This window comes from Gordionus sp. m RMFG-2023, chromosome 1 (assembly GCF_954871325.1).
Source record: "Gordionus sp. m RMFG-2023 chromosome 1, tfGorSpeb1-WG-v2, whole genome shotgun sequence".
In the NCBI taxonomy this organism is placed as follows: domain Eukaryota; kingdom Metazoa; phylum Nematomorpha; class Gordioida; order Chordodea; family Parachordodidae; genus Gordionus; species Gordionus sp. m RMFG-2023.
The window spans coordinates 24,703,170-24,775,258 of NC_088775.1; the positions used below are offsets into that span (position 1 = coordinate 24,703,170).

Below are 72,089 nucleotides of genomic sequence, written 5' to 3' on the forward strand. Positions count from 1 at the left end.
ATCTGTAGTTAAGGCAAAAATTCAAAATAGTTATCCCTAGAACGAATTTTAAACTTTATTATGAAATGAAGAAAATAATATAAACAAAATATGGCCACTAACATAAGATGCATTTAGTGAATTGAGTCTCAGTATGACTTTTATATTATTCCCTTATTGATGTAAATCCAGAGTTATTTTCTAAAGATTAGATTGATATTATATAATTTTAGAAATGCATTGATGTTAAAATATTAAATTTGATGACAGTTATTCATTTTTTCTATATAATAATATGGAAATTCATTAATTATTGATGAACTTGCACGTTATTATCTAGAAAAAATCAATGAGATGTTGTCATATTTTGTAATACATTTTAATTTATATAATGCATAAAGCAATTATAAAACTAATAAATTTGAAATATTCGTTGTTATAAAATAAACTTGACTGATCTAACAAATCCCTTATGACAACTAATCCTGGCTTTGACTAATTTTGTTCGAATGTTATAAAAAGATTTATTTTAGTGATTTATTATATTATAAATAAATATTCGTACAAAATATGTGTATTAAAATTCTTTTTTTTAAAGATTATAAATTAATATATTATATTAAAATAAATAATAAAATAATTTTTTTAAAAAAATAAACCGTATTTGTTAGATGGTCCCGCGTTATTTAGGTTTAAAAAAAATATCTATTTATTTTTTTACCAATTGAATAGACGAGATCTTAAAAAGAAATAATTTTTTTAAAAAAAACTTAAAAGGCGAAGGCGCGAAAAAATATTATTAATTTCAGCGAGGCTATATAAAATATAAGAGTTGATTCGTTTTTTCCCCTTACATTTCCTTATATGAGTCCAAAACCTTTGGCGTGGTTAAGGGCTTTCAAAATTCGATCTTTTAATTTTTTCTCGGAATCGTACTCTGGTAGTAAGAAATAGTTGAAGCACGTATGAGCGGTGGGAAGTCTAGTTTATACGCGGGCGTGATATCGTTAACAGGAATTTTTTTTATAAAATTATTTATATAAAAAATAACTTTAAAATAAGAAAAGTGATGGAAAGTAGTGTGGTTAAAAAGTCGAGTTCTTGCGACTCGAGTCGTAAGAAACGGCTCCGACTTAAGCCGAATGAGCCGACTCACTTAGTCGGCGCATGTAGTGGGCTCGTGTATTCGACTCGTTGGGTCTGCTCAATTTTTTTTTAAATAAAATCTGGTAAATTGTTAAATTTTGGGAAAATGATTAATGTGAACAAAAATATAATAAGAATATGTTGTTTTAGTTTTTCGTATTTTTTGGCATAAATGGGCTAAAATAAGTATTGCTAACATGTTTAAATAAAATTTTAATGAAGATGTACTCTAGATAAGTGATTATTGTCATAATCGTTGTTTTTAAAGTTTTTCGAATTTTTTTGACGTAAATGGGCTATAATAAGCATTCCTAACTTGTTTAAATAAAATTTAAGTTAAGATGTACAGTAGAAAAGTGACAATTGTCATAATCGTTGTTTTTATTTCGAATTTTTTTGACGTAAATGGGCTAAAATAAGCATTACTAACATGTTTAAATAAAAATTTAGTGAAGATGTACCCTAGATAAGTGATTATTGTCATAATCGTTGTTTTTAAAGTTTTTCGAATTTTTTTGACGTAAATGGGCTAAAATAAGCATTGCTAACATGTTTAAATAAAATTTTAGTGAAGATATACAGTAGAAAAGTGACAATTGTCATAATCGTTGTTTTTAAATTTTTTCGAATTTTTTTGACGTAAATGGGCTAAAATAAGCATTGCTAACATGTTTAAATAAAAATTTAGTGAAGATGTACAGTAGAAAAGTGACAATTGTCATAATCGTTGTTTTTAAAGTTTTTCGAATTTTTTCTTCACTAAATTTTTATTTAAACATGTTAGCAATGCTTATTTTAGCCCATTTACGTCAAAAAATTCGAAAAACTTTAAAAACAACGATTATGACAATTGTCACTTATCTAGATTACATTTTCACTAAAATTTTATTTAAACATGTTAGCAATGCTTATTTTAGCCAATTTACGTCAAAAAAATTCGAAAAACTTTAAAAACAACGATTATGACAATTGTCACTTTTTTACTGTACATCTTCACTAAAATTTTATTTAAACATGTTAGCAATGCTTATTTTAGCCCATTTACGTCAAAAAACTTTAAAAACAACGATTATGACAATTGTCACTTATCTAGGGTACATCTTCACTAAAATTTATTTAAACATGTTAGCAATGCTTATTTTAGCCCATTTACGTCAAAAAACTTTAAAAACAACGATTATGACAATTGTCACTTATCTAGGGTACATCTTCACTAAAATTTATTTAAACATGTTAGCAATGCTTATTTTAGCCCATTTACGTCAAAAAACTTTAAAAACAACGATTATGACAATTGTCACTTATCTAGGGTACATCTTCACTAAAATTTATTTAAACATGTTAGCAATGCATATTTTAGCCCATTTACGTCAAAAAACTTTAAAAATAACGATTATGACAATTAGTGAAGGTAAACGGTCCGGTCCTATCGGTCTTAGACCGGGATCGGACCTGACCGATCTTTTTCTTGAGGACCGTAATCCGGACCGGTCTTTTTAATTTTTACGGTCCAGACCGCGGTCCGGACCGGTCTTTTATTATAGTTTAAGTTTGCTTTACTAAACAATTAATATAATTTTTTTGTATATTTTATTCTATGATATTTTTCTAGAGGAGTCATTTTAGATTTTGTTAATTTTTATATTACAATATGAAAACCATAAGTTTGTCCAAGAAACATTTTACTTATAGTCCCAATAAAAACATAGAGTATGTGTTCACTGCAGTACCAAATTTTATGTATCGTCAGCACCTAGTAACAAAATAATTGTTTATAATTTTTTAAGCAATAAATTAATCAAAATAAGCAATAATATTATTAAAATATTTTAGTTATTAGTCTGTATAATTTATTGTAAAAATTACTTAACCTTATTCTTAATAAAATAATTAGGTACCTTAAGCAGACATCTGATAAAACATAAAATATAAATTCTAATGATGAAAATGAAAATATCTCAAAAAACACAATGTACTCTTAATTTTAATATGCCCTCTACTAGCACAAAATCATTTTTTTCAATACCATTGGATAAATTTTATTGTTTATATAATACTCTTATATTTAATAAAATGATAAAACAAATCAAATTAGGTTAAAAAAATATGTTTTTTAAACAAATAAAAAGACCGGTCTTTTTATTTAAGATCAAGGTCTGGATCGATCTTTTTCTTAAGGACCGTAGTCCGGTCCGGTCCGAGGGTATCGGTCTAGTCCGGACCAAAGACCGGACCGTGACCTTCAATGACAATTGTCACTTATCTAGGGTACATCTTCACTAAAATTTTATTTAAACATGTTGGCAATGCTTATTTTAGCCCATTTAAGTCAAAAAAATTCGAAAAACTTTAAAAACAGCATTATTATAGTTTTGTTCACATTAATCAGTTTCCCAATTAGCAATTTACCAGATTTTATAAAAAAACAAAAAAATTGAGCAGACCCAACGAGTCAAATACACGAGCCGACCAATGCGGCTCATTTAGTCGACTCGAGTCAAAGTCGTTTTTTCGACTAGAAACTAGGCTCAAGTCGCAGCTAAGTCGACTCGGCTTAGCCGTTTAACAACACTAATGGAAAGAATGGAGAGAAATAAAATAATTCATAGCCTTTTAAGTTGTATGATTGGGTTGAGAGATGCATTTCAATGGTGGTAATGGGAAAGGCCGCAAAGAAACCCAAAGAAGACGTGAATAAAAGTGATAACGTTTGATATGAAAATAACCGGTATTACAAATTAAAAATGCTCAGGACAATAAAAAAGTGGAGTAAAGGGTTTAGAGGAAAAACTGTACCTGAGTAAATCTGGAAAACCGCTATTAAACACTGAATGAAGTAAAAAATATAGTTGATGTAATTATATCTGCAAAGATATTTGTTTTAATTTACTGGAATATTTTGTAACATTCAATTTATTGATTCAGCGGTATTATAGTGTCTTAAAATTCATTTGGATAAATTGATTCAGCAGAGGAAAAATTGTTCAAAATATTATTATAGGCCGAGCCGAAGTTTTGAAAATGTTTTTAAAGTTAATAATGAGATAAATCTATGTCGTTTTCCTTCATAAAAAATTAAGGGGCATTTCGGGCAACTTTGCAAAATATATTTTATAGACCTGGACGAAAAATCTGATGGAAAATTTAATAAATTGAATTGTTAATGTGTGGTTATGAGGAGCAATATTAGAATATCCCACAATTCACCGCTCTTCATAAACTCGTAGTGATTTTTTTTCGAATATGCAAAATATTTTAAAAATGATATTTTGTAATATGAAATGACAGGTATCAGGTATAAGTTTGTAAATGATCTGAAATTATATAACTTCAAATATAAATCTTTACAAGGTAAAATGCTATAATTTGTAGCAAAGTTTTTTGAAATAGATTAATAACTTTTCACGTGATTTTACGCGCTTCAACGAAATAATTGAAAGTTTAAAAAAAGGAACTATAGAAGAAATAAAATAATCAAAAATAAATTAATAATTGTTTATATTACCTATCAGAGTCGGGTCCTTGCCTTGATATGATCAATTTAAGGTTAGCAAGTCCTCCCAAGGGAACCCTATCACTGCCAGTGGCAAATTTTAGCAAGGAACATTTTTGGTTGGTATCCATACCATGAACCGTGTTCCAAAAATATCTAAGAATGATTGTCAAAATATTACTTAGTAGATATATTAAACAAATTGTAAATCAAAACTGTATAAAAAAAATCGTTACTATAAAGGCTTAATTAGCACGTACTAAATTTTGTAAAAAAATTCAATTTTGTCAAACTGACAAAAATAAAAATAGTATATTATAATGAATATTAAAGCTTTAATACACCAAGAAACGAGATCTTTCCTTATTTATTCAAATCTTTGTCCTATATTAGTAAACTAGATTTCCTCATTTGAAAACCAAATTTGTCCATTTCGAGAAAAAAAAATCAAATATTCTTTAAAAACTGGCTCGGATTATGTTATTCGTTAGAGTATATCTGTGGAAAATTATAGCTATAAAAATTGTTTTCCTATTCTTCCTATTCATTTAAAACATGCCCACAAATAAATTCTAGCTCTTTAAGTAGGTCACAATTAGCGTAAGGCATTTTTGAGAAATTAATTTAATTTTTAATATACTAAAAAAATTAAGAAATTTATATATACCTTAGGTTAAAATTGGTACATGAGGGATATTAAGGTTAAATTAAAAATTACTCGATAACCGGAGTTTCCCTCGTGTAGCCTCCCTCATAGGTTGTGGCTTTTTCCAGATCATTGAAATCGTAAACCTTTATAAGTTAAATAAATATTATGTAAAGATTTTTCTTAAAAAAATGATAATAAAGAATGACATATATTAATAAAATAAAGTAAAATTTGTAGCACAGTGTCCTTATCAAAAGGTAAAGAACAAGGAATAAACGGATTGAAATGATTTAATTATAGATTTGTAAAGCTCTCACCTACACATTTAAACTTAAAATAAAATGAATAACAGTATCTCCGCAGATAAGTAATTCTAGTTCGGATGGAGTGAAAAGTCTGTAGAGTGGCGATTTAGAATCAATCACCAAATCGAAGCCCCTTTTAAAAGCTGAGAATTGTTCTTCCACGCATGTGTTTAGCAGGTAATGAGCGTATAAGGCCGCGTATTCCTTTTGCAAAGAAATAGTAAAATCTTCTATAATATTATCTGTTTTTAATTCAATCTTATTTCTCATTATTTATCAAAAAAACTGAATAGAATACTACGTTTTAACTGGACAAATTTTAGGCTTAACTGCCACATAGTTTAAATAATGTTAAAATAAGACACTTTGGATATTTGCCGATCCTTTTATATTATTTCTATTAGATCTCATGATTTATCTCTATTGGTTCTAATAATACCTACTAGGGTGAGTTTTATAAATTATATATAATATTTGGATTAGCAATCAGACTTATTGAATCATACTTCTCTATTTTCATTGTCTACTGTAATGGTATCCCCGTTAGGTTTAAGCATATGTTCCACCATGTTGCCATACATGTCCTTGACGCAAATCTTAAAATTAGTTCCGAATATGTCTTCGACTATGTCTCCTTCGTGTTCTAACAAACGACACAGCCCTTGATATAATTCCTGTAGTCCACAAAAGGGAAATTTTATAATTCATAATGTTAGATTCGTCATCTATTCAGTTAAATGTTAATAATCTTACCTTTTCTTGTAAAGATGAAAATTAGATTATCATATGATTAGGGAATCATTCGCTTCCTCTATCCCCCCCCCCTCCCGAAAAAAAGGAACAAACAGCTTAAAATTTTTGCATTTATATGGTGTCTTTTATGAATCAGAGTTTTGATGAAACCTTCTCTTGAAATTTAAAGAAATTCTCTCTTTTTAAATTTTCATGAACCTAGCTAGATTTATAAATATTTTTAAAACTTCAAAATTTTGCGTGATATATTTTAGAGGATTTAGTATGTGTTTACATTTATTTTTAGATGTGTTAAATCTAAGAAAAAACTTAATTCATTTTAAAGTGACAATATACAAGAGTATAAAAGGAGTGAAACCCTAATTAGGGAGGTCAAAATGTTATAAACAAATTCCCTTTAAAATAAAATAATTTTACGGGATAAATTTGTTGAAGGTCTTCTAAAGTCCCTGGATTTCCGTATAATTTGCTGTAAAGAACGGGTGGAAATTTTATGTCCAATATGATCCCGTTGTAAATAGCTAAACCGATAATGGTACCTTGATAATAATTTTTTAAAAATTGAATAGAATTAAATGTTTTTTAGGCATATTGAAAGTTAATAAAAATTTCTAAAATCAAGGAGTGAAAAATGTTCTATGTAAAAAGGTTAAGGTTACTAATATTTAATTAAACTATAATTATTTCTTTTTTTAAAATTTCTTTCTATTTTAATAAATTTGAGCAAATATTTTGATATTTCGTCGGTTATGCGTTTTTCTTGCCTAAGAAACTGTTAAATAAAACATCACCCTTTATGCCTATAAACTTTTAAAATATAAACTATTTCTAATAAAATTTTATATTAAATTTTATCAGATATTTTTTGATACTTAAATTAGGGCAGAAATTTAAAATTATATTTCCTGTCTTTGTACAAAAAAATTAAATAATATTTAGTGTAGGTAAAAATCGGGCATGGTAAATTAATGTTTAAATTGATAAAAGTATTTAAAACTTTATTTTATTTCATTAAATAATAAGGGCCTTACCCAGTAGCATATTTCTGCAGTGTGAGTAGGAAAGATATCATATATTATTTATAGTAAGAAAGACTTGTTAAGAATAAGCATCGTGCATAAGTTCTAGTAATATTTTAAAGTTATTAATTCACCTATCAAATAATATTCGCTCCAGTTTTCAAAGGGCTGCGAATTGAACCAAAAGCATTGTGATCCTTGCTCATAGACAAACATACCTGGATTTATTAAAATTATTCGTTTTTAAAATTTGAGGTTTTGTCAACAATCTTTCTTTCTTCTTTCTCATTTCGTGTCATATGAGCAAAAAAATGAGATTTTCGGCCAACTCCTCAAAATTGTAAACACGTTATATATGTTCTAGTAATACCTGAATCGAAATTTTAGCTCATTAGCAATTATATTACCCGAGATAATAAGGACGGAACCCGGCCCCAAAATTTTTTTTTAAAAAAATTTACCGACCGGACATGGCCCGAATTTATTTAAATATAGAAATTAATTATAATTACTCAAAATAAAAGACATATGTTATATGTCGTTTAGTTTCAATAAAATATTTTAATTTTACATAAAAAATTCAATATAAATTGATAAATTTAGATATATTTAAAAAAATTTCCAAGGTCCGACCCGACCCAAATATTTTTTAAAATATTAGGCCCGGCCCGAATATTTTTTAAAATATTGTCCGAATATTTTAAATAGAATTAGGCCCGAGTTTGGCCAAGCCCCTAACTTTGCAGATCTTTAATATAAACAATGCGATTTCTGTCAGAACTTTCATCTATTGCTCCCTCACGTGAAAGATTATTTACCATATAATTTTAATAACATTTTCTAACTAACTGTTCCACCTTCATGAGAAATATTATTTACAGACTATTATATTAATTTCAACAACAATGTATGTTTTGCCTTCGTTGAGGAGAAGAAGAAAATTATATATGTATATGTTGCAGATTATTTATTATTGTTTATATACAATTACTGTATTTGGAACACATTTGTAATTTATTACTAATATTAATTTCAGTCTGACACATAAAATGTTATTTGTTTAAGAAATTAATCCAATTTGAAATGAAAAGTAAAAAAAAGCCTTAATTTGGGTGCAGATTATGATAATAAATGGGAACCTAAGCCACATCTCTTCACCCGGCCAAAAGTCGGACCTTTGACACGCAATAAAAATATCTTGCAAAATGTATTCGAAGAAGTATTTATATTTATATACTTTTTTTGAAAGTTTTTTGTGGGTATTTTGTATTTAAATTTAAAATACTTTTAAAAAGTATTTCTATTTGTATTTATATTCAAATAATCTTTTCAAAAGTGTATTTATATTCATATTCGAATACAATATTTTGAAAATTTGTCCAATCCTTTCTGTAATGTATTTACTCATAGATTACATAATTTAAGAAACATTCATTTAAATAGCCTTTATATATTCTATTTATTCACTCAAATATGTCTTTTTTTTATTTATTTTACTTAATTAGATAAAATGTACGAAATTAGAGATAAATGATAATAAAGATTAAAAAACATAGCATGCTTTTTGGTTTTCTAATCAACGGTAAACCATCTGTCTGGTCTGGTATAGGAAGAATTAGCTATTAATCTGATAGTAACGAATCCCCACAATTCGTCTTAGCTCTTTATATAAAATATGAACTATTTGTTTTATTATCCTATATCTAATTTCGTGTGGTTGTGGTATAAATATATTTTATATAATGAATAATAAAAGACTTAGAGTGAATGAACAAAATATACAAGTAAATATAATACATTGTATTTTTAAGAAAAAAGCCTGAAGATGATTTGATAGTTTTGGCTAAATTTAGTCTTTTTTTAGCTGACTTAAAATTATGTTAAAAAGCTTTAAAAAAGAGGAATCTCCAAAGTATAATAAATGAATAAATATAAATGGCGGTATATTATAACCGTAATCTTGGTTGAATATTTGTTCGATGATTAATTGGAAAAATTCTTTCGAAAGACCTCCTTGATCGTGACCTGTTTCATCTTCGAATTCCACAATCAGTTGTTTTTTCAAGTGTTCTGGATTTTCTTCGACTATAATCTCAAGCTAATTTATAGGGCAAAAATATATAATTAAAAAATAAGGTAAGAACAAATAAAATTTAAATATTCAAAAAATTATAATAAAACAAAAACATATTTAACCATTTCGGATATAAATCGAGCTATGGTTAAATTTTATTTAGGTTATAAAAAGTGAATCAAAAATATTATATACACTTTACAAATCAGTAAAAAAAAAGAGCGACTCAAATTAGGTCAAAAAAATACTTAAATTTTTTTAAAATTTTAAATGTTACGTTAGACAATGAATCTTGAATCAAATGGGTACGCCTGACTTTGAATTTGAGATAGGGAGGTGTATAAGAAAACCCTTGTAACAAATTCTGTAGATAAACTACCCTTCGTTCATCGTACATACGTATTCTGTTGTCCAAGTGTAAGGCTTTTTTTAAAAAATATAGTATTTTATGATTCATTTCTTTTCTCACTTTCTTTAATTCATTCAGTATTTCTCTTTCACGCCTTTTTTCATTCATTCATTCTTCGTTCTTGAAAATAAATTTAAAATTTGAAAATGGTTATTCGCCGTACATGGGTCAATAATCTAAGAGGCTTTTTACAAATATAAAAGTTTTCTTAAAATTAACTTCTTATCCTATCTTATCTACTTTACTTTAATTTCATTTATTATATTTATTTTCTTCCGATATTTTCAAATGAAACTTTATTTTAGTAAATTAGCGAACACCTTTTTGCTTGAAATTGGTGGACAAGAGATAGGGATGGTGGAGAAAACAAAATTGTTCGCTATTTTTGGGGAAACGAAAATCTAAGTAGTCCCTTTCTATGATGAGTACGCGTTCAAGGTGCGAATTAACGAAAGCCTCAGGTTTGAGCAAGCCATTTTTGACCGTGGAAATGCTAAAATTGGGATACGTTTTAGATAGTCTAGCCTCGAGCTTATTAGAACGACTTTGGATGGGAGAACTCAGATCCTTCCAAATCATACCTTTTGATAGTTATAAAAATGACAAGTATCAAAATAAGATGCCTGCAAACCCCAACTAAACCCACCCGATAAAAAAAATTCGGATGGGTGGGTTCAGGCTCGGGTCTTATATTTACAATTTGAAATTTAAACAGATATATGAATAAATCATGACTTGATTGTATAATATTCAATTGGGTTCACTTTATTTTATAAATCACACTGAAAAATAAATAAATTTTTTTTGTACAAATAAAAAAAATGATTCAGTTATAGAATGACCATATTTAAGATTTTTTAAATTTCATCACAAATGAAAATTATCTATGATAGAATTTATAAATTCTAATCATTACTTATCAAATGGGCGTTCCTGGAGGTGTTATTAATGTGTTTCATCTCCTTTCCTGTCAAATCCCCGGATTGGTTGTCGGCCTTTTCTTGCACTACCTTTTTGACGCAAGTGTAATGGGTAACGGTCACATGACCGACCAGTAACGAGGCGCAGTGGAAAATCTCCAAAACTCCCACGACATTTTTAACGATCTTGTCATCATTGACATAACGCTTGCCTTGGTAATTTTCTTTTTTTGTGTACATGTTAAAATCACGAGATAATTTAATGCAAAGTAAATTGAAATTTGACTTTAAACTTATTTAAAAATATAGTCCATTGGATAGATCCTAAACCATTATGATGAAGATTTGCTTCATTAGCTTTAAAAAGACAATTAGCTGCCAGATTTATGTACTTGAATTGTCATATTAATTTAACAGAATCCAAAGGGCAAATAAATAGGCTAATGGAAATATTGATTATTCGTATACTAATCAATGATACAATAGACAATACATTTAGAAAGTCACCCACTTGTTAGTGTTTAGCGATTATTTAGTAAGGTAAGCTTATATTTTCTGATCGTTGTTCTAGACTGGGGATTATGATATTAAAATGCAACAAAAATAAAGTCTATATTTTAAATATTTAGTCATAATTTTATGCCAATATTTTCTACATATTTGAATATGAAATGTTAGATTATACATATATTAGATATATAAATTTTTTTATAAAGTAGCGTAAAAAGTAGCGAAGGCCACTTTTTAAAAAGATAGCTAATAGCGTGTTACTTTTTTGTCAAATAGCGTTAGCGGTGACGTACCACTTTCTAAATTGGCGTTTAAAAACACAATTATTAAGACAAAAAAGAACTCAAAATTTAAGGCCGGGCAGGAATTTTTAGAAAAATTTCGTTATTTTGAATATGATTTTGTAAATTATTTTTAACGGAAATTAAAAATATAAGGAGTAAGTAAATATAACGCTCCATTATACCATTTTCTAAATGATTAATTGATATCATTTAGATTATTTTTAAATTGGCCCATTCCGGGTTAATTTACTTGTAAAATATTTAGGGTACGGACTTTTTTCCGGGTTTGCAGGTCAGTTTCCAATTAACTAGAAAAATAAGTAGCGCGGAAATGAAAGAAAAAGTTTTTATTTAAATATTAAATTTATAATAAAAAATAACTTAAGTAATTAAATTTCATTAATTAAAAAAGTAACTAAACGCTACTCATTAAAATATGCAGCTAGTATTTGCTATAGATACCAAAAAAATTAGCTACTGGCTGTATTTTAGTACATTTCAGCCACTGCAACGAGATTTAATTCTTAGATAAAATAATTAAAAAATAAATAATGTATCAACATTTTATCCTTTTTAATAAATTTAAGAATGCGTATTTAATTAAAGTGTAAGGGAACGCCCAATAAAATTATTGTAGAGGCGATTCACTGTGAATATTTAGAATGAGAGGCTAGCACTAGCAATGGTCAATAAGAGCTAAAGATGTTGAAGTGTCCAATTTTTATAGATAATATTTTTTTGGTTTTTTGTTCGTTTTATTTAAAAAAAATATGTTTTTCTAAAATCCTTTATAGCATTCTTAACCTGGCTTAACATCTTTATAGAACTTATAGGTTTGAAAAGTTTTTTTCAACCCTGTTTTTTTGGCAGCTTTCAAGTTTGCTTTGTGATACTTAGAGCTCCTAAGCCAATGAAGATATCGAATACTTAGCACACCCCTCTTCCTTCTTTCTATATAAAAATATGGGAATCCAAATAAAAATTTACAAAAAAAGAAATTAAAATTATCAAAAAGGTAATTAAAATTAGCATAAATTCTATTTCCTTTAGATTAATTTTGAGCTTTTATTCTAAAGACAATAGATAGTGTCTTACAACTCCTTACCTCCCTCCGTTTTCAATGACAATCTTGCGTCATAACCCACCCCCTATCCAGCGGTAGAAGTACCCTCCAATCTTGGATTACTGATTGGAAGCAATTTAAAATGAAGGAGTTGTTAAGCAATTAATTTCTTGTTTTTTTTATTGACTTATGGTCAAAACGACGAATCTTTTTATTATATAAATATATATATATTGTCTCAAATACCCAACAATAATTCCACAATTTCTTTTATTTCATAATAATTCCACAATTTCTTTTATTTCATAGTCACATGATACAATTCTAAAAAGAACTAAGATAAAAAAAATGTTTTATCTCACTTATTCGAAATCACGTCCATAAATGTCAATTATATATCAAAAAATATACAACGAAAATATGGACGGTTTAGATTGGATTACGCATTTATCATTTAAAAATTAAAACCTTTATCGATTTTGATATCTATGATGGTCTGCAAAGCGCTGACTATGATGGACATGTCCTCAAAGTTGAAAACCGACGCAAAAATGCCTGTCAATCTTTATTTTTATTTTTAAAAAATAATGGAAAATAAGAAAGATTTACATAATTTAGCATTATTCGTCTACGGAACTCAGTTAGAAAAGATAAGGCTAATATAATTATTCTATTTACCTTACTAAATCTTTGTTTATTTTTCTTAATGTTTAAATTCACACTTTATTATATGACTTGTTTAAATAACGAATATATTTCTTAACCTATAAACTCACAATGTATCTAATTTTCTCTTTATTTTTTCAAAATTCACAAAAATTAAAAGTAATCATTTTTCATATAAAATAAAATATATTAAAATAAAAAAATAATAATAAATTATCAATTTTTTTTAAATATTATAAACATTTTTTTTTCTAATATTATAAACAAATGGCTTATAATTATTCATGATCGCAATAGGTCATCCTTGCAATTCCCCACGTAGGAATTCATCCACCTCGGTATCAGTCATCTCCACTAATTAACTTAGCATTTTCAACCTTGCTTTCTTCTACGCGGGCTACCACCGGTATCGCTGTTTCCACCCTTTCCTGATTGGGACAGAATGCCCGAGATATTCTTGCCAGCGGTGCAGTCCTTCCCAACAAGAAGTGAACGCAACCCAGTCCGAACGTATTATTTCTGCCATTCAAGAGATCACTTGCAAGATCTATATTCCCGTGGACCGCTAAGGCAGGTAGAGCTGTGCAGAGATGATAGACAGCCGGTACGAACAATTCCAATTAATAGACAGCCGGTACGAACAATTTCGATGGCTCGATCCATGACGACCGTGGCAGAGGAAAGGGTTGAAACAGCGACACTGGTGGTAGCCCGCGTGGAGGAAAGCAAGGTTGAAAATGGGAACCACCCAACTGGTAAAATTGGAGATGACTGATATCGAGATAGTTTCTATCTGAGGAATTGATTCTTTTTGCAAGGATGGCCTGTGGTGATCATGAATAATGATAAGCCATTTGTTTATAATACTAGAAAAAAAATTGTTTATAATATTAAAAAAAATTGAAAATTTATTATTATTTTTTTATTTAAATATATTTTATTTTTATATGAAATTTATTTTTTATAAAAAATGATTACTTTCAATTTTTGGGAATTTTTAAAAAATTAGGATAATATTAGATACATTGTGAGTTTATAAAAAATAAACAAAGTTAAGTTTTAGAGATTGTGACTGCGACATAAGACTATAATAGTACTTTGTTTATTTTTCTTAATGTTTAAATTCACACTTTATTATATGACAACTCTTGTTTAAATATTGAATATATTTCTTAACGTATAAACTCACATGGATCTAAAAGTAATCATTTTTCATAAATAATAAATTTTATACAAAAATAAAAAAAATTTTTTCTAATATTATAAACAAATGGCTTATCATTATTCATGATCACAACAATAACCATTGAAATAATAAACAATTCTATTATAAAAATTTTCAATAATTCAATTATGCAGTAATTGACCCAAATTATAGTGCATGATTATATTCTCTTCTCAGCATATTACACCCGTTTCCTTAATCTAATTCAATTTTTTTTATGAAGTGTAGAAGTACTTTGATAGAAATAACCAAAGAAGTACTATCGACGCCATTTTTTAGCCGATACCTAAACTAATAAGTTTAGCATTTACCCACACTGATGACTCGTTTATCAAAATGTATGTGAAAGTGTCGTTCAACAAAAATCAGCTGATGATACGCCATTTTGGTTTCCCATACAATATTTCTATTGTAATTGAAATTCTGATATTTGTAAATTGTTTTTTTTATAGAAAACCAAAATGCGTACTATCAGCTGATTTGTGTGACCTTGACACATATCTAAATAAATAAATTAATCGTCAGTATAAAGTTTAGTCAATTTAACATTTACCTGAGTCGATGAAATATTTATATCGTGATATAGGCGTTGAAATTCAACTAATGTTTAGGGAGCTAAAGCAACTATTTCGAGTTTTGCCACCATAAAAAAATAATTAGCATCCTTCCCATTGTTAAAAAACAACAAAGTAACCCCTAACAAGGTCCAATAAAGCAATCTAAAGATCTTTACTGAGCCACCAAGATCATCCAAGAAAAAGAACTTTTTATAACAGAAATCCTTTATCGATAGCAGAAACAACCCTATCGAGAATTAATTTTTTAGTTTGTAATTTATAAATCATAAATTGCAGACTTCGATAAAAGAGTCATCTACATTTTTGGAATGCTAATTATAGTCAGGCATTGGAAGATAAGAACGTTGCGTTTAAACGGTCAAAAAAATGGTACTGCTTAAAAATAGGAAGATAAAACTGGTACGGGTTTTATGCATATCATCTTTCATGATTATATTTTTTTAACAGCTTTAAACGCAACGCAAAATATGTATGCTCGGACGGCCTCAAATAATTACATTTAATTAGTTGGTCGGTATCTTTTAATGTCAAGTTTATCGCAACAAGATCCGAATTATTATACATCTAAAAATCAATCCTCCATCATATTGATAATTTATTCAAAGATATAATGCGAAAATAATAGCTTTTGGTGGTAAAGTTTATTTTATTAGGTGTTAGGGGTAGCTTAAGGCAAGCCCTGTCTGTTATAACTAAAGGGGCAAGAACAAATGTAATTGAAACCTAAATTTAAAGTTACAACTAAGCCATAAGTTTAAATGTGCAGGAAAAATGTCTAATCTCTTATCATTTTCCACAAAGTTTTGGATTTATTATATTACAGTATAACTTTTCTGTTTAATTACAAGTAATAATCGTTGTGACATTCCACCAACCATGGCAAATTAATGAATACATTGAAAATCAGGTTGATATTTTAAAGGGGGTATTTTTTTTTTACAATTTATTTACAAATTATTTTAAAGAAATATTTTGTATATCTGTATTGTATTGTTTTAAGATAAAAGTATGACCAAATTAAAATAAAGAGTTTATCTAATCATTCGAAAATCTCAAAATGTTGTTTATAAAACTTTGATCCATGATGTTAATAGTAAAATACTTATATCATTTAAAATGACTAAAATTTGTATCGATTTATTGTTATATTATTTTTATTCTAGAAAATTCAAAAAAACAAGGAATTTCAGCAAATACAAAAATAGTCAGAAACAAACTCCAATTTTATGCTACAATTACAGACTGTTAGATTAAGTTTAATTTATTAACACTATCATCAGTCTTATATGTGACATAAAAAAATATTTTATGCAAATCATAATTATTGTCTCCATATATTGTTAAAACATAGTGATCATATTTTAACTAGTTGATTTGAAAAACAATAGGGCGGCTTGAAGATAAATTGGATTGGGAACTATATTGTGGATTTAATTGCCAATCGTATTCTCAACAAATGAACATACATTTTTCACCCTTAACATAGAAATTTCTAAAACTTTTATGCTCAAAAATCAAGACAATTAATCTTTCTGCGGCAAAAAAAGCAAATTAATATTTTAAAATATGGCTCCTTTATGGGAACCAAACTAAATAATAGTTGACCATGATATTTATTCCGTTTATAATATGATTTTTATATTATATGTTTGATTTTTATCAATTTAATAATTAATCCTTTTTTTATTTGAATTCTCTCATATTGAGCATCTTTCTCGCTCGTTGCTCGATTTTTCTGACATACATATTCATCATTCCTTCGCTATTTTTGCACATCAATCAACAGACCTCTCACAGGTGCTTTTGCTTTATTATTGGCAGCATTTTTTTATTTTTTATACCTATGGCCATTCCCCACGAACGCAGAATCTGCCCATCCTGCATGAAACCAATACATTTAACAAATGATGGGGAATTTTTTGTTCATGGACCAATCTCTAACAGGTGTCCGCATTCAAAACACACGCCTCTTTCTCAGATCACTTACTCGCTTCCCCCCCCCCCGATTATCCCTTAAACGAAGTAATTGGTGCCTCATTCTCAGATATTTTTCTTAACTCCACAAAACCAAGTATCATAACGAGAATACCCAAAGGAGCGAGAATACAAGTAGCTAAATCTCTCAGCAACTGCATATCTTCTCTTTTGCAAAATTTTAACAAAGAAGAAGAATGGTTAAAATTTTTAAACTTTGGGTACAATACTTTCAAAATACCTGACATATCTCTCCAAAAATCATTAACTCAACAAATAAAAGATGCCTGTTTAAACATCAACACTCATCTTCATGAGTCCCAAATCTTCAGACATCCCATAAACAAAAAAAAAATAACCCCACTTCAACAAAAAGCCTCATTGATTTCGAAGAAAATTGACAGTCTTAATATCAATGGGGCCCTCAAACTCATTTCAACCAATGACACTCTGGCGGAATCAAATTTAGAAACCTTAATTAAGCTTCGATCAAAGCATCCCACAACAACATTTATGCCAATATTGCCCCAACCCTTCTCCCATTGTGCAGCAGATTTCACACAGGAAGAAGTAAGGAAAGCAATCCTATCTTTTCATCGGGATTCGGCTCATGGTCTAGATGGGATTAGACCAATTTTTTACAGGACATTACCTCTCCTGTGATCTGTACACAGGTTTCAATTCTCACTAAAATCACAAACTTAGTCAACAAAATCCTAAATGGAGACGTACCCAGCTTTATTACCCCCTTACTATTCGGTGCCAGACTCATCGCACTCCAAAAACCAAACAAGGACATTCGGCCCATCGCCATTGGTTCAACTTACCGTAGATTGGTCGCTAAATTAATCGCATCTAGAATCAAACGATGCCGCACACATTCTAAGCCCCTATCAACTTGGTGTAGGGATACCTGGTGGGTGTGAAGCCGCTGTGCACTTAACAAGAATTCACCTTGAAAATAACCCAAAAAACGAATCCCTAGTAAAAATTGACTTCTCTAACGCCTACAACACTCTTTCGCGCAACACGTTCCTACATTCAACTTACTTCCATTTCCCCGCTTATACCAAATTTCTTTTCTCTTGCTACCAATCACCAACAATCTTACAATTCAACAAAGAAAAGATACTTTCTGTCGAGGGTATCCAACAAGGTGACCCTCTCGGTTCCATTCTCTTTAGTCTTGGAATCAATGACATGATAAAATCAATAAACTCTTCATGTACTCTATCGCTCCACGCTTGGTATATTGATGATGGAATCTTGAGTGGTCCCAGTAGTGAAATTGCCAAAGCAGTCACCATAATTAAAGAAATAAGCACAGCCATTGGACTTTCGCTTAACCAGAGCAAATCTGAATTCTCACTTTTAAATTCTAATGCTCCCAACACTCACGATTTCAAATTCACATCAAGCGTTAAATTAACACATCTAGGATCGCATGTTGGAGGACACGAGGCAATAAGCACCTTTCTTCATTCCACACTTGACATACTCCTTAAACTGGAGGACATCTTTACACTTCTTCCATCACACAAGTCCTTTTTTTGCTAAAAAATTTCTTTTTTATACCAAGGATTCTTTACGCACTTCGGTCAACACCAATTTTTAAATATCCTATTCCTCTCCAAACTTACGAAAAAGGAATAAAGGACTTAACCGAAAAAATAGTAAATATCAGATTCAACGAAACCGCTTGGGCCCAAGCAACTCTTCCAACCAAATTTGGTGGTCTCGGCATCAGATCTCCACTTGACTTAGCAACAACTACTTTCATATAGAGTAGTCTCTTGACAAAGCCAATAACCACCGCCCATAATTCTAAAGAAGACCTTTCCTTAATCGTGGCTAAGGATATTTGGAAAACAAGGATCAATGCTGATTCTCATCCCCCCACAACCCATAAACAGAAAGACTGGGATGCACCAGTGGTTGCTCGCTGCGTTGAAACTCTCTTATCTAGCATGCAATCTACAGACCGCACCCTATTCTCTTCCTTGCTCAATGGTACGGGACATGAGTTTCTTGAGGCCATCCCATCTACCAATCTTCAGCTTCAACTATCCAACAATGAATTTACCCATGCCATCGGCATTCGTCTAAATTGTTCCATCACTCACCCCCACATCTGCTCAGGGTGCAACTCGCCAGTTGACTCGAAGGGTAGACATAGTTTACATTGTCGCTCCTGCAATGGACGATTCATCAGACACAAACAATGTAATACAATCATCCAACATGCTCTGAAATCCGCCCAAATTCCTTCCACGTTAGAACCACAGGGTCTTTTTAGATCTGACGGTAAACGTCCTGATGGGATCTCTCAAATCCCATGGAGGAGAGGCCAACTTTTGGTATAGGACTATTCCTGTATTGACCCCTTGGCCCCATCCAACCACGCCATCAACATCCTTGACCAGAAGGAACAACTTAAAATTTCTAAATACACAGAAATAATAAACGATCATTGCTTTATCCCAATCATATCAACCACTCTTGGCGCCTTCGGCAAACTCGCCTTAGCATTTTTCAAAAACTTAGGATCACAAATCAGCAAACTCTCAGAAGAACCTCGAGAGGGTTTTTTTCTTCGTCAACGATTATCCATAGCGATTCACAAAGCTAATTATATCAGTTTCAATGGTAGCCTTCTAGCCAAAGAGCTATCATAGACAACGCTTACGTTCCTTTTTCATTTTTGTTTCCCTGCGTCACACCATCTCCGTTCTTTTTTTTAGATAATATTATTATATATTTTTCAAACATTTTTAAATATATTAAAATTTATTATAATGAAAATTTAAATTATTAAAAAATAAAAAAATTTTTTATTATGTTTTTAAGGTAAAATTTTTTTATATAGATTTCAGTTATAGTGAATATAATATATAATGTAATAAAAAACTAAATATTTTAAAAATATTTATTAAAAATATTGGATAAGGACATATTTTAAAAAAAACAGATCTGTCTTAATATTTTTTTATGATTATATATGTTAGCGGCAATGTGTTTTTTTCCGGCAATGTGCTATTTTTTCAACTTTAAATCATTTTGAGCGCTTTTTTGAAATACAAAATTTGATTTTATAGGAAATGTGTTCCAACATGTTTAGAAAACCTATCATATAAACTGTAGATAATTTTACCGTTAATTTTTGAGTCATTAGAAAGAAAGATGAAAAAACTAAAATAAATTATATTAAATTCAAAAGTTCATTAGAAATTTATCTAAAATTCACAGGGTAGGTATTCCAAACATGATAAAATATATTCCGGTAAAATCAGACTTTCAAATTTAAAAAAACGCGCTCAAAAAATGATTTAAAGTTGAAAAAATATATATTAATTATATAATATTTTTTATTTTATATATAAATTCATAATAAATTAATAAAAGGAACCATAATTTAATTTTATTTATAATGTTAAAAAAGGGAATTATTTTAAAAGATAATTTTTTATTTTTGTAATATTATCGGTAACAAGAAAAAAATTTAAAAATATCTAAAGAGTCCCATTCAACTGGTGTTGTTAGACCGCTAACTCAATATATTAGCCAAAAGTAAATTACATTTACATAAGCTTAGAGATTTATTCATAGAGGGAAGAAAGATTGGTAAAATTACGAGGTTTAAGTAATAATATTTTGGCTAAAATTTTGATTTAACCGTTTTTAAAAATCAGCTAAATTAAGCCATTTAAAACTCTCAGCCATAATAATTGTTCATATTTTAAATGAGGTGATTAACTCTGGGATAATAAAATAAGCAAAAAAAATGCACTTCATAATTCGTGCAAGTTAACTGGGTTTTTAAAAAAATATAAATATTAAATTTTTATGACATTGGTTAAAATATAGATGTTAAATAAAAATCAATCTAAATATAGGATCGGCATCGGTTATTGGGTCGGTTTTGTAGTAATATCGGCGGTAAAAAATCTGCAGATCAGCACAGCCCTACAATATAATGATATACCTGGCTTTAAGAGATAATGGTAAATTAGCAACGGCTCGACAAAATTGTGGAAGAGCGTCGGTAAAAAGTGAAGAATTTTCAATGCTTTTGTAATCAATGAGGGGTGTATCACTAGAGTCCTAAATTAAATAGGATATTATTAAGTATGACATGTCAATAACAAATACCATTAATTTTTTATTGTTATAGAGTTAATTTAATCTGTTGGTGTCATCTGCAAATTTAAATTATAAACTTTCATAATTGAAATCTCAATAATGTAAGAAAGTTGCTTATGTGAGCACTTACTAATTTGAGCAAGGTATTTCATATTTTATTTTAAAAAATATATTACATTACATCAGAGATCTTCGTGGGCCTTAATTTTTGATCAAGCGCGGCCCAGGCCCATAATAAGTTTCAAAATTTTTTCTCAAGCCCATATCAAAAAATTTAATTTATTGTATTTAAGGTTGTGTCCTAAATATCAAAAATATACAAATAAATAAATTTAACTTTGAAGAAAAAAATAAAAATGATTTTTTCGTCATTTCCAAAAATTCATTATTTTTTAAAAATAATAGAAATTAATAAATTTTGCTTAAAATTTATAAATTTGTGTAATTTTTATGAAAAACTAGTAGGTAATATTAAAGTATTTGGTGGCATTGTTATTTAGTATTTTGTTTTTTAAAGTTCTTCTAATTTAAATTTTTCAAAATTAAAAAAAAAATAATGGAAAAGTTCGGGCATGTTTCATAATTTTAATTTGCGAAAATTTATAAATTTTGAAATATTTTTCATTATATTTAGGATATAGCCCTAATAAAAAAACATTTCTATTTAGGAAATCATTTTGTTTACAATACTGAAATTTGTTATTATTAATAGAAAAAATTGTAATATTTTTAAGTTAGCTATTGTTTTAAAAAAGCTAAATTATAAAAAAAATTTAGGCCCACGCCCATTTAAAAATTTTTTTTGTGCCCAAGCCTATTTAAGAAAATTTTAAACATAGGCCCGGTCCAGACCAGATAGAAAATATAATACTAGGCCCATACCTGGTTTATGGAGGCCTCTGCATTACATAAATATTTAAAATTACCTTTTTTGAGAGATAGTTTTTTATACTTACTTTTTAACAAGACTCTATAAATTAATAAATAACCTCGAAATTAGTTACTGCATCTTGTCCCAAGATAATTGGCAAGAGAGCAAAAACAAGTACAAAAACATTACCACATCCGACAGAAAATTCGCCATAACCACGCCAATCATTTTTTCGAACCAGTTGCCCACCTATATCGTCTTGCCTATGAACTGACCAATCTGACTTTGATAAGAAATTATCGGCATTACTTTCAAATTGGAGTGCAAAGGACAAAGCATTTAAGGCACCACTTAATGAAGTAAGTACGCTTTTAGGGAAATTAAAATTGCGTCTAGCCACAGGGGAGAAGAGAAGAGATAGGCAAGGCCATACTTCGTTGTCTAGATCCAAGATCAAGGAACGGATCAGCAAAGGGTCATCACGGCGCAAAATGGCTGACATTTCTTTGTAATAACCATCTCGATTGTTCTGGACTTTAATTTGATTGATTTGGGAGTTATATTCTGATAATAATTGATTATAGTTATCGATTATGGGTGATTGGTTAATACTAATTTCGTTAATTTCATGGTGGGTTGTTGGAGAGTTATTATTTTTTTGTGTAGAAAGTGTTATGTTATCGATCAAGGGTAATTGGAAATTATCCAATTTATTATTTGGTATATTCGAGTCAGGGGTTAATAGGCTACTGTTAATATTATTAGGATTGAATTTTTCTGTTGGTAGAGAATCGTAATTAGTATCAATAGAAGGGTTGTCTATAATTATGTAAATATAATTATATTAATTTTTGTCACTTTCATCTAAATCATATACTTATTCGTTGATTCACTTAAATATATATAAATTAAACATTCAATTAGGGATATAAAAAAAAATGTTGATTTTCTTATGTTTTTTAAATTACTACTACAATTCTTTTATGGAAAATATAATCTTCCTGCAATATACAATCATCTTAAATAAAATCTTGTCTAGGAAGTTTTCAATTATCACGATCAATTAAAAGTAATGGTTTATTTTATTAGATTAAGTGTAAATTTTTTATAAGAAAATTATTTTTAAATTTAATTTTTGAAAAAATTCCGTTTATTTTTCAAGTGTGTTTTTTTTCTTTAAATTTTAGAAAAATGTTATTTTTGATTTCATATTTTTATTACTACAGTCTTATCACAATTTGAGGTGAATAGGGTGTGAAAATTGAAAAGGCTTTTTATAGCCATAGCTCGTTGCTCGCCTTGGCTCGTGATATAATTTTGTACAAGTCGAGTCTGGCCCCTTAAAAATTTTATGAAGGAAAAGGGCATAAATTTACCTAATTCCAAGCTTTAAAAAAAATTTGTGAAACATTAGCCTGGTATATAAAAACATTTTGATCATTGCGCCAAGCTTTTGAGCTTCAGGCCAAGCTCTAATCACTGTAGTTGGGAAATGATTTTTGGCCAGTTTGACCAATTTTTAGCTAAAAACTTTTTTAAATATAGTTAAATTTTGAAAAGAGGTGTAAATTATAGGGCTGCGCTGATCCAAACAATTTCACTGATCCGATCAAATATTTCCCGATATTCCAAACAGCCCTAATATTTAAATTGATGTTTACAATCTATATTTGAAAAATTTCATAAAAAAAGAAATATTTTTTGAAAAAAATAGATTGAAAACTGTGGTAGTTCTATAATGTTTCATCAATTAATATTATTTAAACAATGCCAATCAAATTAAGCTAGTTTTTGATTAGTGAAAACTAGGGATGTACCAATATTTTTATCGGATCGGGCCGATATTTCATCTTTTTAAAATAGCGGTTATAGGCCAATATTATAAAATTATCTGATCTGATAAAATGGCGTCTTAATTTTTTAAAAATTTATTTCAAATTTCATAATATATTTTTTATTACTTATTATGTAAATTGCTTAATGTTATTATATAAATAAGTAATTTATCAAGAAGAATATTTTATATATAGATTCATTAATATAAACTATAACTGATCATTAGAATATATCTAAATGACTTGTGTTATGGTATAGTTAAATTATAGATATTAAGTATATGAGTAGAGTACATGTATGCATTAAAAATTAAAACGATTTGTATGTTTAGAATACAAAATCAGATATAATAACGGATCTAATCGGCTGATATCTAATATTGGTAATATCGGATCCTCCAAAAAGTGGTACCGGTACACCCCTAGTGAAAATAATCATTTACCAATTTATTTCAAATCTGCAATATTCTAAGGTCATTCCATGTCAAATTAATCAACCAAAGCCCTAGAGATTTGGGTTTAATTTTCCAAGGCTATTTCAATTTTTCATTTCAGTTCTTATATTTTTAAAGATATCATGGGCCTATGAAAAATAACCTATTATTGGTAAATAACTTCTTCAATTAAAGATTTACTAAAAACTAAAATAATAAATAATAATTCTAATATCAAAATTAAGTGTATAAATTCTATTTCTCAGTAATCTCTATATACTTAATTATAAATGCTTCAATTTTTATGTGGTCCCATTCAAAAGTTTATAATTTTTAAATAATGAGTTCCTCCGATTTTAATAAAATTGTAGACAAATGTCAATAAGAACCTATATTTTTTTCAAATATTGGAATGCCAAAGTTTGCTGAAAAATCGATAAAAACACAAAAAAAAAGGAATAATTTTTTCATTCAACAGATATATATACATATATAAAATTAATTAAATATTAATTGTTCGAATGTGTTTAAAATGTAGTTAATAAATTTTTATAATAGTAACGAATCTACAACACATAATTGTGTATTTTACAAAAATTTGAAAAAAATTCTTTATATTATTTTTTTTTAAAATTATTTTGCTAATAAAATTTAAATATTGTATAAATCTGTTGTAAATTCTTTATCATAGTAAGAATATCATAAGAAAATTAAAACATTAGAACAATTAATATAATTTACATATTATGCTAAAAATATGCTTTCTATTTTAGTACTAGTGCGCAGTGTTGTTAAAAAGTCGAGTTCTGACGACTTGGGTCGTAGTCGTAAAAACGGCTCCGACTCAAGCCGATCAAGGAGCCGAATAAGCCGACCCACTTAGTCGGCTCGTGTATTCGACTCGTTGGGTCTGCTCAATTTTTTTGTTTTTTTTATATAAAATCTGGTAAATTGCTAAATTTTGGGAAAATGATTAATGTGAACAAAATTATAATAAGAATATGTTGTTTTAGTTTTTCGTATTTTTTTGGCATAAATGGATTAAAATAAGTATTGCTAACATGTTTAAATAAAATTTTAGTGAAGATGTACCATAGATAAGTGACAATTGTCATAATCGTTGTTTTTAAAGTTTTTCGAATTTTTTTGACGTAAATGGGCTAAAATAAGCATTGCTAACATGTTTAAATAAAATTTTAGTGAAAATGTACTTTAGATAAGTGACAATTGTCATAATCGTTGTTTTTAAAGTTTTTAGAATTTTTTTGACGTAAATGGGCTAAAATAAGCATTGCTAACATGTTTAAATAAAATTTTAGTGAAAATGTACTTTAGATAAGTGACAATTGTCATAATCGTTGTTTTTAAAGTTTTTCGAATTTTTTTGACGTAAATGGGCTAAAATAAGCATTGCTAACATGTTTAAATAAAATTTTAGTGAAGATGTACCCTAGATAAGTGACAATTGTCATAATCGTTGTTTTTAAAGTTTTTCGAATTTTTTTGACGTAAATGGGCTAAAATAAGCATTGCTAACATGTTTAAATAAAATTTTAGTGAAAATGTACTTTAGATAAGTGACAATTGTCATAATCGTTGTTTTTAAAGTTTTTAGAATTTTTTTGACGTAAATGGGCTAAAATAAGCATTGCTAACATGTTTAAATAAAATTTTAGTGAAAATGTACTTTAGATAAGTGACAATTGTCATAATCGTTGTTTTTAAAGTTTTTCGAATTTTTTTGACGTAAATGGGCTAAAATAAGCATTGCTAACATGTTTAAATAAAATTTTAGTGAAGATGTACCCTAGATAAGTGACAATTGTCATAATCGTTGTTTTTAAAGTTTTTCGAATTTTTTTGACGTAAATGGGCTAAAATAAGCATTGCTAACATGTTTAAATAAAATTTTAGTGAAGATGTACCCTAGATAAGTGACAATTGTCATAATCGTTGTTTTTAAAGTTTTTCGAATTTTTTTGACGTAAATGGGCTAAAATAAGCATTGCTAACATGTTTAAATAAAATTTTAGTGAAGATGTACAGTAGAAAAGTGACAATTGTCATAATCGTTGTTTTTTAAGTTTTTCGAATTTTCATGACGTAAATGGGCTAAAATAAGCATTGCTAACATGTTTAAATAAAATTTTAGTGAAGATGTACCCTAGACACCGGGTTTCCCATTCAAAATAAGAAAATCATAATATTTTTTTAATTTTTTGTCAATTTTTCTTAAACTTTTATTTATTTTAGTTATTCCTTTTTAATTTATTTCTAAATTTTTGCGATTTCTTTACGTTTTTTTTCTTACTGTATCTTTTCTCAATTTATTTCTAACCTTTTGCGATTTTCTTTACTTTTATTTTTCTTACTATACCTTCTCTCAATTTATAAATTTAGGTCCATTTTTTAAGGTCATTTTTAATCTTTATTTTTTTGAGCATTTATCTATTTTTTCTTCTCATTTTTGATAATTATTTTTTAAAATTATATTTAAAGTTTTTGGCAGACAATATAATTACGATTGCTAAATTAATTATATATTAATCGTTTGGTTTACCTTAACTGTAATACCAAACGATATTTAAATTAATAAAAAATAATTATTTTTAAATTCTTATTTTTAAAACGCATTAGAAAATTTTTATTATTTATAACAATAGGGAAGACAGACTAAATAAAATTAATTTTTTTTAAGTATATTTCCATGGATTTTAATTCGATTTATTTATATTCAGTTGTACAATCATCACAGTCCCAACAAGAAATTGTATAAATCATAAAAAGAATATTATATCTGTATGTATGATGAAAAAAAAAGTAAATTGTTAAAAAAATGGACCTAAATTTATAAATTGAAGAAAAATAAATTGAGAGAAGATATAGTAAGAAAAATAAAAGTAAAGAAAATCGCAAAAGGTTAGAAATAAATTGAGAAAAGATACAGTAAGAAAAAAAACGTAAAGAAATCGAAAAAATTTAGAAATAAATTAAAAAGGAATAACTAAAATAAATAAAAGTTTAAGAAAAATTGACAAAAAATTGACAAAAAATTTAAAAAAATTATGATTTTTTTTTGAATGGGAAACCCTGTATCTAGAGTAAATTTTCAATAAAATTTTATTTAAACATGTTAGCAATGCTTATTTTAGCCCATTTACGTCAAAAAAATTCGAATAACTTTAAAAACAACGATTATGACAATTGTCATCTATGGTACATCTTCACTAAAATTTTACTTAAACATGTTAGCAATGCTTATTTTATCCCATATACGTCAAAAAAATTCGAAAAACTTTAAAAACAACGATTATGACAATTGTCACTTATCTATGGTACATCTTCACTAAAATTTTATTTAAACATGTTAGCAATACTTATTATAACCCATTTATGCCAAAAAAATACGAAAAACTAAAACAACATATTCTTATTATAATTTTGTTCCATTAATCATTTTCCCATTTAGCAATTTACCAGATTTTATAAAAAAAATTAAAAAAATTGAGCAGACCCAACGAGTCGAATACACAAGCCGACTAAGTGAGCCGACCAATGCGGCTCATTTAGTTGACTCGAGTCAAAGTCGTTTTATCGACTAGAAACTAGGCTCGAGTCGCAGCTAAGTCGACTCGGCTTAGCCGTTTAACAACACTTGCGCACAAATTGAACGTTTAAAAGCAGCTTTTCAAAATGCATTTGTTTAAATTGGAGAGAATTTTTTTTTGTTTTAAATTTAGACGTTTCATATTTTAAAAAAATTTAAAGCTCCCATTTAAATAGTTGCTTTTACGTTTATTTATTTGCGCTTACGTTTTTTATTTGCGTTTTGAAACGCTGCTTTGTGCCCACTATTAACGATTTTCTCCATGAAAGTGAAAACTTGGCATTTCAATTTTTACGTGATATATTATATATATAACAGAGTTATATACAAAAAGCAACGTTTGGTTCTCTAAGAAAGCCCATTAAACTAGGATAAAAAAGACGGAAAATAATTAAGAGAAGGACCTTCCATGTTTTTTGGGCAGATCCCGGTTACCTGTGTGAGCAAGAGTCAAAGCTACTTAATTAAAGGCCCATGGGAAGGAGAGGTAAAATCCCATACCTGATCAAATAGAAATTTGATTATGGAAGGGTTATGTTGGCTAAGTTAATTTTACTTTTATTTAGCCTTGTGAGAACTAGTGTTGTTAAACGGCTCGTTTTGAGCCGATTTTTAAAAACGGCTAACTCAATATTACATCCAGAAATATATTACGCAAACCTGAAGATTTTGATCATAGAAGGAACGAAGGTCTAGACATATATTATCGAAATCTCGAGGCTTAGGCAATATCTTTCTGACTATAATATTGAGTTAGCCGTTTTAAAAAATCGGTTCAAAACGAGCAGTTTAACAACATTAGTGAGAACCTATAAATAAACATAAGATTAGAGAAACTAATTCAATAAAGCTTGTTTTTATATCTTACAGAAAATATATTATTTATATTGCAGAGGAACTTGTAAGGTAAACATAATAATTATCATTTCAAATTTTTTTATATACAAATAGATTGGTTTTAGTAACATGAAGATTTTATGATAATCATAAATACATTATTTTTTATAAAGATTTTAAACTTCAGGATGGGGTTAAATTACAGCTAAATTTTAAAAAAATAAAATTTAATAATTCTGTAGTTTTTATACAAATCTATAATTGAATCAAAATTAAAAATTTGAAAGTAATTTTTCATACTCTAACAATTGATATCACCAAAAATATGAGCTAGTATTCTAAAATTTGAATATTATTTTAGTTTGAAGTACCTTGATTTGATAAACAAAATTTTACTTAAATTACCAAAAAGGTCCCATAAAAATTATGTTTTTTGTTAGTTTTGATATAAATTGACCTTAACAAAAAATAATGTTAATCATAAATTGGATAAATTTTTTTAAAAGCAAAAATTAACAATCTCCAATCTGATCCAATATTTAATATGAGCACAGCCTTATTAAATTAACTCGTACTTTAGTGCCATTCAGATTTTCTTTGACATATATCTGTAGATTGACCCAAATGAGCCCATTTTTGCTATGACCCATCTATTTAAATAAGCCCAGCCAATGTGGATAAGATACCCAGTTATAAATTTGTAAGCTTTTATAAAAACGTTTTAATTTTATGCTATTACAAAGTATCTCCAAATACTTTCACTACCTTCTCTTTTCAGAAAAATTATTACTTTATGACAACTTTTAATTATTAAAATTTTTGATATAAGACATTTAAAAGCAATACATAGCAAAATTATTTTTTATAAATAAAATAAGATTTGTAGGGGAAATCCACCTATCAACTTCAATGAAATTCCTGGCTATAGTGATATATATTTTTTTCTGGCATTTTATAGCCAAACTAAAATTGATATAATATTTTTTTTATAAATAATTTTAAAATTTTTTAGATAAAATGGCTCACGTGATTTAATTAAAAATTAAAATTTTATATAAGGTACCTTCATATTTATAGGATGATGTTGGTTTAAATATGTCATCAGATTCTAATGTTGATTTTTTAAAAATATCGAATGTTTCGTCTGAGAGATTTGATGAAGTTAATAAATGAGATTTTATGGATTTGGACAACTCCTCATAATTAACACTAAAATCTTTTAAAAAGCTTTGTGATAAATTTTTGGAAGAACTGAAAACTCGAATAATGATCACAATCAACTCGTTAAAATTTCCTAAAGCTACACATCGTTTTAGAATGCATTGAAGGACCTTCAGATTTAACGTTTTAATATCTAAAAGGAATAATGGAGTGTATAATTTATTTTAAATATATGAATACTTTTATAGTCCACTTCTTCTGCATCTTTTTGCTCGTCTAATATTGGTGTTAAGTACATAATTAATGATATTTTAAAATTAAATTTCCTTTAAAAATGTAAATTGAAATTCATGTCAATTAAAATAAATAACAGCTGACTACACAATCTTTCCACGAAAATTATTATATATGGAAATATTGATAAATTAAAATTAATTTATATTAGGTCATTAGATAGCATTTATAAGTTATATTTAGCTTCGTTCATATACATACTCAACTTTTTAATATATTTAATTTGAACTATTGGTATATTCAACATAACTTACACATTCAAATGTAGTGAGATGAGAACCTTTATATCATGATTTATATCATTTTTATTTATCATTATTCAAATTTTGTATATATTATGAATTCGATATTTTAAAAAGAGAGATAAAAATTTTTTGATACTTTTATTATTAATAAAATTTATTAACCAACTCCCTGCCTATCAATGTCTATATTTCATTTATCAAAAAAACTTAAATTCTAAATGTAATATATATTAGAATGAAAAATATCAAAAACATTATATTTTTTTTGGATGAGATACAATAACAAATTTCACAAATATTTCATTTATGAATTATAATTAAAAAAAAATATATATAAAAACTAATAATATATTAAAAATGAATTTAAAAATATGTATGTATAAAAGAGAAATGAGATAAAAAAAATAAAAAAATTTTTAAAAAAAAGGGAACAAATCACCCTAAAGAAGATTGAATGCTTAAAAAATTGGGGAAATCTGCTGGCGAAGGAATAAATAAAAAATAACATTATATTGTGTGTATATAAAAAATAATTTCTAGATTATTTTAATGACTAAATAAATTCTCTCATACCCGCATATTATTCCGATTTTCCATGTGAAATATAGACATTAAAAAATAAAATTGCTTTAGAAAAAATCATCTGATTTTAGCAAAACGAATTAAAACATGAGTATACGTAAACACATTATTGAAATTATTTTTCCTAAAATTATAAAATTATATTTTTGTAGAAAATTCTAAAATTAATATCGGCGCATGGAATCGGAATCTTTCTCGCATCTTTACATTTATATATTTAAAAAATATATCATATTTATATTAAATAAACAAATTCAATATAGACCATAAACTTAAAATTTACCAATACCCCTCCCTATAATTTACATTTTACTTAATCGGGTACGGGCTTTTCTCTCTCTTCTTATTTCCCGTAGGCGTTTAAGCAAGTGGTTTCGCCTCTTGCGCGCACAGATAACTGCAGCCTGCCCAAAAACTGTGGATGGGCTCATCTCATAGGTTACCCCCAAATTTCTTAACCCAATTAGATGGGATGAGATAGTCCAAGCGTAGCTCTGCTGTTTCATATAGCGATAAAGGGTAATTGCGCTTATTATGACGTAAAATTGCTTTAAAATTTTATCATTATTATATTCTGCTAAGAAGAGCTGATGTTATTTTATATTATAATTTTCGTTCTATTCTATCTTAATTATGATACGCTTCCTTTATTATCTTTAATAAAAATTATTCCGTTTTCCTTATATTATTTTATGTTTGAACTCTTATCTATGCATGCGCTTACTCAGGAATTTGGTATGGGGGGAGGGGGGGGGGGATAATAAAATTTTTTAAGATTTAATATTGTTATTTAAAAATATTAACCATAAATTTATTAGGACTAATAACTACTTCTAATACACAATTTTAAATTAATGTGAATTATAAAAAAATTATATATATAAACCGGCATATAAAAAACTATAAAATAAACGTGAATTAAAAAATATTAAACGGATATAACTGATGACATTGAAAAACTATAAAATAAAAATAAATTTAACCACCATATGAATCACTTAAATGACCTAAAAAATAAATTTGAATTTTTTGAGCCTTTAAAATTTATATATAAAGTATAAAAAATTTAAATTTTGGAAATATAAATTAATACACAAAATGTTTCTTAGGAATAATTGTATTTTGTATGTTATATATATATACAATGTAAAATCCAATCTCATCTTTGGGGCGTTAAATGCCTATGAATATTCAAAAGATCCAAACCATTCAATCTACTTTAAGAAGTTGTACTTCTTAGGTATGTTTTTCAGAGTGCAGGCCCGACCCCCGGGCTGGACCATATTTTAATTTTTTAGAAATTTTTTTAAAAAAAACACACGGGCTGAGCCTGAAATTTTTTTTAAAAAAACACACGGGCTGGGCCTGAAATTTTTTTTTAAAAAAATATCGGGCCCGGGTTGTATATTATAAAACCAAATATTTGAAATCGCCATTATTAGCTATAAAAGTAAAAAATAAATATAATTTATTTTAAAATAATTCGGGCCGCGCCTGAAAATTTATTTTAAAAAAAACTCGGGCCTGGTAGAAATATAATTTTGAAAAAAAAATGCGAGCCGTGCCCTGCAAATGGTACCTCTGCAGGACTCTGTTATTCCTCTTAAAAAATAGAATGTTCTCTCATTAGTTTACAAATGGGAAGAGTTGCTACTATATATTTGTGATGTTAAGGTAAAAATTGTAACTAGTAACTGTAACTAGTTATAATTTTTAAAATGTAATTGCCAAAAGTAACTAGTTACTTTTAAAGATATATTCAAATAATTAATTTTATTTTTAATATGTTGTGATAAATTAATTTTAAATTATTTTTTAAATTAAATTTATTAATTTAAAATTTTGTGAAAATGTCTGATTGTTATAATATCCCGTTCAAATTGATTTTCTTTTCTTAAATTATTACATTGCTGCTGGGCTTCATAATTTTGTAAGCAAATTTAAGTATTTTAATAAATTTTAATATTATATTTATTTACAAATGTGCAAAATATATTTTTTTCCATCAAGTAACAAGCATTGGAACTTCATATCATACGTAATAAAAAAAATTTTAAATTTAGTATAAGGAAGAACAAAGACAGATTATTTTAGAATTTAATATTAAATTATTAATCATTACTTACAAGAACCAAGTCTAACAAAAGCATAAGCACATTACTCAAATTTTAAAAAATGATTGCTTTCTGAAATTTATTTTTTGGTCTAGACTGAATTTTTATTTATAATCAAATTATATATAAATTAGACACATTTTAGAACTGTATGTTTCATAATTGATTATTCTATTCCTAATTTAGATAGTGTTATTTATATTTATCTCCTAGATAGAAACAGAATACAATATGAATTCGGAGTCAGATGATGAAGAAATTATACCTTCTCCTTCTACAATAATTGCAAAAAAAAAGGACCTTCCTTGGCCAAGTTTTGAAAAATATTTTGAATCCCTCAAAGAGAAGCTGGTAGTAATACTAATTAGTGTTGTTAAAAAGTCGAGTTCTTACGACTTAAACGGCTCCGACTCAAGCCGATCAAGGAGCCGACTCACTTAGTCGGCTCGTGTAGTCGGTTCGTTGGGTTTGCTCAATTTTTTTGTTTTTTTATAAAATCTGGTAAATTGCTAAATTTTGGGAAAATGATTAATGTGAACAAAATTATAATAAGAATATGTTGTTTTAGTTTTTCGTATTTTTTGGCATAAATGGGTTAAAATAAGTATTGCTAAGGCTAACATGTTTAAATAAAATTTTAGTGAAGATGTATCATATAAAAGTGACAATTGTCATAATCGTTGTTTTTAAAGTTTTTCGAATTTTTTTGACGTAAATGGGCTAAAATAAGCATTGCTAACATGTTTAAATAAAATTTAAGTGAAGATGTACCCTAGATAAGTGACAATTGTCATAATCGTTGTTTTTAAAGTTTTTCGAATTTTTTTGACGTAAATGGGCTAAAATAAGCATTGCTAACATGTTTAAATAAAATTTAAGTGAAGATGTACCATAGATAAGTGACATATGTCATAATCGTTGTTTTTAAAGTTTTTTTAATTTTTTTGACGTAAATGGACTAAAATAAGCATTGCTAACATGTTTAAATAAAATTTAAGTGAAGATGACCCTAGATAACTAACAATTGTCATAATCATTGTTTTTAAAGTTTTTCGAATTTTTTTGACGTAAATGTGCTAAAATAAGCATTGCTAACATGTTTAAATAAAATTAAAGTGAAGATGTACCCTAGATAAGTGACAATTGCCATAATCGTTGTTTTTAAAGTTTTTCTAATTTTTTTGACGTAAATGAGCTAAAATAAACATTGCTAACATGTTTAAATAAAATTTTAGTAAAGATGTACCACAGATAAGTGACAATTGTCATAATCGTTGTTTTTAAAGTTTTTCGATTTTTTTTGACGTAAATAGACTAAAATAAGCATTGCTAACATGTTTAAATAAAATTTAAGTGAAGATGACCCTAGATAAGTGACAATTGTCATAATCATTGTAAGTTTTTCGAATTTTTTTGACGTAAATGGGCTAAAATAAGCATTGCTAACATGTTTAAATAATATTTAAGTGAAGATGACCCTAGATAAGTGACAATTGTCATAATCGTTGATTTTATAGTTTTTCGAATTTTTTTGACGTAAATGGGCTAAAATAAGCATTGCTAACATGTTTAAATAAAATTTAAGTGAAGATGTACCATAGATAAGTGACAATTGTCATAATCGTTGTTTTTAAAGTTTTTCGAATTTTTTTGACGTAAATGGGCTAAAATAAGCATTGCTAACATGTTTAAATAAAATTTAAGTGAAGATGTACCCTAGATAAGTGACAATTGTCATAATCGTTGTTTTTAAAGTTTTTCGAATTTTTTTGACGTAAATGGGCTAAGATAAGCATTGCTAACATGTTTAAATAAAATTTAAGTGAAGATGTACCCTAGATAAGTGACAATTGTCATAATCGTTGTTTTTAAAGTTTTTCGAATTTTTTTGACGTAAATGGGCTAAGATAAGCATTGCTAACATGTTTAAATAAAATTTAAGTGAAGATGTACGCTAGATAAGTGCCAATTGTCATAATCGTTGTTTTTAACGTTTTTCAAATTTTTTTGACGTAAATGGGCTAAAATAAGCATTGCTAACATGTTTAAATAAAATTTAAGTGAAGATGTACCCTAGATAAGTGACAATTGTCATAATCGTTGTTTTTTAAAGTTTTTCTAATTTTTTTGACCTAAATGGTCTAAAATAAGCATAGCTAACATGTTTAAATAAATATTTAGTGAAGATATACTCTAGATACAGGGTTTCCCGTTCAAAAAAAGAAAATCGTAATTTTTTATCAATTTTTCTTAAACTTTTATTTATTTTAGTTATTCCTTTTTAATTTATTTCTAAATTTTTGCTATTTCTTTACGTTTTTTTTCTTACTGTATCTTTTCTCAATTTATTTCTAACTTTTTGCTATTTTCTTTACTTTTATTTTTTTTACTATATCTTCTCTAAATTTATTTTTCTTCAATTAATAAATTTTAGTCTTGATAAACGGCTCATTTTGAGTTGATTTTTTTAAAATGGCTAACTCAATATTTTAGCTATAAAAATATTGTCTAAGTCTCAAGATTTCGATAATATATGCCTAGACCTATGTTCCTTCTATGAGCAAAATCTTCAGGCTTGCGTAATATTTTTCTGCATGAAATATAGAATTAGCCGTTTTTAAAAATCGGCTCAAAACAAGCCGTTTAACAACACTAATAAATTTAGGTCTTTTAACAATTTACGTTTTTTTTCATCATACATAGAGATACAATATTCTTTTTATGATTTATTCATTTTAATCTTTTACATGCATTTTTAACCTTTTCAATCTCGTCATTTTTAATCTTTATTTTTTTGAGCATTTATCTATTTTTTCTTCTCATTTTTGATAATTATTTTTTAAAATTATATTTAATGTTTTTGGCAGACAATATAATTGCAATAGCTAAATTATAAATTAATCGTTTGGTTTACCTTAACTGTAATACCAAACGATATTTAAATTAATAAAAAATAATCATTTTTAAATTCTTATTTTTAAAACGTATTAGAAAATTTTAATTATTTAAAACAATAGGGAAGACAGACTAAATAAAATTAATTTTTTTTATTTTAGGTTACTTTTTATATAAAAAATTTAGAAATAAATTTGTTTTATTTTTTTCTTATAATGAAATTGCATAATATAATATACATAAAAGTAGGATTTTCTATTATATTAATATCCTTTATTTTAATATAAATTATCAGTGGTAGTATTTTTTATGCTAATACCTACCACTACCAAAACGATAGCCCGCTACTTTAACAACTGATTAAAATAACTAATTTTAATTTAAACGGCTTTTTTACATTATCTATACCTTCATTAGATGAATCTACTCTAATATAATATCTAGACCTGTGCGCCGATGTCGCATCTACCTCGGCGATTTATAATTTTTTCATCGGCGTTCTGCGGTGTGTGGATTTTGTCACCGCTTACTAAATTGTCGGCGACGGTGACACGAAATTTATTTAAAAAGTATTTTTAATGAATTTAATTTATAAAACAATGAATTACATTTTTTTATAATCTTTCTGGGCGCTCTTTTCTAACACATTGTTTATATGGTTTAATTCATTTTTTCAACTATTTCCTGTCTCCAATTTACATTTATGTATTTTCTATTCTGACGAGAAATAATTATCTTATATTTCTTAGACAATTAATTTTTTAATAATCATTTTATTTAAATTTTAAAACTTTAGAAAATCAGTTATTCCTTTATTGTTTATAGAATCAAATGACATTAAATCTTTGCGGCAAAAACATTATCGCCCAGGGATGCGAACCCGGCAAAATTTTTACCCAGGTTTGGTTAGCGGGTTTTCTCCTCAAGGTTCGGGTTAGAATCCTTGTTTTCGCCCCATTAGATTTCAAATTTATATTATACATTAAATAGATATTTAAAAAACACCGTATCTAGAGTACATCTTCACTAAAATTTTATTTAAACATGTTAGCCGTGCTTATTTTAGCCCATTTACGTTAAAAAAATTCGAAAAACTTTAAAAACAACGATTATGACAATTGTCACTTATCTAGGGTACATCTTCACTTAAACTTTATTTAAACATGTTAGCAATGCTTATTTTAGCCCATTTATGTCAAAAAAAATCGAAAAATTTTAAAAACAACGATTGTGACAATTGTCACCTATCTGTGGTACATCTTCACTAAAATTTTATTTAAACATGTTAGCAATGCTTATTTTAGCCCATTTACGTCAAAAAAATTAGAAAAGCTTTAAAAACAACGATTATGACAATTCTCACTTATTTAGGGTACAACTTCACTGAAATTTTATTTAAACATGTTAGCAATGCTTATCTTAGCCCATTTACGTCAAAAAAATTCGAAAAACTTTAAAAACAACGATTATGACAATTGACACTTATCTAGGGTACATCTTCACTTAAATTTTATTTAAACATGTTAGCAATGCTTATTTTAGCCCATTTACGTCAAAAAAATTCGAAAAACTTTAAAAACAACGATTATGACAATTGTCACTTATCTAGGGTCATCTTCAATTAAATTTTATTTAAACATGTTAGCAATGCTTATTTTAGCCCATTTACGTCAAAAAAATTCGAAAAACTTTAAAAACAACTATTATGACAATTGTTACTTTTCTAGGGTACATCTTCACTGAAGTTTTATTTATACATGTTAGCAGTACTTATTTTAGCCTATTTAAGTCAAAAAATTTAAAAAACTTTAAAAATAACTATTATGACAATTGTCATTTATCTAGGGTACATATACATTAAATTTTACCTGTTAAATAAACATATTTATGCCCATTAGCGTCACAAAAAAATCTTATATGTTCAAAAATACCTACCTATTATGATAATTATCATTTTTCCAGGGAACATCTTCATTGAATTTATAATATAATATCTTTACAATATAAATTATATTATAACCCTTTTGTGTCCAAAAATTTCAAAAATCTTAAAAAATAACGCATATGACAATTGTCGCATTAAAAAAAGTTTGACATAAATATTAAAAAAAAATAATTTAGAAAAACCACCTCTTTTAATATACTTAAAATATAGATATATTTATAAAAAAAAATTATTTAGAAAAAGAAAAACCAGCTCTTTTATATATTTTTAAAATATAGATATATTAATAAAAAAATTATTTAGAAAAACCACCTCTTATAATAAAATAAACTTAAAATATAGATATATTTATAAAAATAATATAAAAAAACTATAGAAGATTTGACCTAAAAGATTATTTATTTATGATAAAATTAACAAAAGTATTTCTTAAAAAAGATTTAAAAATTTATAAAAAAAGCAACAAAATATGTTTCAAAAATATTTTTGTATTTCAAAAATTATTTTTTGCTTAAAATTTTTAGCTCGAAAATATGAATTTTTTTTTATTTAAAAAAATCAAATAAATAAATCCATTTTTATTATAAGATCAAAACATATTTGAAATAAAATTAAAAAAATTTTTTTGTTTGATAATAATAAAATATTAACATTAAATATAAATAAAATAAATTATTTCACTAAAAATAAATAAATAAAATTCTACAGTATTATTTAAAATATCTCAATAACATAAAAATAAATTTTGGCTCTAAATTAAATTAAACTCAAGCTAACCTCTGAGTCGACTAAGTGAGCCGACTAAATGAGCCGACTAAGCGAGCCGACTAAGTGAGCCGACTAAGCAAGGACTAAGCGAGCCGACTAAGCGAGCCGACTAAGCGAGCCGACTAAGCGAGCCGACTAAGCGAGCCGACTAAGCGAGCCGACTAAGCGAGCCGACTAAGCGAGCCGACTAAGCGAGCCGACTAAGCGAGCCGTTTTATCGACTAGAAACTAGGCTCGAGTCGTAGCTAAGTCGACTCGGCTTAGCCGTTTAACAACACTAATACTAATATTATTATCAAATGTCTCTTATGCTTACCATATAAAAAGTATATTGTAGCATCTAAGTCAATAACAGCTAATTTATGGAAACATATCTCTGTAAGTTTACATAAAATGTATTAATAATATATAGAATAATTAAATGAATTAACTTTATAAGAATAATTAATATTAAATAAATATTTATGTTGCGTTATTATAATTATATATTTTTGTAATCTAATTTTATTTTTATATTACATTTTATGAATTCAAATTTATCTTTTCAACTTAACTTTTTATTTTTGTAATTCAACTTATATTACTTATTATTTTGCGTAACCTTATTTATATAACTTTCGGTTTAACTTTACTTTTTTTTTATATTATTTTATTTTTTATATTCTAATTTATATTTTATAAAACGTATAAATACCTTAAGAAAAGAAAAAGAAATTAGTCAATAAAGTTAATAAAATATATTTTTACTGACTCGAACCTCGCACCATATCGTCACCACCCATATTCTTTGCATGGTGCCCTTTGGGTGGTGGACTAGAAAAAGATGACTACCTAATCTGCTGAGATGACCATCTAATCTATGACGATTGCTTAATCCATTGAGATGACTCTATTTATATGACTACCTATTGTGACGATTGTTTAATCCATTGAGATGACTCTATTTAGACTACCTATTGTGACGATTGTTTAATCCATTGAGATGACTCTATTTAGACTACCTATTGTGATGATTGTTTAATCCATTGAGATGACTCTATTTATATGACTACCTATTGTGTTGATTGCTTAACCTATGGAGATGACTACCTATTATGACTCTACCTTGTGCTTAACCATGGAGATGACTACCTATTATGACTACCTTATCTATTGTGATGTTATGACTACCTTATCTATTGTGACTACCTAAACTACTGAGATGACCAAGAATCAAACCTTAGTACGTTCTTTCATGCAAAAAGCTTCTTTCTTTATGGTGTCCCGGCTCTGGATGTTGGACTGGAATATAATAGCCAGCACCTAACCTAATGTGACAACCTAGGAAGAACTGATATGGAAGTTGAACGATAGGTTATGAATTCTATTTTGTGAGACCAATGATGGTTACTTATTATTCTAATCCACGTAAGAAGTATTATAAATTAAAATTTTATGCCAGGATAAAGGCATGTTATAAATTTTTAAAATTACTAAAATGTAAAATCATAATGGATAATATTGATATTTTTTGATTTCTTGAATGGAATTGTTGTAAATTAACTAAACCTAAAGATGAATTCTTAGATATAATTAAAAATAAACCATTAAAAATCCTAAACAAGAAGATAAAACTTAATTTTAAATATGTTAAAATGTAATTAAAACATATGAATTAAAAGGGATTGATTCTTATAAGTAATACTTAATATGATAAAAATGTTTTTGAAATAAAGCTTTTGAAAGTATGAAGAATTTTTATTAAAAATAACACTTTTTGAATTAAAATTAGGGTGTTAAATTTAAATTTTTTATTTAAAGAGAGGGAAATGTGAATAATATTTTATTTGCATATTTTAACCTCGGAGATTGAAAATAAATAAAAATAAATTAAATATTAAAACGCTACTAATTAAATATTGAAACGCTAAAAAATGTAAAACGCAAAAAATGTAAAACGCTAAAAGTATAAAACGCTATGATTAACTTAACACCTAAAAAATAATATAATAATCATTTATCATTCCTTATTTTGGATTTTATTCCTTATTCCTTAAATTATCATTCCTTATTACATATTTTATTGTTTCGAAATTCAAAATGTTATTCGTGCATATTCATATATTTGATTTGATCAACTATTCCAAATTATATATTCCGATTTATTCCAAATTCCAATATTCGACTGGATTAATTATGAAATATGAGAAATACGATAAGGATATCAAGCTAACGATAACGTTCAACGATTTCATCAAACCTACGAGAACATTTGAGACTTATGCGCTAACCAAGAAGAAACCGAATACAATCGAAACGGGAAAAACTTCTAGAACAACAAACTCTCTATGACTTCTCCGATGAAATTATCAGAAGAGGGAGAATGTTGCGTTATTATAATTATATATTTTTGTAATCTAATTTTATTTTTATATTACATTTTATGAATTCAAATTTATCTTTTCAACTTAACTTTTTATTTTTGTAATTCAACTTATATTACTTATTATTTTGCGTAACCTTATTTATATAACTTTCGGTTTAACTTTACTTTTTTTTTATATTATTTTATTTTTTATATTCTAATTTATATTTTATAAAACGTATAAATACCTTAAGAAAAGAAAAAGAAATTAGTCAATAAAGTTAATAAAATATATTTTTACTGACTCGAACCTCGCACCATATCGTCACCACCCATATTCTTTGCAATTTATATATATAAAACATATATCTATAGAGAAAGCATACTAACCAATCCGTATATATAAAACAAACCATAGATAATAAGAAAATTAATTCAGCCACATCAAGTAAGTTAAAACAAACTAAACTTGACTTTGGTGGAAAATCAAATTTTAAAGGTATCAGCAAAGATAAATTTGATTCACAAATTATTAAATTATAATAAATGGAAATCACCCATATACAACCTGTGATGATGAAGATTTTGTTGAGCTGATAAACACCCTGCAATCTAATATGAAGATTATATGCAGATAAACCTTAACCTTAAGAATCAAAATATTTTGTTCAAATGAAGGATATTCTAATAGAAAAATTGTTAGAGCCTAATTATGTTTGTACAACAGCTGACTACTGGACAGCATTTAATCGGTAAATATTATTTTTTACTAAAGTGCACAATACATTTGGTTATCTTTTGTTATATTAATAATGGCTCCTATATTGGTATAACAGTACATTGGATTGATGTGGAGAAATTGGAAAGGCGTTCAGCTATTCTAGCCTGCCAAAGACTACAAGGTAGGCATACATATAATGTGATCAGCAAAGCCTTAACTGCTGTTTTTAATGAGTTCCATATCCAAAATAAAAATATCTGCACAATAACGGATAATGCAAGCAACTTTTCAAAGGCGTTTAGGTATGCCTAACTAATTTACTATATAAATTATTTCTCTTAGAGTATTTAGCTGCCCATCTATTATAATGGAGGAAGATTCTGTTTCTGATATTGAATATATCTCAATAGAAGATATAATGTCTTCCTCTGGGCTCTCCAGTTATGATATTAATGACTTCGACTACCTTCCCAGGCATCGAAGATGTTTTTGCCATACATTAAACTTAGTGGCAACACAAGATGCCAACAAGTTACTGTTAAACAATGATGGGTATTGGAAAGTTTATAACTTAGCTATATCTAAATGCCAACGTTTGTGGAATCTCCAAAATAAATCTGGGCCATCCGACTTATTAAAAAAAAATTACATTCTCAACTCCCATATCCCGTTATAACAAGATGGGGTTCCTTTTATAAATCCCTGGCCAAAATATTATCTTTTTTAAATCAAGTGCCTGTGGAATTTGATTCATTATATGATGAATTAAAATTGTGTAGATTCACATCAGATGATCGTGATTTTATAAAAGAATATTATAATGTAAATTTAAATTAATGTCTTATAAAAATTTACAATTTAAAAATTAGATTATGCAACCAGTGTCCAAAGCTATATATATTTTTATATTCGATGTAAATATTCAATTTTGCGATATTTTTTTATATAAATAAATTGTATATTATTTTAAATAACTGATTATACTTTGTTTATCCTAATTTTTTTATATTAAATAAATGCATTCAATAAATAAATAATGCGCATATGAATGATGTATAAAGTAAGTAACTAGTTACTTTTGAAAATAACTGTAACTAATAACTAGTTACTTTTGTAAAAATGTAACTAGTAACTGTAACTAGTTATGTTTCAAAAGTAACTTTTAACATCACTAATATATATATAACCATTTTAATACATTGGGAATATAATCTAAAATGTGTTTGAAATAATGCAAAGCATCCATATCATTTTTTAGGACTATATCAACCATAGTTAATCTTTTAATCATAGTTATTCAGCTAATAAGGTATCATAAGATACTTTAACATCTTCATGATAAAAATCTAACAAATATTCATTTTTTCTATCACCATCTGAAAAAGGTTAGGAAGGCTTTTGTGGAAGTAATATCTGCAGATTGGTAAGTGCTGCAGGATGAATTAAAAACCATTAATTTATTTGGGTTATAAATAAATCTAGGAGAGGGGACATTTGTTTAATAATACTCAAACACGTATAGCTTTGCTTTTTTAGACTCAACAATAACATATAAAATATGAAATTCAACAATAGCTCTAATTTCCTTAAGTTCTAATAAAATGCTCTCCGCTATTCTCATCTTGTCATGTTTTTGAAAAGTATTACATAAATAGTTGTATAATTAAATAATACATTCTAATGAGAAAAAAATTTGGAGTAAGTATTGAATCCAATAATTTTCTTGTTTCTGAGGAAATATTTCTTTCAAGCCATGATATTTCAGTAAAAGCATTAATAATCGGCTTAACTCCATAAAAGCTGTTACTGCTTGATGGCGGAAACTCGATCTCGTTGGACAAGTTTGCAATTTCTTTCTCCCTGGACAAGGAATTTCAGAGGGAGGTAATTATTATTTGACTAGAAATTTAGATAAATATTACGCTACTAGAAATTTGAAAATAATAGGTAAATATTACGCCAAGGAAAACTTAAAATCGAAATTAATTGATAAAATAACTTAGTAGATGAATGTAATAAATAAATGTAATTAAATATATATATGAGATAGGAATAAATATTAACAAATATATATTAATATAAACAATAATATTTTTTAAAAATATATTCCGGCATCTGCATTTTTTGGCTTGGGGGGGGGGGGGGGTTGTCCCCCTGCCCCTCCCACTGCGTACGCGCCTGTATTCATGTAATCTTTATTATTTCTTTTACTCTATTATGTGGCAATACGGATATTTAATAATTAGAATAAAATCGAAATAAAAGGATTTTATAAATTTATATTTAAATCTAATTCAATTTATATACATTTAGATTATTGTAGCATATTAATATAAATCACAAGTAATCATATAATCTTTTATTTCAAACAAATAAACCATTTATACAAATAATATTATTCATATACATTCTGACAACATCATAATAATCAATATATAAAATCCATAATACCAGCAATTTTTTTATATAACATCGTTTTTTTACTTTATATTATTCAAAAACATTTTATTACTTGCAGAAATATTTCATCATCTTAGAAAAATATTTATCTTATTTTACTTAAAAACTTATATTTTGTTTTATGTTTATATTCTCATTTATATTTTATTTAAGTTATCTATATTTTTAATATATTTTTATATTATATTTTACATAATTAGATGAAATTATTATATTTAGAGTATTATTATTTTGAAGAATAAATTGTTTTTATCTCCGACATATTCGAAGTCTACATGTTGGTAGTGTTATGCTATACAAATACTTAATTATAATTAAATATCTTACGATATATGATACTAAATATTTTTTTGATGAATATATAGGCGACATAGTTAATCATATCCACTGAAAATTTAAGGTCTATTTTTTACTACGATGATTTAGAAGACATGATAATAGCTTATCAATTTATTCAAGGAACGGAATTCAGTAGCGCAGATGGCAAAGGTTCACCATCAACGCTCAACAATATGAAAGAATATAGTTAACGTCGTATTATATATTTTTTTACATAACATGTTGTAAAATTGATAAAGATCTATTAATTAAAATAAATTAATGAAAATTAAACAATTGATTAATAATAATAGTATAAGTATATGGAGCTTCCGGCATATTAGGGCAATGGAGACTTATTTTTAAGCAGATTTGAGGATATTTTTAAAGATACTTAAAACAAAGCTGAATCATTTACGGGGAGATTACTGGATGGCGAGTATATTAAGCTGAAAGACATATGCTCGCCGAAGGACTTCATCAACCCAACAATTTAGATTGAAAAATTTTAATTATTACATTCTAAAAAATCACGAATGCAAGTTTAATTTTATTTAAGGGGACAGTTCAGGAGAAGAATGAAACGTAGATTAATTGGGTAACCGTCTTTGTGTTTTAAGAAATGAATGCTCACTTGATTATACATTATAGTAAGGTGATTGAAAAGGTTAGGATATTATCTATTAAAATATATGAGGCAAAGAGTTACACTTAGCGAAAATATTGCATTTAGCTGAAGTTTTAAGTTTAAAAGATGAATTAGAGGAGGTAGAATTGAAAGAGGTTATTATTGCAAAAGTAGAAAATGTTGTAGTTTTGCGTTACAAAAAAACGCATTATGCAAATCGTAAACAAAAATGTTTTATTAAAATATCCCCGTCTATGTAAATGAGAAAAAAACGCGTGATATTTGTAGATTTTTTCATACTTTAACAGTTTTAACAAGTGGGATGTAGAACTTTTTATTCTTCGCTAGGGAGACTATGCAAATGTTGATTAAAGAAAAAGGATATATAATGGAGAAATCAGGGATTCGAACCGAACCCGGAGAAGTGAACCCGGGTTTTTAGAAAAAAACTCTGAACCCGAACCGAACCTGAACCCCATTTATAAAATTTTCAAAACCCCGAACCGAACCCAAGAATTTTATTTGAACCCGGGTTCAACCGGGTTCAGTGTATTATTTAAAATCATATATTAATATATGTAATACAAATATTATATTTTCAAATTTCCATTTAAATGAAGTGTAATAAATTTTAAACAACTTAATTCATTTATGCCATTTTTAAATTTATTCTCGATTCCTATTGGAGTGTTAAAAAATTTTAAACAATTGAATTAATTTACGCCATTTATTTTAAAATTTTTATCTTATTATTCTTAAAGATTATTAATTAGAAGAAAATGGTTAACAAATCAAAGTAAAAATTATTATATTGTTAATTTAAAAAATTCTAAACATCTAACTTAAAAATTGTTAAATGTAGGGCAGTTTTTGTGAACTTATTAAAATGATTTTAAAATTTATATATACTAATCATTTATTTTTGGTTCAGATTAATTTTTACAAGATATTAATGAAGTGCATATTATAAATGAAATTAAATGTATAAATATCTCTTTTTTAATTCTGAAATCATTGCTATTTAAAAAAATTGTTCTCTTTTTATAGATTTAAGATTAAAGATAAAGTCATATTTGATAAGCATTTTAACCTTAATACAATAGAAAAAAGATCAATATGTTCATATTGCAAAGTAAAAATGTCTGGTAATCACTTGTCAAATTTAGAAAGACACCTGGAAAGAAATCACAACAATGAATATTTAAATTATTTAAATGAAAAAACCAAATATCAGGAATTGTTATTGGCAAAAAAACCTAAAATTAATATAGTAACCTTTTTTCCAAAAAAGCATATAAGTATAAATATATCATCTAATGATTTGATGAGTTCTATACTAGAACTTGTTACTGTAAATGGCCGGCCTTTATCAATTATTGAAGATTCGGGATTTCAAAGAATTATAAATCCACTCCTATCTGGGCTCAATTTAGTTATGAAAATTTATCCAGAACTATTAATAAAACAGCCCAATCAATTAGAGACAAAATATCGAGAGAGGTAGTAGGAAAATTAATAAGTTTAAAAGTTGATGCAGTTCAACGACTAGATAGGTCAACTTGGTGTAAATATTCAATTTATATCAAAGTCCATTATAAATTTGAGGACTCTTGGAATTGTAGAGTTGAAAGAGAGATGTACAGGAGAATATATAAAAGAGAATATATTAAAAACTTTACTAAAATTTAAAATTAATATTGAACAAATATACACAATTACTTCTGATAATGGTTGTAATTTTTTAAGAGCTATAAAGCTCCTGCAACCTGAAACTGATTATGATATAAGAAGTGAATCAACAGATGAGGAAAATATGGATGTAAATGTATATAAATATGATATTGATGATATACAAAATACTTTTTTATCAACTATTATATCCTATCCGATTTATAGGTACGGTGTGCAGCTCACACACCTCAGCTGGCACTTCAAGATGCTATAAAATTATCACCTATTGTGCAAACCATTGCAAAAGCTAGGAACCTAAATTTAAAATTAAGACATCCCACTTACCAAAAGTTATTAAAAAATATGAAACTCCCTAAGCCTGTGTTAGATTGCCACAGATGGCATTCAACCCATGATATGTTAGAAAGGCTGATTTTACTAAAACCCAATATCGAAGATTTTTTTTTAGAGCAATCTGATTATTTATTGACTGAAGATTGGAAAGAGATAATAACGATTGTTGAAATTTTAAAACCGCTAAAAATCGCAACCAAACAATTCCAATCTGAACAGTTAACACTGACAGATTTTTATGCAGCATGGTTAAGATGCTGCATCGAACTGGAAAAAAATCCAAACCATTTTGCTCAATTACTATATTCTTGTCTTAAGAACAGAGAAGAAAGGTTTATAAAGAACGAAATTCTCTTAGCTGCCATATACCTGGACCCAAGATACAAGGTTAATTAAAAGCTTAGTAAATTAATTATTTTAGATTTATATTAAAATTGTTATTTTATGGAATATTTAAATATAAACAATATAAATCCTTAAATATTACAGGTATTACTTAGTGATGATGATAAGATTTGTGCGAAAAGGCATCTTGTCAATTTATGGAGACGAATTAAAAGCTTAACAACGCCGATTTTATCTGATGATATTAGTTCCGATGAAGTTATTGAACAAGAAGATGATTTAGAGAAATTGATACAAATTTAAGAAAGGCAGGAGAAAATCCTTAAAAGAGGGCCAACGATTGCTGAGAAAAGTATTGGAACAATAATTACTGGATTTAGCGATTATAAAAGATTAGATAAGAAGGAAAATATTTTGCATTTTTGGGAGTCTGCTAAGCTGGAACACCCTGAATTATATATTTTATCTAAAATCTTATTTGCTGTTCCTGCAACCCAAGTTAATTTATCATATTTTCACATATAAATACATTTAACATAGGTTAGCGTTGAAAAATCTTTTTCACATTTGAAATTCATTCTTTCACCACATAGATCGAGGATGAGTGAACAACTATTGGAAGATATTATGCTAATACGTCTAAATAAAATTTTTAAAATTGATACATGACTATATGCTTTGTATTTTTAACTAAATTTGCCTATAAATAAAATAAAAAATTTATTTTTTATATCAAATTTATGTCTAGTTTTTTATTATGATTTAAATATAGAATTTTTTTTATCAACTCAAAAATTCTTGAACCCGAACCGAACCCGAACCAAACCCGGGTTCAAAAATATTTCCCTGAACCGAACCCGAACCGAACCCACCTTTTTTTTTATACCCCAAACCGAACCCGGGCAAAAATTTTGTCGGGTTCGCATCCCTGGGAGAAATGCGAAAAATTATTTTTTTTAACTAAAATTTACTTTTTAATTTTTTAATTTTTTTCTTTCTGATATTAATTTTAATTTTCTTTTATTTTGATTATGTTTTTCACTTTGTATTTAATTATATTTATTATTATTTAATAAAGGATTCAACTATAATTTTAGTATATATTTTTTTTATATTATGGTTTGATTTCCAATGACAAAATCTCCTCATTGTGACAGAAAATACATCTTTAAACGGAAAAATGGAAGGTGAAACTCAGGTGAAACATATAAAAAGATAAAGAGGTAGAAAGATTGAAGCAAACAGACAATTAGTTAGATACGAAGTCAATAACAAAAGATAAAAGGTGCATTCTAATAACGATAAAAGACAACAGTGGACACCAAGATACAAAAACTATCAAAGAAATAATTATCAAGGAAAATTACAACCTTAGATATCAAAACTAATCCAAGATATTATAACAATGACAGGGCAAACTATGTTCCAGATCCTATAATAATTTCTGCAGATTCAATAATAGATCTAATTATAATAATAATAAAATATTCAAGATTCAAACCAAGATATAAAAATAACCAAAATTATGGAAATCAAGATAGATCCTATTCAAATCTATCATATAATAGTAGATATCAAAACAACGATAATTACCAACCTTGATACTCAAACAAAATCAACACTGTCAATATAGATGAGATAAAAGAGGGCAATAATGATAGATTGGAGAAAAAGGAATATAATTTATTTGATATAGATTTTAACAATATGGACGCCGATCATGATAACATAGCTCACGATGCCTACAAAGTCACAGTAAGCTTAAATGGTATCAGATACAGGATCAAGTTTTTCCATACTACCGATTGAAATTGCGAAAAAAATGTGATTAAAATTTTAAATAAGCCGACTAAATTAAGAACAGGATATGATAGAATAATGATAAACGTGTTAAGCACAGTTCAAGTCAAAGTGAAATACAAAGATAAAATTCAACAGTCAAATGCCTATGTAGTCCAAAGTGACAAGATTGCACTTTTGGGGAAGGACCTGGATAAAGGTTTTTGGGAATATATTAAATAAGTTTGTTTACAGATGTAGTTAATTAATCTAGAAATGTAATTTTAATTTGTATAAAAAACTGATCTAACGAAATTATGTTAGATTACATTTTAAACAAGGACTCTACACCAAGTCTTATCCCATATTTAAGAATCGATATAATTACCACGGGCAAACTGGCCATAAGATCAGGTGGGTATTTTCCCCACGAAGCCGCGAAAAAATGTCGATTTTTGAGACCGATCAGAGGTAAATATCAAAAAAGACACCGATTAGAAATTTTTTTTTATTATGTTTACATTATTTTCTCTTATCCTTTATTTTTTTTAATGATATATCTATTTGAATATCATATTCATATTTTCTTTTTTTTCAAATAAGTGAGAAAGCTTTCGTTTGAGTTTGAGTAGAGTGAAAGCTATGTTTTGATTAATTTATTATAGTATATTTTTATACTTTGATTTATTGTAGAAATAATGCCAACATTTGTGATTGTATTTTTTGTTCTTAATTAATTGAAATTAAATAAAACCCAGGCATAATAACTTTAATAAATAAATTTTTGATCATTTGTTTTCTAATGTTTATTTTTAATAATAATTAATTTTGTTATTTTATTTTATTTTATTTTATTACTAACTAAGCTCAACGAACACAGATTGTTAAAATCTTACCTAATATTTGGATTACAACAATTTACTTATCATTTGCAAAAATTTTCAATAAAATTTATTGTACAAACCAAATTTAATAATCAACTTTATATAGCTATTTTTACACTTATTTATATGATCATTGAATTGAGATGTATTTAAAAAATCAAAAGTAAACAATTTATTTATATTCATAACCCATAGACAGTAATGTTTTTATTATTACTGCCTGGTTAATCCGATTTATATAAAAATAAGTAATTTTTAATAGTAAATGTTTTAAGCAACATCATATGCAAGGATAACCTAACATAATAATGACTTTATTACCTTATATTAAAATATGATTTTTTAAAAAATATATTAAATTAAATTTTACACTTATCTTATTTATATTTATCACGGGTAGTATACACAAAGTAATATTTTTAATTAATTGGATATATTTTTAAAATCATGCATGGAAATGCCAAAAGAAAATTTAAAGGTGGAGCTGAAAAATTAAGAGAAAAATATGCTGCTGGTCTCAAAGAAGCTGGTGCTGATCCAAAACAACTTAAATTATCATTCTTTGATAAATCAAATATTTCAAATACTATCAATTCATTTAAAATACTATTTTTTAGGAATATCAACAACTCCCTCCTATTGAAACAACTGCATTATCTGCTTCATTTATTATTGCATCAGTTCAATCATTGCCACACCCACCTAAATCTATATTATCCACCATTACAGCAGATAAATTATTTACATACCCTGAAAATTTATTATGTAAAATTATAGCAATTCCATCTTTATAATCCTCACACTTATCAGAAGCAACTACATCAATAATGCCTTCAAATATTTCATAAAGTAGATTATTGATATCGGAAACAATTTCACCATGTATAGGAATATTAACGTCACATTCATCTGTAACAATTTCATCATCTATTCTTTTAAAGAGCTCTTTTCCAGATATACCATAAATCGATTCAGGGGATCCTACAGTATCTCCTTTATAATTAAATATGCATACACTAAAAAATTTTAAGTTGCAATAACAGCTACTACACCTCAAAAACTTTTAATGCAACATCCTATAACCAATAAATAGTAAAATTATAAATTATATGGTTATGAGTAAAAAAAATATCTAGAAAATGGATTACAATAAAACTAATATGCAATAACGCCAAAGCTGTGTATTGCTCAATCTGCCTGGCATTTGCAGTATGTAAAAACACTTTCACAACAGACTTTTTCGACATATGCATTCAGTAATTAAAATACATGAAAATTCAAGAGTATATATTAATGTACTAGAGGCCTACCCCAGAGCATCAAAAAACAAGTCATTTAATAATCAATTAGTGATATAATATTAAATGAAAAAAATTGACAAATCTATAACTATGTCCACATAATAAAACAAATATTCGAGATAATAAAGTTTTTAGGCCTAAACTTATCCTACACAGGATCAAATACTACTGAAACACTTAGCCACTTTAAAAATGAAAATTTGAATCATGGGAATTTCCTATAAATTATTCATACACTCAGAGATCATTTAGAGAAGGCGATTTTAAAGAGCAAACGTAGAAAAGAAAAGCTTAAACTCTCTGACAAATCAAAATCGAAGGGAAGAGGTTATCTCATAACCTTGTTGTCAAAATAAAAGAAAGGCTTTTCGCACTTAAAAAAGTTACAAACTCTTCTGGAAAGAGATTTTTTGATATTTTGAGTACCTATGCTTTTAAAGCATAGAACTCAAGTTGGGTTGCAAGCTCTTATTAGACAAGAGGCTCCAGGCAGTTTGTATATTTTGTGTTACAGTCACATATTAAATCTCTGTATATGTGATTCATGCGATAATGTTGAAAGCAAAAATTTATTTAGATTATTGAACAGACTAGCAACTTTCTTTGGTAAATCATATAAAAGGATGGATACTTGGGTGAAACAGAATAATTTATCTGTCCAAAATAAGTTGAGAAGGCTGCAAATAATAGGTGAGACAAGATAGTGGGCACGTGAAAAAGTCCTTAGATATTACAAAGAGAACTTGCTCCCAATGACGATAAGTGCACTTCAATTTATAAGATAATAAATAATTTGAGGCAAAAACCTTATTTGATCAATAATTTATGTAAATTTAAGACTCTAAGTACAGCTATAATATATTTAGCAATTTTGGGGCCATTGTCATTATATCTTCAAACTAAAAATTTAGATATTTTTGTCAGCATGGAAAATGATTGAAGTTGCTAAGTCTTCTGTATCATTGATAACTGTTATATCGATTCAAAATAAAGCAATAAAGATGGCTTTTAATTTAAATGAAACACTTAATAACATTTAAAACTCCCGGAGAGTATCTGGGTACAGAACGCTCTGTCAAAAAATCGAATAGGATGAGCGAAGAGAATATATAGTGATGAAGGCCAAGATTAACGTCCCTAAGAATTGGAAATATTTCGTCCTATAATTGATCAAATTATAAACAGCTTGTTGGAACTGTTTTTTGCGAATAAAGATCTTATTTTGAATGTGCAATATTTGCATCCAAAGCATTTTGATGAAATTAGTAGTAAGGTATTTCTGAAAAGGCCTTGGAAAAACTGGCACAATTGGCAAATATATTGAGTGTTAAATTACATAACGAATTGTGTTCATTTGCCAGTTTATTCAAAGATTTAATAGCAGAATTAAATGAAACAGACGATGATATCGTATGTACAAGTGAGAAGTCAAATGAAGAAAATGGAATATTACAATATGATGATAACTTAGAGTGTGATAATAAATGTAACAAGTGTTTAATATTCGTGTATGAAATTCTTTAAAGATACAATATGCACACAAGTATACATACACTAATTTATTTTTGGCATATTAATACATTTTAACTTTGTCATTTAAGCATAATTAAAAACTATAAAAAATAGGCTGAGAGCTAATAGAGGCCAAGAAAAATAGAAGCGTTTTTAACAATGTCAGTTGAACGAGAAGTATTAGCGCAGATTGAGCTATAAGATATTCTTGTTTATTTGCGCAAAGGTGCAAAGTTAATGAGAGATTTATTAACGTAAATGTTATATATTATCTTAATTCTTTTATTTAAATCTTATTTATATCTATTTGCAATATGATCGGTTTTTTATTAAAGAATGAATAAAAATTTCGAACTATTTTAAGTGAATGAAATGAAATGTTCAAGTTCAAAATTCGTTGAAAATAAGATAAACATCCCTTCACCACGTTTATTTTAAAAATAAATTTACATTCAAGAACATGTTCACCTTTAACGCGTTTATCGTACTATTCTCAAATATGTTAATCTAAAATTGTCATATATATTTTTCTATAGCACATATTAGGATTCTGCAGCTGCAGAGTCCATTGCTAGCCTACAGTAACATCATCAAAAATAAAATATGGACACGACCAAGCCTGAATATATAAAAAACACTTAATTATATTCCCCATTCTTCCTTTCTCACGAATTGAATTTATTTCACAATTTAAAAATTAATTAAAAATAAAAAAGCTTAATTTGAGAGTCTCTCAATTGTATTAAAATAAAGATATATTCTAATATATTTGATTCTTTAATTATTTGTAAATTAAAAATTGTTTAAATTTAAATCAGTTTCCTTCAATATATTAAATGTTCCATAATTATTTTCACATCATATTGAATATAAATTTATGCGCAACATATATAATAAAAAGTGATTAGACAAACAATATTAAAAAATTTTAAATCTTATTTAAAAAAATTCTTTATTTATAGAAAATTTTTAATTTTTAGCAATGTTGTTAAACGCTACTTTTAAAAGTAGCTCGGAATCATTATTTCTATTTTATAACACTAACCACTATTTTATCTAAAAAGTAGCGTGCTACTTTTTATGCTACTTTAGAATTTTTTTTAAAATATTTTTTATTATCTCCTATTTCCACAAATAAAAATATTGGTATTAAAATATATAATTTATTTATATTTTATCGCATTTCATTTAACATTTCAATATTGTCATCCCCAAGTCTAGAGCGACAATCAGAGAGTATAAGCTTTGACTAAATAATCGTTCAACATCAGCACTTTAGGGTAATGTGGTATTAAATTTAATAATATTTTTTATATAAGACAAATCATCAAAAATATTAATTTGGTTATTTTATATTTAAAAAAATGTATCTAGAAGATTTAATCATCTATAATAGAGGCCTTTTTAATCTGGCTAGTGTCAGTACAAAATTATAAGGGTAATAGTTAGAATAAAAATTATTTAGGGGATAAGTGCCATAAATGACCATGTTTAATGACTGGCCAGGCCGCCATCCTTTAACTTTTTATCTATTGAACCATTTTCTCTCAAAATTGATCAAAGTGAAAGGATTGAAATAAGTATTTAGCAGGTTTTGATAAAATTTATAATATAAATTGATGATTGGTTAATTTTAAGCATGTTTAACATCCAGATAATTAAGATACTAATTTATAAAATATTATCAATAAATAAATGAGTCTGTAAAGAGATGTTAATATTAATTATTTATTGTAACTTTTAATTTATAATATAATTCCTGAATAATATCTTATGGCCAGTTTAAACATATCATGTTTAGACTTGGCCAGAAAATCAACTTTCACATAAACCAGCTAGCCCAAAAACTGTTATAGATACAGCCATGATTCAAATTTTATTTTAAAGATTAAGGATTGGGCTACACATTGATATAAATTTTGTTTGACATATTATTTAAATGTTTCCTTGAAGCTAGTAATCTTTTTTGATCGTACTTGTTAATTTTTTTTATCGAGATTAAAATATTTTGCGAATTTATGAAAAGGAAATTACATATTATTATTATTATCATTTTCCAGGGAAATTCCTTTGTCAATATGATCAATACAAAAATTATCTTCAATTTCAATCTCTATCGTCGACATTTTGTAAAATTATTTTGAAAATAGATTTACAATGCAGACTTTTAAATATAAATTATTATAAAATTAAATAAAATAAATAGGTTATAACTTTAGAATTAATTATAAAATTATAAATATATTATAGTTATTATGTGCATTTGTATAAAATTCTACTTCGCTAATTTCTAAATTAGCAGCGAGCTGTTTTTATGTACCTCGCTAAAACTACCAATACTAAAAATAATTAGAGTGCAAAAGATACTGTTACTAAAATATTAGTGCACACAACACTTATTTTTAGAACTAAATATACTTTATTTTATAATGAAGTTATTTTTTTTTAAATATTTACCATGTGCATTATTCATTTTATGGACTGGCTTGATTAAATCTTGAGTTTTAATATTATGAAGCAAATATTAAATATTGCCCTTGCAATGATATTTATTATAAATATGTCTAAATTGTATAAATTATAATAATTATTTTTCACAAAATACATTAGATGAATAATCGTGCCAAACCAAATTTTATGGCTTAAACTTTAATAATTTAAAAGTTATTTAATAAAAAATGCCGTAGTAAGCAGCATTGTTAAAAAGACCAATTTTTAAAAATGGCCATCCCAATATTTTAGCCAAAAAATTTATGCAAGTCTTGAAATTTTATTCATAAATGGCAGAAAGATTCGAACATTTAATAGCAAAATTTAGTGGCTTGCTAATAATATTTTGGCTAAACTTAATTTAGTAAGAGTAAAATTGGTCAGTTTTTGTCTCTTTACATAATTAAAACTTTAAGAACTGTATAATCATAATCCTAATTATATATATGTACCTTAACTTAAGAACTATTTATATAAAAAAAAGTCAGAGAAAAAAAGAAGTATACCGATTCTATTTTATACTCATTTCCAGTTTTTAATTACCGATATCTGTTCTTATTTTTTTCATCAATTAAATTTTTATATAAGAGCTTTTATTAGTTAATAAAATACATGTGAATAGATCATGACATATTAAGTCATTGGAAAATATATAGCTCAACAACTTTCAGAGATATTTGCATTTCAAAATTAAAGACTCTTGAGGTTGAAATATAAAATTATTTTTTTAGGAAAAATAAGGGGTCCACCATGATCTTATTATTTAAAGATGTTATAGGATTCTCTATATATATTTGGTAAATTTATCTGGAATTAGGACTAATTCTGAATCCTCTCGTGCTGATTTGAAAACTCCCAATTTTAAACCTAAAGCATTCTGAAACTTATTTTTACATCAAAAAAGCTTTCTGGCTGTGTCATAGGTCAGCTAAATACTTTTTTTGGCACATAACCAAAAAATTAATAAGAAATTAAGATTAAGGCATGCTACGCATTTAATTTTATAAATAACGAATGTACATAACAATATAGAATAGGAGGTAAATATTTTATTTATATGTTTAAATTATATTTTAGACAAGCAAACATGCAAATATACCCTAGAGTAATAGCCAGCCTTTCTTGATTGCATATTGTATGTCTTAGATTAATTTTGCATAAATGGTGCAATGTCCTCATATATTTATGGAATTATATGTCATTTATTCATTAAATGAATTTTGAAACCATCCATTATCATGTCGATTCAAATATATTTCATTTATTTGAAATATTTCTTATGAATCAGCAAGGCTGCTAGTGCTAGTGCATAGATATATAGTAACGGCTTAGCCAAAATATAATTCAAGCCTGGAGATTTTGCTCATAATGAAAGAAAGGTATGGGCATATATTAACGAAATTTTGAGACTTGCATAACATTTTTTGGCTATGAGTAAAAATCGAGCCGTTTAACTACAATAGGGTAACAGTTCTATGAACATTATTTCTTCTATTTTAACATATAAAAAGATGGTAATTGAAAGTATTAGTTATTATAAATAAAATATATTAAATAACAGATAAAGCAGACGATAAAATTACACATAGTGATTTTTTTTACAAAATTATATCTCCAATAAATCTAACTTGCAAACACTAATTAAATAATGCAGTCCCATATTATTATAAAATTTTGTATCAAATTCATTTTAAAAAAACATGAAAAAATTTTACCTTGCAATATATGAACCCACTCGTATTATCAGGATGTGATAATGTAGGCACTTTATATTAAAATAGGCAAAATTAGGTTTATTTGTGAATAAGAAATTAAATTTATTACAAAAATATATACTATATATTTAAGCAGAATAACATCTTTATTCTATAATTATGTTATTAACTATTCAATTTTCTCTCTATTTAGATCTAAAACAAAAATTTTGAACAATTAAGACACATGCAAAAAAATTGATTTTTTATGGCTTTTAAGTATACTTATTTTAAAAAAGACGAACTTGTTCATAATCATACTTAAGACAAGCCAAATTAGAGTGTCCTAATTCAATTACTTTTCAGCCTATACTAAAAAGAATAGTATCCAAAGCCGATCTAGGACACATCTTCTGTGTTTTAAATGAAAATCTGTCAAATGAAATTAATATAAGTTAAGATTTCAAAAATGGGTTAAACTTATTGAAATTGAGATAAGTATTCTATACATGCTGAAATTAATTTCTTTTAAAATCGAATCTTTCAAATTTAAAAATCGCCCTCAATAAATGGTTTAAAATTGAGAAATTTTTAATCATCACGGGAGGAATTTTGAATAGTCTTTATTCCATATAAACTCATCACATATATATATTTAAGAAAGAGGTGAGCAGGCAGTCATAGGATCAAAAAATTTTGGAACGAATATCTTTAAAAAAAATTAGAGAAAATAACAGTATGTCGTTACCGGAAGAGAGATTTATGGCATTCACCTACTTTGCCTGACTTTTAATCTTAATTTTCTAGTTCTTCAGTGGGTTTACATATATCTTACTAATTTCTTTATTAAAGATTTTACACTATTTAGTTAGTTTTTTTAAACACTATTATTTTGTAGTTTATTAATGGTGTATATTAGTATTGGGATAAGGAATTCACTGGGATTCGAAATCTCTCAATTTTGTATCAGATCAAATTTGAAATTTGAAAAATAATATATGTCCGAAAATGTATTCCAATAGAGCATCCACACTGTGAATGTTAGTTCCAGAACATTTAAAATATTTTTAATTTATACATAGATTTTTCATATAAATCAAAACATACATAAAAGTTTATGGTGAAAATTGTCTTATTTTTATAGTGTAGGTTTTTTGCAATAAACCGTTTTTTCGACCGGATCCAAATATGGGATCTACATAAGCTGGAATTCATTTCCGGTCAAATATTATTTTTCAAATTTAAAATCTATCTCAGGAAATTATATAGTATTCAGAGATTTTGAAACATTATGGATTCCCATAAATATTTATTTTTATTACATAAATTTTTTTATAATCAAAACTAACTATATTTTAATATTTATAAATGTTGATTTTTATATATTTATTATACAATAACATTATAAGCAAAAAATAAAACTAATTTGTTTCTAAAATTTTTTTTATAAAAAGTAGCTTAAAAAGTAGCTAAAGCTACTTTTGAAAAATAATAGCTAATAGCGAGCTACTTTTTTTGACAAATAGCGATAGCGGTAGCGCGCTACTTATAAAAGTAGCGATTAACAACTCTGTAGGGAAAAAGATGGGACTATCAATTTTATAACAACTTCGCAATGGGATTTTCTTCTCCCTCCTTTATCCCCCATGCATACTTATTAAATTTCATGAATTTATTCATTAAAATAAAAATGAATAAAAAAATTGATTTGTACGTGGGTTAAATTATTTATTGATAAAATTATTAATGAATCTATAATATTTTTTTTTATTATATTCATAAGGAAAAAATATTTTTTAAAGTTCCAATTAAATAATTTGGGTAATTATGAGCATAAATCTATTATATATTTATTATATAGGAGAAAGGGGGAAAAAAAGGAAAATAAAATCAATATTTTAAGTATAATTTTTAAAAGTTGTCCAATTTTATGTTTTACCTATTAAAACATAATTTTTTAGAAAAAAAATATAAATCTAAAATTTAGTTTCATATCACGGAAAAAATTGTTTCTGATAATAATTTTTGTATATACTATTGGATTTATGCCTAATATTATTATAATGTGGACTTACCCTAAAAAATCATTATATAATCTTATTAAATAATAGGCATTTGGGTCCAATAGAAATATAGAATGGATAATGAGCCAATAGAAATAGAATTAGATCAGATCACGTTATATATTTTTTTTTTGTTTTAAAAATCACATTACTTAATTTGATTTTTTCAATTACCTTTTAAATTATTAATTTCATGAGAAATTTTTTTCTCCATTTATTAGATTGTTAAAAATAAATTAGGTAGTGGTAAGGTATGACAATATTTATAGTCCCTTAATAAACAAATTTTAAAATAGCCTACATATATTCAGAGATGCTAATGTGGAGGTGGCCGAGGTTATATTGCGATAATTTTTTTTAATGAGATTAATGGATAACCTCATCATTAAACTATAAAATGAATTTAAAAAGGGGGCTTCCTGCCCTTTATATACTATGAGTGCTATTAATAAAAATCACGGCTTTTACTTAATATTAAGGAAAAAAGCCGTGCTTTTTAAAATTTACTAACCACCCTTAGTACGATGGCAAGCCTTATGTAAATGGAAAATATTAAATCTTTCGGAAATGGCAAATATAAACTTTAAGGAAGTAGGTATAAGGCCAACCTATTAAATATGTCCCCAATAATGCTTCCTCTCTCAACAAAATCTTGGCAACCCCTATATAGTGATTTATTTTTAACTTAGCTGATGACCTCCTTAACTTAGACTTGTTGAATGTCTTTAAAAATAGTATTTAATTTAGTTATTGGTCTGAAATTGTTAAATTATAATGAGATAACCCAAATGATATTTAAAATGTTAGTATATTATTAATTAAAATAGCAAATAAATGGAAAAATTAAGTGAATAACTTAATTAAAAAATTAATATTGATTAATTTATCAATTATTTTATGTTCCATTAAATGCAAACTAAATTTCAAATAATATTTTAAATTATTTTAAAATCTCATATTATTTATATACGTGTTTATAACAAAATTTGATTGTACATAGCTGATATCTTAGTAGTTGTCATTTGAATATAAATCTGAACAGGAATAGAAATCATTCAATTCTGGACCCAAGATATATTTATGAGTGGGAAGACTAGTATTAGATTTCGAAGTTAGAGGTTAAAAAAATTTTGGGGTAGGAAAGTAAATCTCAGTCTGTTGGATAGGATTTAAAAATGAAAAGGTGCGAATCTCATCCTATTTTATTGTTGAAATTGAGAATTTTATTTTAGGACACTAAAATTTTTGTTAATATATACTCTTCTTTTTTTTTTATAAAGTATTGATTTTTTAATTTTGTTTTTGTCAAATTATTTTTATTGGGGTAAGTTTAAAAAAAAATTAGACTATTATTAGACATTAAAAAAAACATAATATATTTTTAGGCCTTTTTGGATTTTTTCTATAAAAAATTTTAAAACATATGAACTCCGTGAGAAATATTTTATCATCCTTGTCCCCTTCCCCTCTTTTTTTAATACAAAATAATTTATTTATGGCGAGAAGTTATACTGATAATATAATTAATAAAATCAATAACCGATAATCAATAACACATTAATTTCCCAAAAAAGCCTATCAATCATCAAGCACATAGGAAACCGGGAATCTTATGAGCCCAAAGTTCTTGTGAGCCTTGAGGTCTTCTCCTAGAGTACTCACTATAAAAGTTAATTTATTTTAACCAAATATGTGTAAATAAATTTTGCACATGCGGCTATAGTTTTTTTAAAAATCGGATCACTATAAATTTTAATTACAACCTCAAAAGTATAATTTTTAAATTCTGAAATTTATCAAAAATAAAAAATAATAAAGGTTTTACTTATCCAATAACTATCTTATATTAAAGATTAAACCCTGTTCTATATAAAATTACTCTTTACTTGAACAAAAAATATGTTTAAACTATCATAAAACTAAAATTTATAGATATTTGAGGGTCTGGGTTTGAGCGTTATTTTTAAAATTTATTTTTACTCACTTGAATATGGTAAGAAATCATATAAGAAAGAAGAAACAATTAATAAATGATGAGATCATCAATAAATTAATGAAAATTCGCCCTTGCTAGCCATTACGAAGAAAACAAACTTAGGTTATTCAACACTAAAAAGATATAAATCAAGATTAACGAAAAAACAAGATTAAACAGGGATCTAGACAAATAATAAAGAAAGTGAAAGAAAATATATTAAATTAATTAATAAATACATTTAAAATGTTTATGGGTCTTTGTCCTGCATAAATGCGCTTTTTTTGCATGGATCTTAATTTTAATCCATTCTTTATTTGTTTAAATTGTCAAAAAATTTCACTAATTTTTTATAATTATTTTCCATTAGGCCTTATTTATTTCAATAAAGTAGTTGCAATTATATCCTTTTTATATTTAAAAATAATTAATATTAGCAGCCCAGAAGCGCCTCATGGGAAAGCCCATCCTTCCGGTGTAGCTCATCCTTTTCCAAAAATTTTTTTCGGAAAAATTAATATTGTTAAGAAAGTATAATTTTTTTTAAAAATATTTTTATGCATGACATAAAATTAAATAAGTGGAATAAAATGAGATATTATTTGTTCAATATTATCAAGTAATTTTAATTTTATTGACGTTTGTCTTTTAGGGTTCGCATGATCCCCGGTCTCCCCTACTACCATTTTGGTGTTTTTTTTAGTCCAAATATAAAATGATTATAATTGAATGTAAATATTTATGAAAAGATGAATTGTGATAATCGTTTCACCATAGAAAATAATTCATTATTCTCTTCCCACTCTTCATTCGTTTTCTTCATATATATTTTTTTGGTATCGCTTATATATTACAATTTTAATACTTGGATTTGTTATTAATATTTAATTTAATTTAAACTCAAAATTCAAAATAATAAATACATCAAAGTTATCTTAAATCAGATAACACGTTTTTATATATACCTTAAAAAATGATGGCATCGAATTACCTAAATTATAAATAAAATTATTATTCATATAATATTTAATAATTCTTTTTATATTATTATTTTTGCCGTCTTTTTAAGAAGAAATATATTATTTTATTTATCTAACCATTTTAAGTTTGACAAATTTTTATTTTGATTTTTAAAGCCTAACAATTTAAATTCTATATTTTAAAAATCTAATAATTTTTGAATAATTTTATATTATTATTTATATTCTTTGTAAAAATTGATTTTAAAAACAAATTATAAAAAAATTAAATAAAAAATTATATTCGGAATTCCCAGCTAGTTATAGGTAAAAAAAATTTTGTATTAAATTGTTCAAAAATTTTAATTTGAAAATTGATAGGAAATTGATATAAAGTAGTGAAGAATGTAGATTAGATTGGTATTAAAATTTTTTTGACTTATTTAAGTTGATAAGTCACTTTTAGGCCACCTAAGCCAATTTTAATATTGCCCCCCCCCCATTCCCTACCAAATTAAAATTACCAAAAAAAAGAAAAGTGAATCACAATTAGCAACTCCATATTCCCTTAATATTAATTTACCCTCACCCCCTCTTATTTTATATAATAAGATCTTACGATACACCCCTCCCTTCCATATTAACAAAGAATAATATTGAGAATTATCAGCATCATTAAATTATAATCTATTACAAATATTTTTATATATGGCAAATAATTCAGAATTATAACATAATCTTCCTATTAAATTAAGAAGCTAATATTTCATTCATGTTTAGTTCCAATATATTTTTTATATCTTAGAGACCCAGACCACACAAGTTTCATATAAGGCCTAACTCGAATAGGATTTGTTTAAATCAATATCCTTTAAGCCCGCCGCAGATTATTTTTTATCATTTTTTGTCAAGTCATTTTAAATAATTTTGTAATTGGTTTAAAATGAAATTTAAAAATATGAGAAGCAAAACCAATGAATGTTGAAGGATTCAAAGATGATTTTTAACAGGTTAAATAAATAATTTAGATTTTTTAAAAAAAAAACTAGACAAACCTAAGATTTGCAATATGTTTATCTCTCCGTAGCCCCAAGCCTGACTTAGTTCGAATATCTAAAACTAGACTCTTTTAAAGTTAGTCCCAGGCTGGGCTAGGTCTTTGTACACTTGTTCACTAATTTTAATTTATGAGAATAAATATTTGGCCCTTTAACTGTTCAATTTATAAGAATGCTTAATTATTTCTTGAAAAATGAAAAGTTTACTCTATTGATCAATTATCGATTTTATTTAAAATATAATTATTTTTTTTTCAAACTGATTTTTTAAAATATTTAAAACATAAAAAAAATGAATATAAATTTGAGATAAAATATATAATTTGATTTTTGATTATGTGATATAAAATATGGGGAAGGAGGTGAAAGTAAGAGAAGAGGTGTAAAAATAAAAACAGAATGATGATTCACATTGATTTGGGTTAGTTTTCTAAAGTATTAATTCTTCAAATTGGGTTGGCTAAACATCCCACTCATAATGCAAGGTTATACATAAATATATTTTATATTATATTAAAAATGATTTATAAATATAGTAATTGTTCAGAAAATTGAATTTTTATTTATATTGCCACCATATTTAAGATATAATTAATCCCAATCATACATAATACGATGTAATAATTTTGTTAATTTTTTTTAAAAAGGTACATAAAAATATATATGAAAATTATAAATTTTTTTAAATACCCAATAATATGGATTTATCAAGGTTAAAAATTAATGAAATGTTAAAAATTAATGAAATGTTAAAGTGTCCTTTTATTGATGGCAATTTGATCCAAGTATAAATAATAATCAGTAATTGCATAATAAGAATTAAAAGATTAAACTAAATATGAAAGGAAGAATGAATGGGATAAATTATAAAGAATACTTTTTTTTAAAAATAATAATGATATATCTTTTCTCTCTTTGCAAATTGCAATACACTTATTACTTATTATATTAATTTCCTTTATAAAAAAATTTCCATTAAGTTTAAAGATAGATAATCCATTAAATCTATTTAATTACATATAAAAATAAAATGGAAAATATAATAATAAACAAAGGTGTTTTATTGAAAAAAGGGTATTAAATTATTATAATGTGTAATTTTTCTGCTTATTCTATTTTTTCACGATGTTTTCGATGGAAAGTTAAGTGCGCTTTCTTTCGAATCTCTATATGGTATATATAAAATTTGAACTATATCACTTTGGCTTGTTGAATATAGATTTGAGAGTTGAATAACAATTTCAAAAAAATACTTGATCATCATTTAAAATACATACTACATCTCTACACTCTGTAATAATGAAAGCAGCAAAAGTAGCTTTTCGAAAACAAATTTGCTTCATTTAAAGGCCCATAAATTTATTTAAAAAATTGCTAACATCAGAGAAGTTGAAGAATTGTTAGAATAATTTAATTGTGCAATTTAAGGACCTATGAAAATTGGTTAACTCATATAAAATACATCACTTTGATTTTATCAGAGCAGTTCTATTCAAATAGACAAATACTTAGCTAATCAATTTATGTGCCATTTATTTTAATATTTCCTTTTTTTTATATTTTATTTTTTATATAGAATAGTTGTAAAATATAAATAAAAAAATTAATAATTAATTATAAGCATTACATTTTATTCTATTTTTGCATGTTTTTTGTTTATAATAGTTTATGAAAATCAAATTGACAATTTACCAAAATTTAAACAGATTTTTTTTATTTTAATTTTATATCAATTATATTGATATTATGATAAAATTTTGCACGATAATTTATTCATAGCGTAAATTTTTCTTACCCATCAGCTTCCCTGTCTTTTAAAAACTTTTACCAATTTTTCCCTTAAAATTTATTCAGTTTATGAATTATTTTCTTTATCTTATAGTTGTATTTAGAAGTAATCTTGAGGTCATTCGCATTATTCATTATGATTCCCTTGTTCTTCTACACTTCTATCTAATTCTGTTTCATAAAGCTCACTATTAGCTCAATAATTATATTCCTTTATTATCAAAAATTGTTATAGGATTTCAATATTTTCATCTCATTATTATTGCAAAATTTGTTACGATAATTCATATTTCAATTAGTGATCTGCATCGGGCTTAATTTTTTAAAGCCCAACCCGATACCGAAAGAAATTTTTATTTTTATCCCAAAAACCTTGACCCAAAATTATTTGACATTCCGGCCAGGCCCGAATTTATTTAAATATGGTGAAATTATTTTTATAATTTTAAATATAATAATATTTTACAAATAAAAAATATCCTTATTACTTGCAAATATTTTAAAATATATCAATTTATTACATAAATTAAATGACATTATATAAAAAATTAAACCGGCCCGATTGAATTTTATTAAAAATATAGGTTCGGCCCAGCCCGAACCGCATTTTTTTAAACAAATGGCCCGTGCCCGGACTTTGTAGATTTCTAATTTCCATTTCTTTATAATCAATAGGATGAGGTAAATAAGCTCTAAATTTAACCCGGTTTTTAAACGATTTACGAAAAATGTCTCTCTTATTCATGGATTCGTATTTTAAAAATCTCCCCACTTTCTATCGATCCATTTTGCTAATGATTCTCAATACAATATTCTTTAATTGTCTTGAATAATAAATTCATAAATTCCTGATAGCATCATTTTTTTTGCAGCGTATTTGAGGTTTTTTCTGCTGCGTATATGAGGTCTAAATATTACCTAATACATTTAATATATCCTATCCTCCATCATATTCCTTAAAATGTCTTTTTTACAATCTTCAAGAAATCCCAAATTATTCGACTATCAAATAATACTACATAACTAGTGTTGTTAAAATTTACTTAAGATAATTAGTTACATTCTTAAAAAGATAAGTTATTAATTATATTATTTTAAAAGTAATTAGCTACTAGTTATAAAGTAACTTGTTTCATTGATAGTTACTTTGTAAATAATTTATATAACCCATCATTTTTAATATAATTTTTTTATTAAATGAAATTTTTATAAATTTTTAGGAATTTAATAAAAAAGAAATAATTTCAATAAAAAATTATACCACATCATTATTTGTATTGAAAAACTATGATATTATAATATAATATAATTTCACCGATAAAAATAATATAATATATTTTCACCGATAAAAATATATAAATAGTTATAATATATTTGCACACCCATAAAATTTTCACGAACTTAACGCACAACGTGTTACCTTTTTATTTAGTATTAAATGGTCCAGTGATAAATATTGAATTAAATTCCTATATTTTTTTGAACATTTAAAATGGATTCTATTTTTACAAAAAATTTATTTAAATGCCTAAATTCTTTTCTAGTTTTTTATAAATATTTTTTTTATTGAATTAATCCATCAAATAAAAGAACAAGTTAGGGTACATATACACGCCTGGTGTATATCATAATTTTCTAAAGTTTAATTTATTTTTGAAATCTTTCATTATTTATAATAAAAATTGAAATAATACGATTGCCACAAGTTTGTGTAAGAACAAATAATTAACCCGACTTCCTCACATTTTTCTAAAATTTTTATTTGAGTTTATATATTATAACTAAGAAAAAAATAAAATTTTAGCCTTCAACTCCAAACAGCGGCGGAGATATGGGCCTCTTAGGATCGAATAAATAAGGCGGCAAAATACTCTCCCTTTAACTAGATATCTTTAGATATAATTGAGCTAGAAGCATCATTTAAACTTTTTTATATAGTCTTTTAGTATAAAGATTTTACAAAAATTCTAAATGTCAAAAACCGGAAATAAACCCCTGAAGTTATCATAAAATCAAATCTGCATTTTTTTTTCTCTTAATTTTTTTGTGTATAGATATAAGACTAATGTGCAAAATTATAAGTTGTGCCGAGCTCAGATTTAGAAGATGTGGCATTTTAATCATTAGTCATTTGTAAATATTCGCAATAAATATTTGATAATTCATTAATAGTAATATATTTAAACTAAAATATTTTATTATTTTATAAAAGATTAAATAAGGGTGGGGGGCTATTGTTAATATGTAATATATTTACTTGTTCCTAAAATTCGCACAATATGGATAAACATATATACGTTGTGAAGATCTAAAAAATGTATTTCCCCTGGGAGTGTTTTTCCTGACGATATTATAGATATTATTGCAAAATTTTATAATTCAGATGAAAGTTCTAAAATGCCTGGTAAAAACCATTTTATATCAATAGGAATTATATTATAATTTTATAAAAACACATGTGGCATAAAAGTGGGCTTTAGTAAGTTTGCTTATTTAAGATCAAAGTATTGTGTCATAGCTAGATCAGGAACCCATGCCATGTGCATATGCACTATTTATCAAAATTTTAAATTGATGTTGATCGGGGGAAGATTTGCCCAATTTACGTCTAATGATATCCGTTAAAGATTATCAGGATTGCATTGCACAATCTCTCTGTAATCCTACAATTCCTGATTTTTACTTTAGAAAATGTAAATTTTACCCAGGTTTCCTCAATCTACAAGAAAAGTTTGAGATATCATTAAACAATAGTGCAATTGATTATATAACTTTCAAACAATAGTTATCTGTTGATAGAACGAATCTTGAAATATTATGCAAGTCGACATCCTATTTTATAGATTTGTTTTACAAAAAATCAAACATGTTAATCCCACATTCATTTATATCTTTGCAACAGTCAATATTTCTCAATTCATTAAAATCAGAGATCCAAACCGAACCTAAACCGGTAAAAAAAATTTCTAGCCGAACCTGAACCAATTCGTTAGAATGCTTCTGAATCGGTTCGAGCCTCATGATTTTATGTTTATAAAATAATGTGTAAGTTATTACTAGTATATTGCAAAAATATTAATTTTCCATTTTACAACATTTTTTAAATATTTTAATCTTATAAATTATAACCCCTAGAGAAAAATTAAATCCAATATATAAATTATTTACATATCTTATTATTAATGACACATCAAAATGTAGTATTATTGATCGTCATGAAAGGCCATCATGGAACAAATCTTGAAAAGAAACCACCCTCTAGAATTCGATAAAATTAACAAAATATCACAACAAAAGCTTAATAAAACTTAGTAAAATAAAAAAGTTTAAGACCAAACCAACAGACGATAGAAGATTCATTAAGAGAACACAATATCAGTAAAACTAAATAAAAAAATAATCGATGCTTGTACTGAGTTAATCCCTTTTAATGGCAGACCATTTAAATTAATCGATGATAGAGGTTTTAAAAAAATTCTTGATCCTATATTAGAAGACATGGGTAATATTAAAATTAATTCTCAAAATATTTAATCTAATGTTACAGAATTAGCCTTAAGTATTCGGCAAAATATAATCAAAGAAATAAATGATAAGTTATTATCTCTAAAAATTGACTGTGTTACTCGTCTAGACGAAATCATTATTGGGATTAATCTTCAGTATATTCAAAAAGCAAAAATTGTTTTGAGAACATTATCAATGAAAGAAATTTTTGAATAGTCCACTGCAGAAAATTTAAAACTCCTTTTAATAAAAGTATTAAATGATTATGAAATCATAACATCATAAATATACACTATAACAACTACGATGAGGGCAAATTTAAGATGGTAAAAATATTTATGGAGGATAGTGATGATGACAATCAAATGTCTGAAAATGATGAAGAAGAAAAAATACAAAATATAGATAATTTGAATGATGTTTCTACTAGTTTCACAAATGTACCTGATAAATTATCAATCAATCTTAATGATTCTCAATATAATATTAAAAATATAAGATGTGCTTCTCATACCTTACAGCTTGTGGTAGATCATGCATTGAAAAATTGCTCAGTTTCTAATATTATTAAAGCTAGAACTGCCTGCAAGAGCTAAGGACAAAATCGATAACAATCATACTAGAAAAATTAAACTCCTATATTTGATTGTCACAGATGGTTATCAACCTATGATGCTAGAGAGATAAAATAAATTAAAAGATATGTGTGATTAATTATCAGTGTCATATGAACTTTATTTTACAGCTTTGAAATGGGATACAATTATAGGGTTGATAAATATCCTAAAACCAATTAAAGTAGCTATAGAACTTACAACATGAGCAACTAACTTTAGGGGATTTTATGGTATATGGCTAAAAGCTAAATTAGAAATTTCTATTTTTACTTCGCCCTTTTCTGGTTCAATAATAGAGCTATGAATTTTAGATGGAAACAACTTTTAAACAACAATGCCTTTTTGACATGACTATATCTAAATTTAAGGTATGATTTAAATATATTATATCTTATATAAACTTTATGAATAATTTTATTTTACTTTATATATTTAACTATCTATTCATAAAATATAATAAGATATTTTTAATGAGATTTTTAATTTTTATTATATAGATATCAAGTGCTTCTGACTGAAGAAGAAAAAACCAAGGCTAGAAAGCATATTATTAAAATATGGCATAACATGGAATTAAACCTTGTTATAGGAGTGGAGGATTCTAGTTAAAGGGAATCAACGCCGGTTAATGTATCTTCATCTGAAGAGGATTTAGTAGAAAGTCATCTTAAAAAAGGATGCCTAGAAACAAAATCTGTTATAAAAATTGAAGAATATTAGAAATGTTTAAGTTAATTTTTCTAAAGAACCTAGGTTAAATAAAAATATGAATATTTTAGACTATTGGAGAAATCAGAGTAATCGAAATTATGTAAATTGTCTGATATCATACTGGCAGTGCCGGCCCCAAGTTAGTGTGAAAAGATGTTTTTTAACAATTAAATTTATATTATCTCCTTATAGATGTAATTTCAGTAAGACGAATCTTGAAAATATATTAATTGTGCGGCTTAATAAAAATATTTTAAGTAAATAAAGGTAAATATAGTTCATATTAAAATTAATCATTGATATTTATTTGTTATATTTATAAATTAAATATTATTTTATAATGTGCAATTAATAAAAATGAAGGTTTTATTGTGTTTTTTATTTTAATGATGAAAAAATATTCTTCCTTATACATAATTCGAATTTAGGTTTAAATACAATTCAAACCGGTTTTAGAGGTTCGAACAGAACCGATATTTTTATTTTTTATAAATCGAACCTGAACCTTGAACCGTTATTTTTATCCGAACCTGAACCAAATCAATATTCGTTTCGGTTTGGATCCCTGTTTAAAATTAAGTTAATGTTGGTGAATTTTTAGTTATCGGTTTGGATCCCTGATTAAAATCAAGTTAATATTGGTGAATTTTTAGTTATATGTGATTTTTCACAAAATAATGCTTTTGTGGCGCAGGACCACGTTTAGGGATTCCACTGGAGTACAAACAAGACTACTCTCCATCCCTTTACGGTGTATTATCGTGAAAATAATATGAACAAATATATTATCTATGTGATGCTGTCATCATGTCTAAAACACAACTCATGTGCCATTTATTTATTCCAAACTAAAATGACTAATTTTCTTAAATCACAATTTCAAAATATATTAAAAATATTTTATTTTCCTGATGGCTATAGCTCAATATAAAAAAATAATATCATCATCTTTGACATCATGAACTCCATTTCGGAATCAAAACAGAATTACTCTTTTTCGCAACAGCCTATGGCAAAAGTGCTTGCCATAGTTTGGATGGAATTACCAAAAGGTTAGCAAGAGCGAGCCTTCATGGTCCTTATGAGAGCCAGATATTAAATACTTTAGATTTATTTAATTTTTGTATAATAAATATTAAAGGAGTTAATTACACGCTTGTAAACGACCATGAATATGAAAAAAATGGAAAAATATCTTAAAACATGGTTTCAAAAGGCCAAACACATTTCTGGAATACAAATGTTTTATGCGCTTATGCCTTTTATGGAAAATTAAATTAAAGTTAAATCATATTCATATTGTGAAAATTATTTAATCAACAAGATATAATTTTATAAAATTTTAGTTTTAATCAAAAATAGGTTTGTATTTTGAAGATATTTTTATGAGAGAAATTTCAATTCATCAATTAAATTAACCATAGCCCCCCCCCCCCTCCCACAATACTTTTTCAGATCTTAATAACTATTCATTTTTTAAACATATCTTTTGATTTATATTGCAAATATTTATTAAGAATATTTTCAATTGACTAATGATTAAATACCATATCTTATTAATCTGTGCTTGTCCCAACTTGAATTTATTAATTTCTCCTAAATCTATGAGAGAAAAAAAATGCCAATTTGATTTTATGATCATTTCCTCCGGTTTTTGACATTTCGATTTTTTAAACAATCTTGCCTACCATTAGGCTATATAGAGTAATTTAAATCCAAAATTAAAGGGAGAGTATTTTGCCCAAAATGTCTCATTTCTTTCGACCTTTCGAGGTTCTTATCTCAGCCGCTGTTTGGAGTTGGAGGCTGTATAAAAATCTGCGGGGGTCGAGTTTAAACTCATGTTAATGTGTAATGGAATTCACCATTTATATAGTATTTACTATTTATATTACATATTTTAAAATAAAGGCCAACCAAACGTTATAGAATATAATTCTTAATCCCTTTTCACTTTTTGACGGTCATAACTAGAACCTTTTATTTGAGAGGGGGCATATTTTACAGTTGCATTTATCATAGATATTCTTTCCGTTATCTTCTTCTCATGCTCTAAGAATATTTAGGTTCCTTTAGCAACTAAATGAATTAGGTATTAGCATGGAATTTATAATATAAATAATCTGTAATAAATT

General features: G+C 26.4%; 1 protein-coding gene across 3 annotated transcripts; it reads right to left on the reverse strand.

Annotated features, from left to right (window-relative positions):
* Window positions 1-623: 623 nt before the first annotated feature.
* LOC135924628 (ubiquitin-protein ligase E3A-like) lies at window positions 624-30,313 on the reverse strand. Of its 3 annotated transcripts, none has more exons than XM_065459816.1 (17): window positions 30,173-30,313; window positions 29,835-30,125; window positions 22,671-22,877; window positions 22,177-22,622; window positions 21,030-21,148; window positions 13,073-13,167; window positions 10,744-10,971; window positions 10,148-10,408; window positions 9,696-9,841; window positions 9,298-9,442; window positions 7,479-7,562; window positions 6,743-6,864; window positions 6,079-6,246; window positions 5,618-5,776; window positions 5,337-5,410; window positions 4,631-4,774; window positions 624-960 (listed from the first exon to the last, which is right to left on the reverse strand). In XM_065459816.1, exons 1-17 carry the CDS (start codon window positions 30,228-30,230, stop codon window positions 840-842), a joined length of 2,868 nt encoding a protein of 955 aa, XP_065315888.1. In that variant the 5' UTR covers window positions 30,231-30,313; the 3' UTR covers window positions 624-839. The 3 variants fall into 3 exon arrangements, 2 of the variants coding, with proteins under 2 accessions (XP_065315888.1, XP_065315822.1); XR_010571397.1 differs by adding an exon at window positions 2,812-2,878 and having other exon boundaries at window positions 826-960; window positions 22,177-22,877; XM_065459750.1 differs by having other exon boundaries at window positions 22,177-22,877.
* Between the last annotated feature and the right edge of the window lie 41,776 nt (window positions 30,314-72,089).

Excerpts from the sequence above, each read along its gene's own strand:
- LOC135924628 (XM_065459750.1), bottom strand. The coding sequence starts at position 30,230 with ATGTACTTAACACCAATATTAGACGAGCAAAAAGATGCAGAAGAAGTG. Across the intron at positions 21,149-22,176 it reads ATGCAGTAACTAATTTCGAG|GACTCTAGTGATACACCCCT; the intron begins GTTATTTATTAA and ends TATTTAATTTAG. Across the intron at positions 6,247-6,742 it reads ACCTTCAACAAATTTATCCC|GAATTATATCAAGGGCTGTG; the intron begins GTAAAATTATTT and ends TGTGGACTACAG.